This window comes from Lutjanus erythropterus, chromosome 16 (genome assembly GCF_056507025.1).
Source record: "Lutjanus erythropterus isolate fLutEry1 chromosome 16, fLutEry1.hap2, whole genome shotgun sequence".
Taxonomy (NCBI): Eukaryota; Metazoa; Chordata; class Actinopteri; order Lutjaniformes; family Lutjanidae; genus Lutjanus; species Lutjanus erythropterus.
In genome coordinates this window covers 9,669,370-9,741,458 of record NC_139332.1, presented here as the reverse complement: position 1 = coordinate 9,741,458, position 72,089 = coordinate 9,669,370, and the positions used below count along the sequence as shown (strand labels likewise).

Here is a 72,089-nt window from a genome sequence, read left to right as displayed (position 1 = left end):
TCAGGAACATATAAAGAGAGGAAATAATCAATATGCTAGTTTATGGTAATGTCCCTGCAGCACTGGAGAAGACGTCAGTCACTGCTACTCATTATGCAAACAGCAGAAATATTCAGAGCGTATACTCGCGGCTCCCTGTGTGTGTGTTAGAATTTAATAGCATCCTACTTACATACTTTCCATTTAAAATGAAGGCAGCGTTGATGTTTTATTCCATTTATCTGAAATTATATATTTGAAAAAACAAACTGCCAATGGACTTTTCAATCATTCCTCCTTTATAAGTGCAATTATAATCACAATGATAACAATAAAGTTAGATAGGCATTCTTGAAGCAAGTTTTAAGTCTGCAAATATATTTAAGTACAAGAATTAAATGAAAGGGTGGGTGTCTGGAAGGCAGGAATGACATTTATTTATTTCAAGGGACTTTGATTTCATAATGCCACATTTGTTCCCCAGCGTTTTTTATTTGTTATATGCAAATGAAGCGGGTGTGGTCATCTCTCTGATTCGGCTCCAAAGCAGGAAGACCGAACACGGCCTCCAAGACTGACTCACGCCAGTTTGACAACAGTTAAATCAGGGTGCCAGAGCAGGCTGCCAGGAGACAAACCGGGCAAGAAAGCCACCCCCGTGCTGTACTGCCTACACTCTCTGTTGTCAACTAGGTGTCCGTCTCCATGCCCCCTTCATTTGCATATAACAGTTTGAAATAAAAGGAGCTGGGAAATAAAGTAGCATTATGAAATAAAAGTCCTCTTTCACAGGCATATATATTTATTTATTTATTTTTATTCCCTACAAACCCTGCAATGTTGTGACTGTGACGTCTCATTTGTGATGTTTTTTTAACATCTGCATGCACACTAGTATTCTGGTTATAGGCAGGTTAGGGTTGCAGTCATGTGTTTTGTAAATATGAACATCATACTCTGGAACATCATACTCTGCCATGTGCAAAAGTGAATCCTCAACTTGGTTTATGTATCAGTTGGCAGTAAAACAAAATATGATGATGTGAGCATGATATACATTACATACTGAAATGTCTTGAGTATTGAGTCTCTTCATGCCACTTTCTACTTCTATTTCACGTTGTTTCAGAGGTAAATATTGTGTATTTACTTCTCTAGATTTATTTGATACCTTTAGTTACTAGTTACTTTGCACATTTAGATTGCTTAAAGGTGCAGTATGTAAGAACTGGTCACCAGCAGAAATAATAAATCAAACAAAGAGGAGGCAGCATGTTGCCAGAGTAACCACTAACTGCTGATAACTGTAGCTTGCATTAGCAAGTTAGCTTAGTTAGCTGTGCAGCTAGTGGTTCTATTATCAGCTGACTGCTCAGACAGGGAGCTTGGGGCACCGGGAGAGTGTTTACACCACTGGCACAGGAATTTGAAGCACCCAGAAAAGGAAGTTTTTAAGCCTGGCAGGAACCCAGTGGGGAATGTTGCTGCACTGGAACAGACACCTCAACTCTTCAGAGCACTTTTTAAAGTTCTCCAACAACTTTGATAAATACAGGCCCTGGATGAAGTCAAAATCTGGAAAATGAATAATAATAATAAAAAAAAAACCATCAAAGCAAACATCATATCCTGAATGTTGTAAAAAGAAAAAAAAACATGTTGAGACTGGGACAGACCTGGGACGGTGTTTGCTTCAAAGCCTACGCACTGGTACAGTGAGTAGTGAGTTACAAATGTTTCTGTTCCAGTCATGTTACTTTTTGGCTTTGCTGTGCTGTAGCTCATCTTTCATTCTCAAGTAACAGACACCTTATACAACTACAAGATCACTCAGAGAGCGCAGACCTCCACCAACAGCCAACAGTCCAGACAGCTACACAGTCTTTCCCAAATTATAGTGTTATAGTGTCCCTAGAGGTATTTTGGAGTACTGCAGGGGGGTACATGAGAATGTTTAAATGTTAATTTAAAAAATCTCAATCATGCATAATCCCTAAGATTATTTTGTCATAGTTACCGGTGTTACAGTTGATCTTTCTACTAAATAGGGATGATCGATTTCCAGATAAACAACAATAAAATTCCTGAAAGTGAAAATTATTTGTGTATCTGACCCATGCTTCAGATCTGCTCCAAAATTTAATGGATTCTTCCTTCATCCATGCTGCAACCTTCCACCAAGTTTCACAAAAATCAGGCCAGTAGTTTTTCAATAATCCACAACAAACAAACCGAACAGAAACATAATGTCCTTGGTGGAGGAAATTAGACTTTATCTCCCTCATCTGTGTGTGTATGCATGTGTGTGCTCACCTTCAGCCAGCGCCTCCCTGACCTTCTCAGCGTCAGCAGACAGGTAGAGATTGGTGTGCCAGGCCTTCAGGTAGCCAATCGGACTGCTTCCTCCCGTCATACAAAACCTCTCGATGAACAGATCTGTGGACAAGAGGAACAAACAGCGACACAGTGTTTAGCTTCAGTGTTAAATGTCAGCATTACAGATCATTTACAGTTTTGTTCTGTGTGTATTTATTTGTATCTGAACAAACCATGAGATACGGAAACAAAACAGAAAAGTTCTTATACCTCCTGGAAGCTTAGGCTTTGAATTTGTCTCAGAGGTCACAATGAGCAATTTCAGGGGGTGAAGTGGAGGGTGATGGGGGTGGTAAGGACAGAGTGAGAGGATAAACTTACAAGAGGATGGGAGAGGGTCCAAAGAGGGGGTTAAGTAGGGGGAAAAGGGGACTGCAGGAGGGCCAGGGCTGTGCACATGAGAGGCAGAATGAATTAAGACTGGTGGGAAAGTGTCTGTTTGCATTTTGGCTGAGGGAGGCTCTTAAGTCGCTGTGGGCTGATCCAAAGAGCAGCACAGAGACGGTATGCAGAGAACGAGGGGAGACTGATATTAGGAAATCAGATCCATGATTACAGAGCCGTGCAGGTAAAATGAGCTGATATTTATGAGGGAACGTGGAGTACAGATGATGGGGGACCATTAGAAAGGGCACAGGAGTAAAGTAATAGACTAATGTTGGGATGAAAGTGTGATGGAATGAGTTTGAGAGGCCTTGAAGGTGATAATAGGATGAGAAAAGGTGGGCGACACTCGAGATAGATTGAGATATAGTAAAAGTGAAGGTTAGTGTGGGTGGGAGATTAGCGTGCTGATGATGAAAGGAGAGCCTGCAAGGTGAGGGCATTTATTTAAAGCTTAACTAGGCAAGAAATTTGACTTGATCCACATTAAAGATGACAGACTTGTGAGAGACAAATTTTAAAAAATAAAATTATAATTGTATGTCTTCTCCAAGCAGCCACTTTCCAGTTTACGTACATGTCTGTCAGACTCAAAGTGTATTTTTTGTCTTAATGGCTAGATATAAGTTATTCTGATGATATGATTCCAATGAATACATTTTTTTGTATTGATTAATAGGGGATTATCATGGATGTATTAACTAATGAACATCATACAGGGCTGGGTATCAGTCCTCAGTACCTTTAAGGTGTCAGTTGAAATAACCCAGTGCCAAAACTTCTCCAAACGATACCTGCATTCAATACTTTTGGTACCCAGATCTAGAAAAAAAAAGGCTATTTATATGCCTTGTCTTTCAACCAATCACTGAAAGCATTCTTTGTAAAGGAGAACCTTTGAAAAAACAGGTATCAAATGAAGTCATCCATTGGTATCAGTCACTTTGAGGGTATTGGTAGTGGTATCGTAATTTTTTAAATGATACTCAGCCATAATGCTGTACTTGATTGTGTGAAGGAGGGTGCCGTCTAATAATAAGAATAATTAATGAGCAGAATGGATGAGATGGAAGAGTGAAAGCGGATACAGTGCCAGTACTATGTACTCACTGTCTCATCCCAGTCAACATGCGTGTGAAATCTGGATTCGTCAATCCATACTCATGGCCTTTTGAGGTCACGATGATCTTTGACCTTTGATTTAATCCTTTTAAACTTCTGTCTGACCTTTTGTCATAATTGCTGCATCTGTCCTTGAGTTGAGACCGAAAACATGATAGTCAAAGTAATGTTTAGGTCACAGTGACCTTTGCACTTTAAGCACCAAAATTGAATCAGTTCATCCTTGAGTCCACGTACAAGGTTGTCATAGGCAACTGGACTTGTTTAGGATCTTGAAGAACATAAGCAAGTCCAGTTGCCTGTGATGAGCTTTTATGAATTCCATGACCTGGATGACTGAGAGTCTTCTCATTCTTGAGTAAAAGTTTGAGCCAGATATAATGAAATTCCCCAAAGATGGACCTGACATATTGAGCTCACGAGAATGGGACGGATGGATGGACATATGACACAAAAACATGATACCTTGCCCCCACATTCAAAAAAACACAGTAAAAGTGCCCTCTTGGATGCCCCTAAAACATGATAAATCCCTCTGGCGTGGCCCAGTGTCCAAAACAACACGATATAGTTCCCTCTGGGTTGCCTTTCCTAAATAAAATGTGGTAAAGTGCATCACGACCTTTGGTGTATTGATGCAGCTGGTGCCCTCATTTTTTTTTTTTTTTTTTTTTTTTTTGCCCTTGCCCCTCAGACAGTCTGCCACTGGTGCCTTCTGCCAGAGCTGTGACTGATGCAGAGGCATAAAAATTGTCAAAATTGATGCAGCAAAAGCTGACATATCCTGACATTCAGTTTGGTTTAAGTGACACACCGCAACAGCTGTATCCTACATTTCACATAATGCAACCAGGCGTCAGGCATTTTTAATGAACCATACCTAGCTCACATATTCCTGTTTGTCAAACCGCATAACCTCAGATTTTAAAACACTTTCTTTTATAAATTTTTTAGTGTCCAAGCCCAAGGAAACTCTGATGACATAACCAAGTTTATTTTCTCTGACTTAAACGCTGAACTTTCTCTCTCCAGAATCATAGAAGACATTGTACAACTGTTGTCTCAGGCTGTGGACTACTGATGACTAGTAAACTTAATTTTTTTAGTTTTCTGTTACCTTACTTCCCTGAGCTCCCCTGATATCACATATTTGTGATGTGATCAACATGCAGCAGCGCAGAAATGAATTTTTGTTTGTGAAGCTTTGCAGTGTTACAGCAGAGTTTTAGCTATTTTTGTTTCACTCCAAGGTTTTCATGAAAATGAACTGGAAATGGTAATGCGGACAACTACAAAGGGTGTCCTGTTACTACAAATAAACACAAATGAAATTCTGAAGTCAGGCATTAAACTGGTGGGAAATTGTCTTAGTGAAACAGTGGAAGATCAAACAAATTCAATGTGATCTTATGAGACATTTTCATCTGTACTAATATTTGATTTTTATGGAAAACTATTTTGAGATTGGAAGTCATTATTTCTAGATTAGTTAGTCATCTTTTGAGAAAGTTTCTCATTATTTTGAATAGTCATTATTTCAAAATATCAGTATTTACAAGACCTTTTTTCATCATGTTAGCAGGAATTGACTTTGTAGCTTTTTTCACATATAGATGTTATATCTCCTATATATACACTAGCTTTACAGTTGTTGTTTTGGATACTAGACATTGGTTACTTTTTTCTAAATAAAACAGTGAGCTTCAATTCGTATCCAACAAACTAAAACTTGTCCACATCTCATCTCCAGCACACCATGCTTTATTCACTAAATATTTTCATCAGGATGCTAACAGGTAGCTTTTCCCCAACAGCCATTTAATGAAAAAGAAGTACATATAGGTCATAGTTTGTAGAATGAGCCGCCATCAACGCAAAGTCTGAGGACTCGCAGGACATTTGGTGCCACATACACACAAAAATGTGATCTTGTGCTGTGGTGCCCAATCTTTTTGACGAGTAACCCCCCTCAAAATGGATCAATGTCCCCTTGCAGCCCCTGACATATGTTCAGTATGTCTATAATTTGTGAGCAGAGGAACACACAAGTAATTTTTCCCTTCAAGCCTCTCAGACTGTTGATTTAAGTAAAAACTATTAAATATTTTATGGGAAAGGAAGACAGCATTTGCACTGTGATGCAACTGGATTTGTGAGATCTTGTGAGAATCCATCTTGCCAGTCTTCAGGTTATCCATTTGTGTCCACATGAAAAGTGGTGCAGCCAATCAGCATCCTAGGAAGGACTACAGGCAGCTACAGGCGTAGTTTTGGTTTTTAGGTGTGACAACATTGATAAGTATTCATGAAAGTGTCGATCTGATTAGCTGAAGCTAGCCTGTGTTGGATGTGTTTGACAGATGGTTCATCCAGTCATTTTTTTTTGGGTGCCTGCCCTTTTCAGATTTCTAAGGACAACTTACTGGTTCTGTGCCACAAACCATCTGGTGTGTCAGGTTAAGAAAACATTAGAGAACATTCAGAAATAATCTTCTGAATAAACACTTTAAAGCTCCCATGAAACAGCAAAGTAGTGCTTATTGTTTCACGTTTCCTGTAGTGATTGGGGTTTACAATAGCCAATAGCGCTGTGCGTTACATGCCACTCCCTTGCCATGCTGCTAAAGTGGTCAATGGATGTAGAAAGGAGAGCGGTCCTATTAGCTGACTCTTCCTGGACTGAGAGCTCTGAGTGACCATGGCTAGATCAGCCACGAAAACAGCCTCGGAGGCCAGTTTGATGACAGGGAATAGGCTATAGTACCAGTGTGGTTTTCTTGCTGGGTTTGGCTCCTGGCACTCTAGCTAACGGAGCAAATGGAAGTTAGCGGTTGGATAAGCTATCTTTCCATTAGGAAACTCAAAAAAACATTTCATTGCATATAAATATAGTGTATGCAGGATGAGCCACCAGTTTTTCAGTTTTCCAGAAAAACACTAACTCTGAAACACTTGATTATATCTACACAATGACTTTTTTGTCCTTGTTGGACCAAATGCTGGCAGAAAGATGCTGTATGGTGCATTGTATATCTGATAAAAACACTTCAACATTAATTTTGATTCATGGGAACTTCAAGGTTAAAAGTTAAACCTGAATTGTAGTGAGACAGAGCTCAATCCAATGTGAACTTTCCAATATGTATCTGATGTCAAGGTCTTCCTGTTATTTGGATTGGCCACAGTGCAAAGTTGAGCAGTGCAGTTTTAAAAGAAGTAAGAGTTATGGAAACAAAGGCAGACACAATATGACTCATAAAGAGACTAAAGGCAGATGGAGATGGAGACTAAAAGAAACAGAGAGACAGTGTTCTTCAAACCCCCTAAGTGATCTCGCCACCATTCAAAGAACCAACTGTCTTCTAAATGGTTTATTTAGCTTTGTAGTCAGGCCCTGGTGAGTTTGACCCCCCCACCATGCTGTACTGCATTATATCAGATCTCCCAAGCGTCCCCTGCCTTTTTGACGGGTGCCTCAGCGTGGGAGTCACTCAAGGGAAAATCTCTTCACTATTGATGTCTTTGTATCTTTATTTTTCTGCTGCCAAAATGTTTTCATATAAGCTATCTTTGTATGATTTATTTGCTTGTTCAGAAGATCTGAAACATGGTAATAGGAAAGCAGGAAATCAGCAGGACAGCAAAGACGCTGCTGTCACATCAAAGAATGAGCAGCTTCATCGTGCAGTAGCAGCTAGGTGTGTCCATGTAGGACATTATGCACATTGTGTGTATATATGAGGTTGTGCAGTGGCTCGAGTTTTTGATTTCCATAGAGAACGATAATGTCATCACATGAAATCTCAATTATCTGCACGCAGCGGAGCACATTACAGGACCTGCCAGTCATCTTAGACCTTGGGTCCAACACTCTCAGAAATAAGGGTTCTGAAATGGTGTTTCCTGAAGGACTGGGATTCTACCCAGAACCATTTGCTTCTGAAGAATTTTTTTTTTTGAGGAAAGGGTTCATCAAGGGTTCTTTTTAAGACTATGGGTTCAATTAAAAACCCTTTTCATCAGAAGAACCATTTTTGGAAGAAAGAGATCTTCAAGGATTGTTGAAGGCAAGAGCATTGAATGATCAGCACCCTTAAATATTCAAAAGTTTGCCATGTTTCAGATGGTATTTTTTAAAGTAGATGTATCTGGAATTTCCATCATCAATTCATTTTACTTGTGTTCTTGTGTTTTTTCCTCATCTGTAGAATACAATATGGTTCTCTGGAGAACTCTCAGAGGACAAGAAGGTTATATGGTGTTGAAAATTTTTAGCTCCCCCTGGCTTTGTTCTAGATGAAATCCTGGGAATACAAAGGGTTCTCAGTAGAGCCCCCTAGGTGAGTTCCACATAAAACCCTTGGAATATAAATGGGTTTTTGGTAAGGCCCTGTGGGTGGGTTCTAAATGAAACCCTTAAAAGGTGGAAAGGTTCTGGATAGAGCACCCAGAGACTGTTCTGGGTGGAACCATTACATCATACAAGGATTCTCTGTTGAATCTCTAAGGGCCCTTTTCCACCAAGTTAACCAGCCCACATTTCCACCTGATTTGAGTAGAACCATTGTAATCAATAATCGACAGAAGTCGCTGCACCACGCACAGCTACCTGTGAAATGTGACACACCCACTTTGGTTCCCAAGGAAAACCTGCTACTTTTTGGTTCCTGCTGGGAACCAGCTTTTCGGCTTCCGGACCAATTTATTTTTTTGATGGAAATGCTCAGATCAGTTCGAAATTAGATGCTTGGACCAGAACAGGGCTGGTTTGGTGGAAAAGGCCTATCATAGGGGGTTCCGGTGAAACCTTCCACAGATGGTTCTTGGTATAACCCTTCATATTGTGTTTTAAGTAGAAACTCCTGAAAGGGTTCTACAAGAAACCAAAAAAGGTTTTCCTATGGGGACAAGCCAATGAACCCGATGCGATATAGTTTATTTATAAGTGTATGACGTATTTATACAAAGTAGATGCAAGAAATTGCTGGAAGGGACCTTGTCATTCACAGCAATGCAATGCTGTAACTGTAGCCTATAGTCGCCCAGTCATCCACATGCAAGGTGACAAACAAATACTTGATCGTGCAGCCACTAAAAATAGTAATGTAAGCAGCTGTTGAGAGATAAATGAGTTTCTGGATGTCTCTCTGAGGAACCCAGATTCAGTTTCAAATGTGAAAAGCTACAGAGCAAGTTTCTTTCTTAATCATTTTTATGACTGTCACCCACAGAGAACCGACACTGGTCGACACTGCAGGGATGATGTTCAACAAGCCTGTGCAGTATCGCTGCTACATCAGAGAAGCTGTGTTTTCCTTTAGTTCTGTAGGAAAGGTCCCAGGTCAGTGGACTGTTTGAACGCATCGGGCCCCTCACACTGAGAGCCACCAGAGAGATCTAACATGGAGGCATCTGGAGGGTCGTGTGTTGCTTTGGTGGCTCCACTCAGACCTGTTTTTGTTTTGGGCCTCGTGGATTATTCTTGCTTCCCAAAGGAGGTAATCTTGAACTCTGAGGATATGAAAACATCTGTAGAGCTGAACAGGAAGTGGTCTGTGAGGAAGATGTCATCAGAGGGTCTGAGAGTTCCCTGGGAAGGATCCAGTCAGTCAGCTGTTCATACACTTTGTTGTTTGTTTCTCAGCTGAGTTTACGTCAGCCTCAGTATCCACACAAAGTTGGATTATCTCATTATATCGATGCATGTCTTAACATCTTACAGTCCAAGTTACATAAGGATACAGTTTCATAATAACACAAAGTCACAAAGCTGCGTTTCCATGTGAAGTACATATGTTTAGTCCCAGGAACTACTTTTTAAGGAACTAAAACTTTTCTTCAGACAGTTGTTGTCTTCATTTACATTGCGGTCTAAAGACCTGCGAAGATTAGGAAAAATCCACTGATGTGTGAAAAAGTAACAGTTGTTGCTGCTAGATTTTGTCCTCAGCATAATTGGTTTGCGACTGCAGACTGTATAACAGTGGTGATGAAAATGAAATGCTGCAAGCACTCAACCAATCAGAAATTATAAGTGCTGCAAGCCCCAACCCCAAACTTCCTGTATTTCCAAAGCAAGGACTTTTGGGGAGGTAAAACAACGTTTCTGGAACTTAACTTTGACCGTGGTCCCTGCAGTGGAAAAGCAGTCAAAGAATGGATACAACGAAATACACTAAAGAACCAAGAACCACTCATTGACCATGGTTTTCTCTTAGCTTTGGACATTGTAGGAAAACCTTATAAATACAAAACTTTCCACTTCACTGGATCAAATTCAGTCACTCCATGAAGTGTATTCAGAGATAGACACTGTCTGTGACTGTTGCCATAAAGCTCCAGCCTCTTCAATTCACATGACGTTCTGAAATATTCTGAACATTTTCAGAAATTCTACTTGAGCAATGCACATTTGTCACAGGCACAGTATTGTTTGGAATACCCCCTTTCCACAGGAGTAACTCCATTTTCAGCGCTTTTCTATACATCTTATGAGCCTTTCAGACACAAAGTGACAATAGCACTGCTGCGCTCTGAAACCTATTATTTTCAATGGTTTGCAGCACACAACAGAGGCTTGCTGCTGCGCAAAGCAACATGGTGCATCACATTGTGCACAGCTAAATGAGCTTCCGCCAGAAGTTCAAGATCACTGCACCCAGCGACCACATTGTGTCTGAAAGGGCCTTTATAGTGGAAATGGAAATGGAAGTCACCTGTCGCCCAATAGCCTGACACACCAGATGATTTGTTACACAGGAGCATCTGGGAAGTTGTCCTCAGAAATTGTGTGGAAAAGGGCAGGGCACTTCCAAAAAGTACTTGGCAGGTGATTGGATCAATCATCTATCTGTCACCATCAATCAAGGACTAACTTCAGCCAATCACATCAACAAACCATACAATGTAATGTGAGAGATGAGAAACAAGAATATCATTTCCATCGAGAGAAGCCTTCAGTCCCACATTTGCTCTTCTTTCACTGCAGTTCTGATATAACTAATGCTGTAGGAGCATCTACACTAACACAAGACAGACAGTTGATTCGCTTCTGTCTGTTGTCACATCAAACCACTCCTTCAGCTTCCAGTAGTGTCTTCTAGGACGCTGATCGGTCCGTGGTTTGGCTGCAAGCATATAACTTGAAGCCTGGCAAGACTGATTCTCGTGTGATCTTGCATGATCTTGAGACTATGAGTGGATCCTCCTCCATATTTGACAAAACAGTGGAAACCTGTGGAAATCTGTCGCTATTACACCTGGGAAATGTCTGCACAAAGTAACTGACCACATCTGCCTTCTTTGCTGCCTTAATATTTTTCCTTTTGGCTCATATTATTATTTGTACTTTTCCTTCTTATGTTTTATTTTTCCCGTTCTATATTATTTAATGTATATTAGATATTTATGCAGAGTTTTATTATAAGTGGCAGGGGTGTCTATGTCCATTTGGCTAAATGGAGAGTGAGATAATGATCTTGTCAAACTGGATTGTCGTAAGTGTCTGTGAGGGTTCCTGAAATCTGATCTCTTACTAATGTCTCAATGGCATGAAGCTATTTACAGCCATTCTGTCTGCGGCATTGTGTCTTCTGACTGTGCCACTGAGGGTCGCCTGCTGCTTGAGGCCACATCTTTACAAATAAATCTCTGTTAGACTTACTGTGATGGTTGATGGTGTTGATGAGCCGGATTCCTACATGTGCATGGTTGTACGTCACCAAAACAATGTCAAACAGCTCTTCGCTTTGTGGGTAGAGCTCCCGGAGACGAGTGTTGACTGCCTCCAGGGCCTGTCAGGGTACAGCAACAGTCAGCTAAGAAGCTCAGGACACCAAGAAAAACACAGTCAGATGTTCAATCTGCCAACAAATGTCAGGATATATCTATGTGACTTTAACCTTGACGAAGGGGAAAGCGGGTCCTGGAGAGAAGGGCTCGTTCTCGTGTTCGATTTGGTATCTCAGATACTCCTCCACTCCTTCCTGCTCGAACACCTTCTGCTCCCGCTCAGTCCGGAACAAGACCCGGGATGAAACAGCGATGGTCACTGCGTTCTCTGGCTTCGGCTGCAGAAAAAGAGAGAAAAGACAGAAAATTCTATGATGATGAGGAGCAGAAGGAAAGGAAGGATGAGCGAGCAGTGATGACCCATTGGGATGATGACTGGAAAACACAGGGGGAGGAGAGGTGGATGAGTCTGTTTTTACCTGTGGTAAAAAAGTGACCCTGCTAATAATACTTTGAATGTTTCCCTTTTATAAGTTCATGCATATAGAATTGCTGCTGTTACTTTTTTTACAAGACACCTCATGGTCAGCATCGTTAAAACTTCATTACAGCTCTTTACATCACAATGCATGCTGGGCTACATGCAAAAACATGTGATGCATTTCACTTACTGTCATGCCTGTTGTCTGTTGTAATACCATTACAACATCTTAATTGTCTTAGAGCTGCAGCAAACTGTATGAATGGAGATGTGTCATTAGTAGAGTAGTGTCATCTCTAATCACAGGATAAGAAGACTATGCAGGTATGGTCACATGACCACCCATTCCCCAGTGCTTCATTCACAACAGCAGCAAGAATGCAATACAGCTGCAACAACTACCTGAGCACAGCTTAGTCTGTTCCTTTTTTCAACTCTGTACAAAATTAATGGGTTGAGGAGGGGGCTGAAGCTTCAAGACCGCTCTCCATGTTGCAAATATTTGTTCGGACTGTTCCCTTTATTCAGGAAAAAACAGCAAAACCCTGCCACCAATACCTCAAAGAAGATATATGTAAGAGCTTTAGTTCAAAAATCGACTAAAACTAAAATGATGTCAAGGACCTCGCAGACATATCTACTGAAGTTAGCATGCTAACTACCACTGTGTACCCCAAGAGGTGATGGTGAGTCACTGTAGAGTCCAGTCTGATCTCAGTCCAAAATGAGAGGATGAAATAGTAGCAATGCCCCGAGGAACAGACACCGCGTTCAGTGGTAAAGAAAGAAGTGACAAGAGAGAGAAGCTAACAACAGTTGGTGTTGCTTTTCTGTGCTTGAGAGAGCTCCCGGCAAGTAAGGGGAGCTTGATGCAGAACTCATAACGTGTCCTCTAGACCGGTAGGTAAGCTGTTTATGTGAAAGCTAGCTATAGGTTATAAAGGTAGCTAATTGTATAACGCTTAAGGTGTTAAAGTTAGCAATTTGAAACAAAGACTTATGGGAGCAACTGTGTGTTTCCCTGTTTCTTACAAAAGTGGACACGCTCCTGATGATATGCTGCTCTGTTTGGAGTATGATTTCAACAGGTGGACAATGTACATTCTGTAATAGTACTGAAGTCATACAACTTCTTGAAGATGATAAACCTCAAATTAGACAACTAATACTTTAATGAAAAACTGTTTTTTACAATGTGCCCAACCCATATGCTGTGGATTGAAAACACCTGCAGAAATGATCGAGTTAGTAATGCTGTTAAGTGTAAACAGTCATACACTGGAACACAAAAGACACCTTTTTGATGTAACTGTTTTGATCTCTTTAATAATCGGGGCTAGTAGAAGAGTAAGAAGAAAAAAAGTCAGATTACCTTCCCCTCAACAACAGCAAAAATAAAAATAAAATACTCTTCCCTTCCCCTAATAAGTTTCATAAACTCCCAATCTCACATAGTCAGACCTACAGTATAACCACACTTAGTTTTAACGTCGTGTTAGCACTAAAGAAAGGTCTACCACCAGCCTACATCCTGTGTCGCAGACTCTACACTCCCTCATACTGTATTGGGTTGGGTTGACAAAATGTCAAACTGACAAACTGCCCCAGAATTACTGTGAGCTGCTAATTTCTTAGCTAGTTAGCACTCCAACACCCTTTAGTAGTTTAAATTATGTGTTCATGTTGGAGATAGTAGTTAAATTATACTGCATAAAACTGAAAGATGGTTCTAATATTTTGTCTGCACGCACTTACAGTATATCAGCTGGTCGCTGCACAGTGACTCACCAAAGGAACATACAATATCAGAGCTTGTGTGTGTGTGTGTGTGTGTGTGTTTGCGAGAGTCACATTTAAGACTTCTCCGCAAACTCTGTGCTACATTACACAGCGGCCTCATGTTGCGCTCATGTTGCCTAATGTGTGTGTTTACGCTCGGGCTCTAGCTTGTGGTGGGGGGGGGCGGCATTCCTAAAGGGGCAGCCGGCATTAGTGCCCACAGCGGACAGCTGATCATATCTGGGGGGTGGGATGAGACGGCTGAAGGGGCAGAAGAGGGGGCTAACTCAGTTACAGTACAATAATACGCTTGTGAAAGTGTATTTGAGTGTTATAACAGTGCACACAACTTGTAAATGTCGCCCTGAATGTGCTGTCAAGTGTATCACATATGGGTACAAGGATGTTTTGGTTCTATTTTTCAAAAGAGGCTCTAAATCAAGCATGTTGCCTGAAATAATCTAATGATAAAATAAATCTAATCTAATAATTCCAATAATCAAGATAATGTTGAATATTTTATTTTACTTCATTTTAATTTTGTTAACTAGTTATTAGTACAATTCGTTCAACTTTACTGGAAAAATAAAAGGCAAAAGCAGATAATGGCAATAAATAACACTGCTTCTGGGTTAATATGTGTCAACATTCATTCTGTGTTTGCCGTGAACGTAGGAATCTGTGTATTAAGACACACGCATGTTTGTGTCTGTGTCCTGATGGCTGCATGCTGGTAAATAGGCCACAGGCTGACAGGGGCACTGAGCCACTGTCCCTCTATTTAGCCTCATTCCATCACAACACCAGCGCCTGCTGACATGTTACCTGTATTAACACACACACACACACACACACACACACGTCACCTTGTCAGGATTAATCCTGACCCACATCTAAGCAGATTAAAAGTTAAATTTGATTAAACATAATACCATTTTAACATTTTTTCCTGTCTGCAGAGGTCTCTTTTCTGTGTCCACTGACCTGAATTCTAACTCGTGTTTTTACACATATAAATACAACCCAAATTCCAAAAAAGTTGGGACAGGAGCATGTCTCCCACTGTGATACATCACATTTTCTTTTAACAACGCTGTAAGCATTTGGGCACTGAGGACACTAATTGTTGAAGTTTTGTAAGTGAAATTCTTGCTCATTCTTGCTTGATATACGACTTCAGGTGCTCAACAGTCTCTGTTGTCGTATTTTCTGCTTCATAATGCACCACACATTTTCAGTGTGAGGCAGGTCTGGACTGCAGGCAGGTCAGTCTAGTACCTGAACTCTTCTGCAGCAAAGTTGCACTGTTGTAACACATGCAGAATGTGTCTTGGCATTGTCTTCCTGAAATACGTGGACGTCCCTCTGGATGGCAGCATATGTTGCTCCAGAACATCAGCCTTAATGGGGCCTTCACAGATGTGGGGCAGTAACACCAACTATGTCCTGGTGACAATCTGGATGGTCCTTTCTTCTTTAGCCTGGTGCACACGATGTTCATGATTTCCAAAAAACAATTTGAGATGTGGACTCATATGACCACATTCTCAGTCTTTTGTTGTCCCTGTCCCAACTTTTCTGGAACGTGTTACTGGAATCAAATTCAGAATGAGATCATATTTACAAAAATATTTACCAAAAATTGAATATTAAATATTTTGTCTTTGTGTTACATTTAATTAAATATAAATACAAATACAAATACAAAAATTATTTACATTTTACATGTTGTCCCAACTTTTTTGGATTTGGGGTTGTACATACGTATTGTTCATACAATATGTGTATCTTTTGTCGTACTTTGTCATACATTTATAATCACACATATGCTTTCACATTAGACTCAATCAATTTGACTATGAAGAAAAATACGAGGTTAACTGCTTGACACACATCACCTTCCTGCAGGCTTTGCCTATGTGGAATCATATACAAACACAGACGTGTGTAAAGGTAAAGTTTGTACCACACACTGATGACCTTAGCTTTGTTTTGTCACCAGAGGGAGAGGCAGCTTCTCCACAGGGTGCATGTGAAGGTTGTTGTCAGGACAAAACTAAATGAGCACACAGGACCTTCAAAAGTTCAAGAGTCGGGGGAAGGTAGAAATAATATTTGTGCGCGAAAATCGGCTAAATGTGGAGCTTTGCTTGTAAAAACTGCTTGAGTGTTTGGTATAAAATGTCAATATCAGTGCAGCTGTGCTTTAAGCACTTCTGTGTTACTTCATGACATCATTCAGGGTGACCCACTCTGAGTGCTGAGGTCAGGGGAATAGGCTACTTGTTGCTATGACAACAGGATCCAGCTAATGCTACTTAGACCATTCTTTCTTTGTAAAATACAGGACAAATATTTAATGAGTGCACAGGAGTTAGCACCATGGGTTGTTTTGGGGGAACATTTGCATGTGTGGAGGTGAGTGCTGGAATTAAAATGGCTAAATCCCTGCAAAAGAAAAGGCTATACAATTAGCAACCAGATTAGGGTTACCCGTAGATTCCACTAGGCATGACACATCCATGCCACTGTTTTGATTTGTCCTCTGGCTGCAGGTCCCACCAGCGGTGTTTCAGCAGTGGCGCATTTTGACCGACTGATTATGTTTACTTGCTCAGATTTTGTTGATTTGGTCCTCTTTCCTAGCTTTTTGTGCTTTTACAATGGTTCGGCTACATAGTTCAGCAGTTTCTTTTCTGTCTGCCTTTATGATCAGTCTGCACAGGGTCTTTTATTTTGAAAATTAAATGGATTCTCTCTGCTTTTTTTGCGTGTGACTTCCTTCCTCCTTGGAAGGTTGTTGTTGTTGTTTCACGTGGTGACGTTTACTTTGAAAACAGTACTAAGACCTTTGAAAGCAGTGTGTGAGTGTGATCATTTCATCCTACTGTAAATCTTTATCTTTTTCTAACTCTAACCAAGTTTTTGTCCCTAAACCTAATCAGACCTTAACCACACCTTTGTCACATTACAAAACATAATTAGTTAGTGCAACATGCACAATGCAGAAACAACACATGCAAGTCTTGTGAGCTTGATAAATCTAGGATTACTATCTCTAATGAAGACATGACCACAAACAGGAAGAAGGAAAACCATCTGCAATAGTCAGCCAACGGCAGGCTTATTCCAACAGCCCACTTCCTGTGATGCAGACTACCAGTGACTCAGCAGGTGATGAAGTTTTTAAAAAGTAAACTTTACTGCAGTGGTAACAATAGCAAACTGGGTCCCCTCCACTTTCTGAATGGTAGCTTTGGTAGTTAGCCTAGCTTGCAGTTCACAAGATTTAGCCCCAGGTTAAGAGAGCTGAAAACTTTCATACTGGTACAATCATGGCACATTCCAAAGTGGGCTAACCCCAATTTTAGCCAAGGGCTTGCTGGAGCAGGGTTAGCCCCAAGTTTGTGGGGTTATCACCTGAAAATCAACTAAACCCACTAAATCCAATGTGAAACAGGGCTAAAAGGATTCTAAAATGTTCACATCATTTGCAGTACAAATGGACATTTAACTCAGAGCTAGTAGGAGAACAGTGTGAATCATCTGGGCTTAGCTCAGCCCTGGGCTAACAGTATGTGTGTGACAGGTGGCTAAGAGATCCCAGGGTTAACTTAAGAATATGGAGTGTGAATACCCCTCATGAGTGATGGGTCTTTCCAAATATTCAGTGTCTTAATCGTTAACAGGACATAACCAATGCTATGTGGGCTTGCTCAAAAAAGGAGGTAGAAATGTCAGTTTGTAAGCTTCACAAGGCTAGCACGTCTTCCAATCAGTAAGATACCGTGGAAGTTAAGCAAGTTAGGTCAACCAGAGGAAACTTACACACTGCTTCCTCAACTTTAGTATACTCTTTGGCCTCAGATGCTCACACTCTAGGCGTAAATTTCATTTCTTTTCAGCCTATAGCAGAGCACATAATCTGTCAGCTCATGTTAAAATTCAAAACTCAGAGGAGCATGAACTTACAAATCAAAGAGCCACAGCTTTCTGTGGCTGTGTAGTGATCAGACCACAGCATGCTGGTTCATTCGCTCAGTGCAGCCAGTGACTATCCAGCACAACATGAATCAACATGACAGCACACGTGACGATGCATCAGGTCGGGTTGTTGGTTAGTAGAGTGGGCGTGTCCGTGATCATGCAGGCACATCGACAGCCGTCACAGAGGAGGTTAAAGGAAGGTGAGAGGGCAGTGGTGATGGTCATTCATTATAGCCATGGACACAACCTTTGACCTCACATGATGATGGGACATACTTACGAAGAACACGCCTCCCTCCACCTTCCGGGCTCGTCTCCCTGTCACCTTAGCAAAATGACAGTTTGTTTTTATTCAGCGGGTATTCAGAGATCATTCATTTACAACTGAGTTTCATTCACAATCCACCCATAATTACTGTTATCTGTATTTTTGTCTTGTAAAGAATATTTCAAAGGTGTAATACACAACTAGATGTAAGCAAACAACTGTTTGTTATGTTAAGACAAAGTAAAGGTATATCTTGTATTGAAGCTAAACAGTATACTGAAATACATTCTTAAAATTATGTAACATAATCTTTATATATATTTGATCAGCACTGCTTGGTTTCACAGTTTGATTTGAGTTTTGAGAGACTCCATTAGAAACCAGAGCCAAAATGGCTGCCACTTGGTCACAATATATCTCATTTTAAAGCTAAACAGTTCACTAAAATATGTTCCTGAAAACATTTTAAGCAATAAAAAAGCAGGTAGTAAAATAATCTTGATCCATATTTGATCAGCAAAGCTTAGTTTCACAGTTTCATCTGAGTTTTGAGAGTCTCCATTGGAAACCAGAGCCAAAATGGTAGCCACCCTGATCACAATATACCTTGTATTAGAGCTAAACAGTATTCTGTAATATGTTTATTAATTTTTTAAAGCTCGAAATAAGCATTGTTGTAACATAATCTGTATCATCACAGTTTGATGTGAGTTTTGGGAGTCTTTGTTAGAAACCAGAGCCAATATGGCAGCTACCTGGTCACATGTCTTGTAACAGTTAACTAAAATATCACAGAGCAATGTAATATAAAATAAATATGATTTGATCTGACTTCTGTGAGCAGTGCGTGTTGAGATGACATTTTTTCCTGAAGCTTTATTAAGTTCATGAATTTGTTTTGGTCTGTGATGCTGGTGATGCTGATACAGAAGTAAATTGTATACAGCACCTTCAATTTTGCATAAAGACATAAGATAAATATTTTTTTGCAGTGCCTGACAGCCAAGCCAAGTTTTCCCCATATAGTTGCACAGAACACAATGACGCAGTGTGCTGTGTATCTTTGTGACTGCTGCTCAGAGACAGCCTTGCAGATGTACCAGACCTTTGCTGCAGCTTATCCATTAGAGTCATTTCACTCTATGAATAACGTGTCACCCAGTCTGGGAGTGATCCCAGAGTCCAGCTCTGTGCTGTGATTTGATCCTGGTAGTGTTAACAGCCTGCCCTCTCTCAGTGGGCCTCCAACCCACTGGGAATGCATCGATCACAAGGTTTCCCCCCTCGGGAACCCACAGTAACACACACAGTAATCACCTCCTACTCATTGATTTGTATGATGGAAAAGATTATAATTAAACCTACTGGGACTGATATTTACACCTTTCACTCATGTGCATTTTATGCGCATTTGGGGATTGCAGCACCATTTATTGTCCCATAAAGCACAAAAAAAGAAGTTGTCATTGAACCTTCCCCCTCTTGTTTTTCCCACCCTCTATATTAATCCTGTTGAAGCTCTGCCAGATCAGCAGGACTGGTATCTGTGCATAACCCAGATCCATGAGTCATCTGTTATTTACATATCTGAGGCTGTGAGACATCCCTTCTGTCCATCCAAGAATAAAAGAGGAGAGGTGGAAGGGATGTCCAGACACGAGACAGACAGAGAGAAAGAACAGAATCGGTGCAGGGGAAAATAAAGAGGTGAGGGTGTGAGCAGAAAGTGGCAGGATGGGTGCAGAGGAGCAGTGAGGAAGGGGGGGGTGACTGATATTTATAGATAAGTAAAAGGCCAGTTATGATGCCGTCTGCCCAGGCCTTGGCAGATATGGTAACAGAGGAGTGTGACTGAACCCTGCTAATGTTACAGGGTTGTCTGCGATGAAGCCAATGTTGTTCTTTTATTAAAAATCATGTATGAGCCAGGACGTGACAGAGACATCTGATGTAATGTTTGTTTAGCGTTACATACTTACATACTTAGAGTAAACAGTTTTTGATCAGTGCTTCTTCCTGTGTCTTATACGAGTCCCTTAAAAAGTTTAGTTTAGTTGAACCTTACTTGTGTACGATAACACGAAGGGTAATAGGCTATTTTTCTGGTGTCATGCCAAATGACATTTCAAATGATCTTACTAACGTCACATGAGCTGTTAGATCTATCTGATCAAACCAGAACCCTCACTAACAACTGCAGGGAGAGTGTGTATTTTTGGAGCTCTGGGCCCTTGGAGCAATAGGTGTTTGTTTTCGGGATAATGGGCTGTCGGTCAAACTTGCTTTCGGTCCAATGGGACATTTTTTGAGCTTTGCTGTTTCAGAATAACTGAGGCCATCAGAACAATCAGCAGTCCAAATGAAGCCACCAGTGGTCCGTTTAGAAGACATTAAAATAAAGAAAAATATGATCAATTGATCCTTTATCTGACTGAGGATTGTGGAAGTTAGAACCTAAGGCCCTGACCACAGCTCTGAAATATCAGCAGTCTAACTGTGCTTCATAGCGATAAATCCATGGCGCTGTCCGTGACGCTGAAGCAGCAAACAAATTCATAACTGCTTTTTTCTCTCAGTCCCGCCCTTTTGTCTGTTACGTGTCAGAGCTGTACCCTGCTTCACTATAGCTTAAATACATGGATAATCAAGACAGAGGTTACATTTATGCTTTACTGTTCAACTGTTTTTTTTTTTTTGTAAGCTAATGATGTGTTCCTTGGCTGCTACTGTAGGAATTAAACTAGTTAGCCTAACATGCTAACATTTGTGGCATACAAACACCCTGTCCACTCCTTTCACTTTTGCACATATTGCTTTTGCAATATTCTGTTTGTTACCTTTCCAGTCTTTTGTTTGTTTGTTTTTTGGTAATTAAAAATACTTTATCACCTTTTCAAATATGTAAGATTAAGCCAAATGTATCTCACCTACAGTCCTTAAGTCATTTTCCCCTCTTGGTTCTCACCATCAGATTCAATGTAGTTTACATGGAACTGGGGTTAATTTAGTATGAATAGACTTGACCATTTACTGTAACTAAAATTATAAAGGAATAAAGGAAGTATTTGATTAGCACATTCAATTATTATACCTTATTTATCTTTTATATTCATTTCAGGTTTTATGCTTAAGGGTTAATTCCGTCCCTTGATGTTTGAGACAGTTTGGACTTTTATTCTAATATTACTGTAGGAATAAATGCTTTTTTGAGGTAAATAAAAAGTTTAAATTGTCTGTGCTAGAATAGAAATATTAAGCCTATGATATGTTAGCATGTACAGTTCCACGTATCTGTGTTCATCAACAAGCTACAAGGAAAGAGACATTTTTTGACATATATTTAGCATCTAGTAACAAATATGAGAACACAGGAAACACTTTGAAACGTCACTTTTCTTTACCTTTGCTTTCACTTTACATATGCATCATGCTAAGAAACACCTAGTTTAATGTGATGATATCTGTTATATTTTTGTGTTGTGACAACAAGCACAAAAATCGATGTGATCGCAGCCACAACTTAATTCACATTACCATTCATTCAATTCAATAAAAGCCTTATAATCTGTGTGGTCCATTACCTCTGATGAATAATCACATGCAGTATATACTAATGCTGTTACCTTCAGATGTGAGCACAGTTAAACCCCCAGAGTGTACAGAGTTTCAGATGTTTCAGAGGTGGATCTGCGTTGTCCATTAGGCCAGTGTCATATCCTTATTACAGGATTGATAGTTAAGCAGTAATGGATGTTTACAGTCTGAAAATACACCACTGTGGCCACACTAATCCTCAAGCAGCAGAGATTACTCAGCTTTTAGCTACTTTTAGCTCGAGTACCTTGCCCTCGGTTTGCTTTCCTCACTAGTATTTTCTTCTTATAAGGCTTTCTCACTCAAATGTGCTGTATGTTTTTATTTATAATTGGAGTAATTCTGTTTTAGAGCCACTCAGGACCATGTAGCCTGATTCCCAGAAAATGCTGGTGCGTCCTGTGCACTATGTTAAAATCCTGCAGTGCTATAAACAGCATTAAGCCACTGCCACTCAGTGTTTCTATTTATCTTTTCCTTGTCAGCTTGGACTTTTAACCTTTTTCAAACTGTTTGACTGTTTATTTCTCAGACGTTTCTCAGAAGCAAAGTTGCAGTGGAGGCAGAACAATATTTAAGCAAATCATTTTGGGGGAACTCACAATAAGCTTTATTAGCTTCGAGCTCACTTTCTCTGAGGAACATCTGGAGAGTCAACTTAAATATCCAGTTGTGGCACTGTCAGTGTCACATGATCCAGTTGTTTATTGCAGCCTACAGTCATTTACATCCAGAATATTTAAATTTATGATTGATGATTGTCCTATTAATCAGCTATGAGTTTAGTTTTGTGCACATAGTTTGTCATACACTGTAAAAGATCACACAGGAATTTAGTGTAATCAATTTTCTCATTAACTTAACATTAATATACAAGTTTTATCTATTCAAGTTAATTAAATTTGAAATTCCTGATTTTTATTTTCAATACACTGAAAAACTTATGAAGACAAGTTCTTAGAACTTTAAGTGTTTTAATTTGAAATGATGAGTTGAATGAATGTAGTGTACAGAGTTCAAATAACCCATTAAATTAAGTTTATAAAGAATCATGATCAGCATATTAGCAGACTTCCCAGCATGCTTTGTTTATTGTTTATTGAATTCTTACAAAATTAACATAACAACTATAATAATTTGTCTTTTCAAATTCAATCAACTTTATTTTAAAGCAACCAGCTTTTAAAAGTTAAAACAATAGTATATTTTCAAAGTGTTCATGAAATAGAAATAAAGTGAAAATAGTGTAATTAAATGGATAAAATCAGATTTAACTGAGCATTAAGACCAAAGTCCAGTGAAAAAAAAGTAAGTGACAACAAAATAAAATGTAATCTAGACAATAAATGATGTAGGTTGGCTTGTTAGCCTGTCCTCTAAAATCATAAATAGCATAATAATTAATGATTTCTGAAGAAAATAAATTAACCACTCTCAAAAACACAGTGCCTCTTTGGCTGCTCTGCTCATTCCACTTTAGATGTTTTATGTGTCTACTATTAAAATTCCAGTCATAATTTGAAGGAAGGGTGTAAGAGGAAACGCCGTGGCCTCAAAAACTCGGACACTCTCTCACCTTGTCTAACCTCCGCCCCCACATTTTGAAGCTACGCTTTGAGCTGCACGTGGGCGACATAAACATCTGACTCAAAAAAAGCATGGACGGACGGATCTAGTGAAGGAATGCGTTGCCGAGTAAATACCTTAAGAGGAGGCGTTCGCAACCTGATGATGTGGAAATACAAGCGTCTGAAAAGACACATGACACAGACGTAGTGACATTTATGAATGGTGGGTGACACTTACTGGTTTTGGCTTGGTGGTGAGGCCCAAGTGGTCTTGATCAAACTCTTCTTTCTCTTCCCATGATTCTCTGCTGTCCCCGTTGGACGAGGGGGCGACTTGGAGCTCTTTGACCTGTCCGCTCATCACCTGCACAGGGTCCAGACTCATCTTCACCATAGAGAATCCCCCTCTCTGTGCTCCCAAGGGCGCCCTCCAAACCTCCCCTCACTCCTCTACCTTTGATAAAGACACAACTCTGTCCTCCAAAATCAAACAAACAAGTGTCCCGCAACCGTCTGCAGCATTTATCGAGATACTCCTCTCATTGATAACCGGGCTTGCTACAGTAGCTTGCACCTGCCCTGTGAAAGCAGCCGAAGTGTGAAGAGCAAAAGTGCTCACTCTTCTGTCTCCTTTTTATCCTCAGGAGGATTATTGCTCAATGCGTCCAGTTCCAGAGGACATAAAAGACATTCACAACCTCATCCTCCTACACACAGCCTCTCTGCATGCATGCACACACACCGTCACATATACAGCCTGTCCTTTGTGAGTGTGTTTCAGGGCTGTGCAGTGGTCCATCTGCTGCTATCTCGGTCTCACTCTCTTTTCCACACTCAGTGTCCCCTTCCCTCCCTCCCTCCCTGTCCCATTCAATCACTCTCTCAGCTCCCTGGCTTCCTCTGTCCGGCCCTCTGACCAATCGCGGCCCTGCTTCCTTATTCAGCATGGCTCCGCCCCCACGCTGTTGACAGTTCAGTTTGGCCAAGAGGCTCATGGGACGTTCAGGCACACACACACACTAAGTACACAGCAAAAAATAGCCAGCGTGATGAGCCGTTTAATCTGGTGGCAAATCAGCATTGTTTTTTTTTTTAATAAGCAAAATGTGCTGAGATCATTTTTAACCCTTTATGAAACAAAATAAATGTGTAAAACAGTTGGCAGAATCTACGCTGATTTTGTTTGCAGGGTAATTCCCTATCACTCTTATCTGAACATGGTAGGTTTAAAGGTAGAATATGCAGGATTTGTCAGGTGCTGTTGAATCTCATTCCCAGGTCATTAAATACAGAGCGTCTGGGTTGGCAAAGCATCTCAAACACAGCAAAATAATAAAAAACATAAGAAAGTACAGGCAAAGTGAAGAGTCTGAAAATACAGGCCACCACACACTTCTAGTGGTCCTAGTGGGTTTATTCAACAATTAGTTCTGTCCAAGTAGAAGCCACACTCCAAAAGAGTTGGGACGTTGCATAAAACAGAAATAAAAACAGAATTCACTCATTCTGAGTTTGACTGATACAGATCAATTATAAGATTGCTTTCTGAAATGATTTCACAATCAGCAGATGGATTTATCAGTAGCTTTGAAGTGAAATATCTGTTATCACAAAATCCTGTGGTTGGTCGGTGTGGTGGCTTTCACACCAAAAAATAATTGCACTGCACGGAAGCGGACCAGAACCAGGACCACCCTGTTCAAGCTGTCTCAGTCTAGTTGTTTGGTCCACACCAGGGTTAGTCTCAAAAATATAATCCTGGACATTCAGCCCGTCAAAAAGTGCACTGAATACAGTTTTGCAGCAGTTTAATGGATAAATCTGGACAACTACAGGAGAGTTCTACTACGGTAACGTGTGGACCTACACAAAGTAGCTAACAAGCTAATGCTAGCATGTGGTAAAATATTTATGTGTTGCTTGGAAACAGTCCAGTCCCAGTCCAGTTGTGGAACTATTTGTGTCGGCGGAGCAAAATAAATGAGTAAATAAACAAAGAAATCATAATCAGTTGTCACTTATTACCTCTAACTTATAAATAGCACTTGTAGAATTCTTGTATGAAAGCAGGCCTCATGCCTTCGACTGAAACACAGCCATGCTAATATTCAGTACAACAACATGAGCTTGAGTGTGATATTGCTTTTCTTATGTTACAGCTAAATGGTACACTAAAATATGTTTGAAAACATCTATTATTAACAGAATCTTGATCTGATCTGCGCTGACTGGTTTGGCAGTTTGATCTGAGTTTTGTGAGCATGAGGCTTGTGCTGGACAGACAGCGACTGGGTAAACCTGCAACCAATCAGAGCAGCGAAATGTGACGCTCCTCTGTCAATCACTGTAGAGAACCCAGCTCATATGAACCGACCAGGTCCAAGGCTCGTGGAATTCTACTAATGCAAATGAAAACACGAGCTCGGCAGATTCGTCTGGTTCTCAAGCTGTGAAAATCCTGCGTAGCGTGCCTGTAAATAAAACTATACACAACACAAACTCACAGACTCAACAAACTGATCCGTGAGGCCAGTGACATTCTGGGAGTGGAGTTTGACTCTCTGACAGTGGTGTCAGAGAGGAGGACGCTGTCCAAGTTACGGACATTCTTGGACAATGTCTCACACTCACTCCACGATCTGCTGGTCAGGCACTTTCAGTGAGAGACTCGTCCCACCAAGATGCATCACTGAGCACCAAGGACATCATTCCTGCCTGTGGACATCAAACTGTACAAACCCTCCCTCTGATAGACCCTAGGCCACTATTTCACCCCTGGCAACAACTTTAACCCTTAAATTACTCCATTTTTATACTGCAGTTCACTGCTGACTAACTACAATAATCCCGTATAATAATTTAACATGTGCAATAACTCTACTGTCTGCTCTGTCATACAACATTTCCATTTCTATTTTTTCTTATTTCTATTCTATATCTCTACTTCTAATCTATTACAGTGTGTTAGTGTAATAACAGCAGTATATTATTGTTCAGAAAACAAAGCACATACCTCTACTGTACCTCTACTTTATTATCTGTTATTACCATTTTGTCGCTGTGTATTTGATATTTTACTGTAGATATTTTTAATCATCTTGTTATATTTTTACATTTTCTCTTCTGATTGCACTATGCAACATATTTTTTCTGTTCTTGAAAGGAGCATCTGTAACAAAGAACAATTTCCCCCTGCAGTGATCGATAAATCATTTCTGATTCTGGCGTAAGGGTTTTTAGTCTTACATAATGGCTGGAATGTAACAAAAGGGAAACAAGTAGCAGGCAGGGGAAACTAAAAATAATGTAAGGTGAGAGAGAGTGAGTAAGGGAGGGGCTGATCGGGGGACGGGGAGTTAAATTAGCCTAAAGGTAGCACATAATGGATGTAACCTTCGTTTAAGAGCAAGGTTGTACACTGAGTTAACACAGGGCCATTAGTGTTCTTACTCATGCATGCGGAGCACAGCACTGTGCCAGCAGTGGATTACAACCAGCCTAATGCCTCTGTGGCTTGTTGTCATGTTTCATACAAAGGTGGTTTTACAATTCCATTAATCTTTTAATCACAAGGAAATGAATGTTTTTTTGTCCTGTATTGTTACTCCCTGATGATATCTGCAATATGTTTGTCTAAACGGGTGTGACCGGTTTCTTAACACTCGGATATTGGCTCCTGCAGTTAATAATTCATTTCTAAATTTGCAGCACATTTCAAATTTATTGCTTTAGGTTTAACTCTGATCTGTCAGTACTCAAGGCTGAAGATAAGCATTGGTGGAGTAAACATTCATGTAGCACTTGGTTTAATTTAGTTGCACTATTTAGTTACCAGCAAAGCAGCAGTTTAAGTTGTGTTATTATTATTATTATTTTTTTTCATGCTTCATTTGATCATTGTAGCCGTGCTACGTGGTTCTGGGTACGGCAGTGTTTTTTCTGTCAGTGGGTCGCTCCACCACTTTGGTCCAGCCTGAAGCAGTAGTACAGATGTTCATAGTGTCCAGAGGATGTAGCTGGCTGACCTTGGTGATCGCCTGACTATTCGTCTAGTGCCACCATGAGGCTGAAAATTGTAGTTTTAGCTGAAATGTCTCAAAAACTATTGGATGGATTGCTGTGAAACTTGGTGCATAATAATCTTCTCAACATGAATATTTACTTATTTACTGACCTTACTGGCTGTAAAACCAGTCTGTCCTAAGGCTGATATATGAGCAATTTGCAAGTATCCATCAAATAATTATTGATACAACCCAGACTTCTGAGTAGAAGAAGTAGGACTATAGTGTCACTCAGGGTTTGTATGTGCAGCTGGACATTCACAATGTGAGGGAAAAGGTTGCTTAGCAGCCACGTCTGTCTGTCTGGTCATGGGTCATGTGATGGTGACTTAGTGTGGGTAAATGTGTTGATGAATGTCAATGTCTGCCACCTGATGATAATGATAATTTAAGACTCTTCTCCCTTTTATCTGTTGTATTTCATTTTGTTTTCACGTTGGCACAAGAATGAAACGACTGAACATGGACAGACTGTGAGACAGCGGGTCCCCGGGCAGAGACATGTCAAGGGTCCTCCATTCTCCAGAGGAGCCCAGCCAGATTCAGACAGACACAGTGTCTCTTTGTGGTACTTCTTTGTCACTTTGTGGTAGTTTTGTGTCTCTTTGTAGCACTTTGTGTCTCTTTTGGTAGTTTTTTGTCTATGTGGTACTTTGTGTCTCCTTGTAGTTCCTGTCTTCTTGTGGTAGTTGTATACCTCTTTGTAGTCATTTAATGTGTCTTTATGGTTGTTGTGTCTTTGTATTACTGTTTTGTATGCTTGTGGTTGTTGTTTGTTTCCTTCCCTTATGCATCTTTGTAGTACTTTTGTGTCTCTTAAGTCATTTTGTGTTTCTTTATGGTAGTTTTATGTCTCTTTTTCACAATTTTGTGTATCTGCAGTCATTTGGTCTCTTTTTCTTTTTTAGTACTGGTCTCTGCAGTCATTAGTCTTCTGTATGTCTTTTGGTACTTTTGTGTCTCATTGTCATTGTATTTTTTTACTCTTTGTAATAGTTTCAAGTCTCTTTGTAGCACTTTTGTGTCCCTGAAGTCATTTAGTCTGTCTTTGTGGTGGATGTTTGTCTCTGTGTGGTACTTTGCGTGTCCTTTTAATTTTTTTCTCTGCCTGTGGTAGTTTTATGCCGCTTTGTGGTGCTTTTGCACCTCTGTTGACATTTTGTGTCCCTTTATGGTAGTTTTGTGTCTCAGTGTAGTACTTGTGTGTCTCCTCATGGTCATGTTTTTGTGTGGTCATAAGATTGACAATGAAATGTTAGCAGTCACTTCAAACAGACGACAGCAGACCTGTTCAGTAATCCATCCACACCACTGACCCTTGTGCGATCCTTGTAAGTCCTCATGATGTTTGGACATTAGAGTGTGACTGAGGTTACAGCTCCATCCTGTGGCCGCTCTGCAAACTGCATCTCCCCATCATGACCTCTACTGCTGCAGTGTGATTCACCGTCTCCCTGCTGCTCGGCCTGTGTGGTGATGTTTGGTTTTCCACTGAGCTGAAGCCTAATACAGCGAGGCTCAGAATAGACTCGTATTGATCCGTGATGGATGGCTGGAGGAGGGGCAATGGAAAACCAAGGTTTAGCCAACACAGATTAAGCAGAGGAATAAACTGAAACCAGAAAGCAAAGACCCTAAATTGTGATCTGCATTAATTAGCATAAGCTCTGTGCTTTATAACCTAATTTTGTTTTGTTATATGCTGGTGTTGTTTGTTGTTTGCAGGTTTTTCTGTGGCCTTCTAATAAACTGATTATTTGTCACATCAGGAAAAAACACATGAATTCAACATAGATCTTAAATTAAAGGTCCATTGTGTAAGATTTACAGGGATCTATTGGTAGCATATGGCAGGTAATGTCTTTGTTAGTGTATAATCACCTGAAAACTTGAATCGTTGTGTTTTCGTTGCCTTAGAATGAGCCATCATATCTGCCACTGTAAAAAAAATTCATCCAGGAATACATGGAATAAAGTTTTTTTTTTCTCATTAACTTGACACAAATATATAAGTTTTATTCAGTCAAGCTAATTAAACTTTCTAGTATTCATTTTGAGAAGACCACAGAACTTTTAAACATGAGTTCTCCTAACATGAAGTCTTTTGATTATTTTTATTTTGTATTATTGCGCCCTGCCTTCCCAACATCAGGAGCAAGCAAGATGACTTCTTGTGCATAACACGTGCAATATAATAAGATGAAAACAACGAAAAGATGTAATAAGAAAAAAACAACATTAAATGAAAAAACGAAACAAGATGACAAAACATAATAAAAAGAAATAAAAGATGAAGCAAGACTTAAAAGATGTAATGAGAAGAAAACAATGTAACAAGAGGGAAATGTAACGAGACAAAAACAACATGACAAGACATAAATGACATTATAAGACAAACAACATAACAAGATTAAAACAACCTAATAAGATGTACAAAAATCAAAACAGTGTAAAAGAAATAACAAGAAGGTAACAACTAAAAATGGCGTACAAGACAAAAACAAAACAAGATGAAAAAATGTAACAAGACTAAAAATGACGAGACAGAACTTGTATTGTAATGTAACAAGAAGACAATGACGTAACCAGATGAAGGTAACATAACAAGACAAAAACAACGTAAAAGACATTACAAGATGAAAAAGACATTACAAGAGGAAAACGACATAACAAGACGTAAGAAGATGAAAAAAGCGTAGAAGACGTAACAAAGCCAAACAGACAGACAAGAGAGAAAATGTGAGGTTCAGTTAACTTTGCACAGAAACAGGCGGTGCAAATGTCCTTCAGAGGGAGACTTTATACTTAAATACTCTGAGTACATTTCATAGCCTGTACTTCTTCACTTTTACTTGAGTAATTATGACTTCTACTTTTATTAGTCTTCTTTACACAAGTATTTACTTCTGCTTGAGTAATGGATATATGTACTTTTTCCGCCTCTTGCACCACCATGTTTTTACAATAACCCAGAGTGGACAAAGCAAACTTTCTGTCCTGCTATTTGGGAGTTTTTCGGCCAGATCTCCTACATGGTTGGAAGAGGAGGGTGAGGCGAGGTCTTTGCATCTAAAAGCCAACCACAAAATGCCACTGAATCCTACTCACTGGTCTATTAAATTAAGTGGTTCTGTCCTTTAATAAAGCATTTGACAGACCGGAAATTTCCTTAATTTTGTCATCACTAAAAGTCCCCGTTAGTGTTTCCGTCTCTCATGGGAAGTACGTCCTTATTGATTCATAAAGCCAAAGCTCAATCTTCATGAGTCATTTAATTGCGTTCAATTATTTCTCCATTGCGGTCCAGCTGAGTAAATGAGAATCCACAGACACCAGGAGCAAAATTAATTTCCGCAGTCATTACATTTCAGCCTGAGCCGCTACTCTGTGTGTGTGTGCATGTGTGTGTTTTTGTGTAAATATGTGTAGTAACATAGGTGTGAGAGTGTGTGTTTATGTACTGGTCTCCCTGCCTTGTGGCCTCAGCATGGTTACCATGAGAACAGCATGGCTGGTGACATCACTGCAGCAATGTGACATCATTGCTAGACGGTGACTCATACTCTTGGCTCACTGTTTGTGTGTGTGTGTTTAAATGTGTGAAGACACGATCGGAGGAAACACGGTCAGAGGCAAGACGACAACAACTCTCGACATCCATGTGTTTTATTCTATGTAACAAAAATAATTACATCGTCTTTGTTCTAGGAGCCTAACAATATCGAAAACAAAAAGAGAAACCAAAGCAAAATCATCAGACGGGACAAATAGACATTTACATGAACATCATAGAGAAATGTTGAAGAATAGAATTATATTGCACAATCGAGCACAAATGATCCCCTGTCAAAATAAAAGTAGAATATCCAGGTTGATATTCATGTCACACGGCTCAGTGCATCACATGTGATCAATACAGCTTCATTTCATGTTCAGCTCCACCTGATACAGCCACAGCAATCATATTTCCTCACGTGACACGCTCCCATCTTTGGCACATAGAATCTACAGAGTGAATTTTATCTAAGTAGTGTTGAATTGGATACAGCGAGGGAAATGATGAGAATGCAATCAAAAACAACAAAACAAAACGGCATTTGTGTCTTGCAATCTTGAGGAGCGAAGTGAAAGTGGCTCTCTGGCTCTGAGGCGGCGCTAATCAGGACGGACAGAATCTAATAAGCAGAGGAGTGTGGAGATCAACACATTGTGAGGCCACTTTGTGAGCCAATCTGTTCTAATCAACTTTTTTACAGCACAGCGCTCAACCTAAAATAGGATGATTAACCAGGCCTATGACAATAATATAGTGAGTCAAAACAAGAGGCATCAGAACACATGAAAGTGTGAGGGTGACTGTTTGTACACTGGAAATCATTAAGAAGAGCTTCATTCTGGTAGAGTCGACCTTAACTTCATGTCTTTGTTTTTCTGAAAATAGGTGCAAGAACATCTGCCAGTGCAGTGACCTAAAGAACTTCAAAATAACGACAATTTCATTAAAGCCCTTATGCGTAGAATTTTTAAGATTATATTTATTGCATCTTTTAAATTTGCTGTCATTTTTGATACTATTTCTGGAAGTCATTACAGAAAGTTTTTTTTAAATCTTACATACTGTGTAGGAACTTTAAAGCTGCATTAAGTAAGTTTTTGTTCTGTTTTTGTTCTGTTCTTGCCTGGGGTGTGTGGGAAAAGCCTAAAATAAACATACTTTGGCATACAGTCACCTTATAAAGTTTATGGTGACTGTGTTAGCATGGAATTGACCCTTTTTACTCCAATAACTTTCTCCTTTCCTGTTAGATATGCTACATGCTAGCCTCATCTATGTTGAAAAGAAAAACTAATTTTGAAGAAAGTTAAAAGATGTTGGGAAACCTGTAAGAGCAACTTAAGAGTCACATCTTAAGCTAAGTAATATTAGCAAAATGCTAGCTAACTAGCTAACAAACGATTGATGTAGATTAGTAACTAGTTAGCTAGTGTTTTGCTTACTTACACACTAGCTTTGTTTGCTTACACACTGGACAACGACCTGTGGAATACCATAAACCCACTTGGGTTCCCACTTAGGGTCAAGAAGCCCACTATTATTTTGGTGCTTTGGTTTTAGCTGGGACTTTTCAGGTTTCTGAACCAATTCATTTTTGGTAAAAATGCTTAGAAAAGTTGAAAATCAGGTGCGTGACCCACAACGGGACTGGTTCCATATTGCTAGGCCTAACGCTGTTCATTGCTTGAAGGTGGGGTGATCTGTTATGGAGAAAGACAACTGATCGTCCCACGTCATCAAATTACAGACAGTTTGTGTTTGTGGCTCACTCAGCGAGTCTTAACAATCAATCCAACCCACAGTATCAGCATTTGGCGACCTGGGAATGAGACACAACAATCAACTATGTTGAAACAGTCAGCCTCTTCATCAGTTTGTTTCTTTTATGTTGGTCTCTGTTGGCATAAAGATGGCACGATGTGAACCTTAAAAAGAATCCACAAAACAAAAAAAGTTACTCCACTTTCAGATTTCTGCACCTCTTTTGAAAAACGTAAGACTTTAAGACTGAACAAGAACCAATCATCAATCAATCAATCACTCAATCAGTAACTTGTTTGTATCATACAACATGGTCAGTTTTGATCGCGAGGCATGTTCATTACATAATAAACAAAGTTGGAGCTGTACAGTAGTTGAGTTGTTATGAGGTGTGACATTATACCTCCATCCACTGGGTGACACTGTGACACAGGACAGTTTCTCCCCTCTCCTCACACCTCAGGCTTCTCCTGCCAACAACTTCCATTTCAGTAAAGACCCCCAAGACCCATGAAACGTAACGTCTATATGTGAGTATTATTTTGTAGAACTGCAACAGTAGGCTACAGCAAACGAAACCACACGTCCCATACTGGAGACAGTACATACCGTATATCAGCGGACCACGAAAGCAAGTGTAGGTGTGGGTAATAATACTCAGTGCTTCAGTGTGAAGGGTTACACTCAATTTTTTACAAAGTTAAACTAGACTGAGGCGTCTGTTGTTACACAAATGATACAAATACAAAAGACATGCGAACACTCGCAAAAGTGTCTCAACACACAGCGCACACACACTGAGCTTCCACAAGCACTCACAGTTATTACACAGGCTCGCTCTGTCACACTCTCTCTCTCTCTCTCACACACACACATGCTCTCACATGCACACACACACAGTAGCTGTGTCATCATATGAAATTAGGTCTAAGCTAGTGGTACATTTACATTTACATATTATATTAGTTTATATTCATAAATACGATTACAGTCGTATCATAATGTACATGTAGTTTTATCATTACATTATCTCACAAAGGAGGCTCCATCTTTAGCTTCAGGGAGGGAGCATGCTCATTGGCTGGGCGAGAAGGAGGAGACGAATGTGATTCGCTGACAAGAGAGAAGTCAAATGTTTTTGCTGCTATGCAGGGATGTCAGACAGGCTGACATGTTTTGAATAATACACGATGAAAAATGAAATGTTGTGCCCAAAATAGTCAGAATTTCTGGTGCAGGACTGTTGTGGGGCTCATCACTGAGATAACAGGCCTGGAAATACCTCGCAATTTGCTGAATTTAATTACTGCTAACAGAGGTGCTAAATAGCTTCACTGCCAATTTTTCCAACATATGTCCATTATTTCCAAGGGAAAGGAGAAACAGAGTTGTGTTAGCCTCATCAATGTTAAAAAAACAAGCCAAATTTGAAGATGGTTAAAAGACAACATATTCACATCTTAAATAAACTAATGTTAGCACATTTCTAGCTAACCAGCTAGTTCATCTACATCAATAATTAGCTAACTTGTTAGCTATATTTTTGCTAACATCAGTTAGCCAGTTAGCTTACGTTTTGCTAACATACCAAGTTTGCTCAACTGTTACTGGAGCAAAAGGGCATGGGACTTTGGAAGGGTCAACAGACAGTTCATGCTTATGTATCCTGCTTTACTGTAATGTTAGCCATATTCTCCTAGCACAGTCATTCTCTCTTTTTCTAACTTAGTATCTCTTACATATCTTTCCATGACATATCATTTGCATCACCATTTCTGTGAAAGTCAGGTGAAAAACTACTAGTCATAATAATAATTCAATTTGAGTTAGATGAGAAAATTGATGCCACTGTCATGTTTGTATGCTAAATATAAAGCTACAGCCAGGCAAGTTTGCTTGGCATGCTAATTACGAAGAGAGGGGGAGCTAGCTGGTTTTGTTCTGTCAATAGATGAGAAATCTCTCTCATAGCACCTCTATATCAATAATTAACATCATATCTTGTTTGTTCCTTCCTGCTTCACAGCCAGTCCCCATAGAACCCCAAATTATAATGCTTAAAGGTACAATATGCAAGTTTGGCTGCTAAGGTTCTTACATCTCATATTAGAGAGAGCGAAAGGTGCAGGGATGATGGGAGTTGTTGTCTTCATTGTTAGCACTGTAACAACAGCTGATGAAAATCTACCTGACATGACTCAGGCAGAAATCATGGACAAGGTCAGTGTTTTTTCCTGTAAGTTAGCAACTATCAACTAGCTAGCAAGAAATGCATCATTACCTTGAATAAATTACGGATTTCTCTGCCTTTGAACATTGTTGGAAACATTTGGGATAATGTAAGTACACAACTCAACAAAATATATATGTCTAGAATTTTTAGACATTGTAATGTAAAAACATTTTATAGCTATAACTTTAAGAAATAAATAGCCTGGAACAAAAAACAGTTTTGACCTCTATGTCTTATTTCCCCTTTCATATAATAACGTGCCCGTTTCAATTAAGGCTTAAAGATATGCATAATTACAGGAATGGCATATGGTGGCTAACCGCTAGTTAGCCACTTGATTCTGTCGCCTTAGGGGACTGCCAAGATGGCGACAGCCAGAGCCATCACACTGAGCTTCACAATGGCTCTTCAGAAACCTATTGGAGGCATCATGTGATTATGTCCATGTTTTATACAGACACTGATTCAATCCATATAAAAATGGAGCTACCTGTTTTCCTCTGCTTTTCGTCTTTGTGCTAAGCTAGCTGTTTCCTGGCTGTAGCTTCATATTTAATGGACAGATAAGAGAGTGGAATCAATCTTTTCATCTAAGTCTCTATAACTGTCATGAAATCAGATGTTACATAAAGCACAATATTTTATCTGTACACGCTGGGAATTACTTTCTTTCAATTCAATGTACAGGCAGCGTTACACTTTCCAGTCATCTGCTATTATTCACAGTCACAAGCAGGTGAGCAACACGTCCACATGCACCACCCAGGCTTCCTCTTCAACCTTTTGCTCTTTTTCGAATTGATTTTAGATCTGAGCTGAGTTCAGCAAAGTTCCTCTCCGTCCACCTATTATCAAAGCGCTTCCTCTCTGACATTTAGGGAGGAAGAAGACAAAAGGGGTGGGGTGGTGGGGGGTTAGGACAGTGGGAGAGGAAGAGGAGAGACGGCTATTTCAGCTTTTCATGTGAAACAACAATGAATCATGGAGGCAGGTTTGGCCTTTCAGAGAAATACCGTTTCTGTCATATGGCCTGTAATTACTGTCCTGATTATCCCCACTCCACACTCTCCTAGTGGCTCTTTCTGATGCTCAAATTGTTGGTCTCACAGAAGCAAGATTATGTTTCATATGATTCTGTATGTTTTCCCCTACTTCTACTTCTGCTTGCATCACATAGTGTGGGCCTATATGTCACACTGTTTCCACAGTTGGTCCTTTTGCTGCCCAAACCCATGGTTTTAATTTACGATGAAAAACACAAAGTTGATTTTTGTTTTGTTTGTTTGTTTTTTTTTTTTGGTGTTGAGACATTTAAAACATATGTATATCAGCTGTAATAATGAAATAATGTAGCAATGTAATAACTTAGTTCAAGTCTCCATTACAATCCAATGAAATAAATAATAATGAAATAAATACTAAAAATAGAAACAGCAATTTCTTAATTCACTAGCTGTGTTAATTAGCTCTATTACAGCAAATGAACTTTAACTAATAATTACTGATGATGAAACAACTCATAAGAATGAGTTATTGCATTGTATGTATGTACTGGTGATCATTAATTAGTTTAGGCATTCTTACTTTAAACAATTTTTGTCAAGGTTACAAGTGTTTTGGTTATTTTATTTGAGAGATGGGCGGGTCTCTGTTGGAATAAAGGTTATGTCACTTAATTCTGTCCACTAATTAGCAACATTTGAATCAAAAAACAGACAGAATGCAGGTTAGCTGAGCTTTTAAAGGTTAAATTCTTTAAACTATCCAAACTTGAACACTGATTGTAGCAAACTTGAAATGACATAAATAAATTCTTAAGATTTGAAACCAAGTTTTAGGGGCTTTAAAGCCATAATGTGTAGTGTTTAAAAATGTGCGCTTGGTGCCCTAAAGTGTTAAAAAAAAAAAAACACAACACACATACTGTCTTTTACACCAGCAAAAGATGGTAAAATTTCAGTAACGCTTTAATTGAATAAAGCTGTCATTACACTGTCATAACCATGTCATGACAGTTGTTATGACCATGATGGAGTCTTTACGAATGACTCACTTATGACTGTGTCATTCAGTCAGTTATTTCTTTTCTTAATGCAAAGTTGACAATTTGACATTATCACACTTAAAGAAATTATTTAGCTTAACTGTTTAGCTGTTTAGCTTACAAATGCTTTTGTAATGGTGCCATGAATAATTTCCTGGACTTCAACTTAAGTGGCGCCATTTGAGCTTGTCATAAATATGTCATTAAGTGTTATGGGGCCAGTTTGACAACAGAGCACAGTATTGAGTGGTTTAGTCTACAGAGTTAGCTAATGGACAGATAGTGTTTGGCTAGTTTGCTTGTCGCTAAAGTAGGCTAACTGCTATCTGCTGTTATCTGTGGCTGATGTTAGCTAATTAGCTCTGTTAGCTGTGGAGCTAACTGCCTAATTAGCTGACACAGCCCATGACAGTGACAGTCTTGTGCACACCCCTTTTATTAGTGTTACAAAGAATTCTACACATAGTGGGTCCAATTATGTAAAGCTGTTATTAGCTGTTATTATTTTTGCTTCTTGTTGCTGCTATAACTGTAGCACACATTCATATGAACCTAAAACAATCACAAAGAGAACCATACTGAGAATATGTTCACCTGTATGTCTAGCATTGTCTTTGTGGAGGACGAGGGTTCATTCTAACCTAATTACATGTCCTTTTAATAATCACTTTGATAGGATATTGATTTTGTTAGCATGTGTGGGAAAGCTTGAGGGGCAGCCAGAAGTCACTGAGCAGCACATCAGTATGCTCCAGCACGCTGCTGGCGGCGGCCGTCTGAGACATTCATCACCTGCCTGCCTCTATGTGGAGTGTAAAGTGTGTGGACGCCGTGCTGTCATCTATCGGAGACGCTTTCTTTAGGTGCCATGTAGCTTGGATGGATTTAGTTATTGAGGCACACACACACAACACACAAAGGGGGGAGGTTTGATCTGGGTTCATGAGGTGAACTGTGTTTGTAAAATCTTCACACACATTCTCACACCGTAACACGAACTCACACACAGCTCATGGTGTTTTGTTCACTGACGTGATTCTCTCTCTATCAGCAAAGCATTTGCTTCTCTCTTGTCGCTCTAGATGGACCATATGGACCAAACAACAGGCCCTTTGTTGGTTTAATGCCATTCCTTTTTCCAAACTATCCCATGGTGCACGGCTTCCAAACACTGTCTCAAAATTGGCTTCCAGAGTGCCAGAATTTGCACTTGAGCAACACATTGGGGAAATCTGTTTATTTGCTTTCTTGGCAAGAGTTAGATGAGAAGATCGATATCACTCTCATATCTGTCTGGAAAATATAAAGCTGCAGCCAGGAGACTAGCTTAGCATAAAGACTGCAAACAGCTAGCCTGCCTCTGTCCAATGGCTAGAAATGTGTAAAAATGACAAGTTCTAGACTATTTCTTGACCAGGAGCAGTGACTTCCTCAAGTTTTGAATTGTGAGTTTGCTAGGCAGCCAACAAACACTTTGTGAAAACCCTAGCAAAACCACAACATGTCATTTTGACACTTCAGTCCTTGTATGTATTGAAGCTCCAGTGTGTAAGATTATGGGGAATCTATTGGCAGAATATTATATATTTTATTACTGTATAATCAACTGAAAATAAAAAATGCTGTGGTTTTGTTACATTAAAATGAGCCCTTACAGTATCTACATTCTCTTTCATGGAGGCAGCCATGTTGAACCGCCACGTTTCTACAGTAGCCAAGACTGGGAAGACCAAGCACTGGCTCTAGTTATGACCTTTCACGTTTCTCGCAAGTTTAGCAGCTCCCTTAGGTTATGAGGGGGAGGTTGAGGTGAGCAGAATTCAGTTGATTACAGTCTAGAACCTCAGTGCCACTAAATCCTACACACTGGTACTTTAAACAATTTTTCGTGGTACTGGTAGGCAGATTTCTTTACCCATGAACAGCTTTAGGCCTGTTTCCCTGCTTTAACAGATATGGGGCTAGTTTCCCCCCCCCCCCCACAGGATGGTGAAGGCATGACCCATCCTCCACCACCACTGATTGGCTTACCCTGGTGTTCTTACCCTAACCCTGCCCAATCTCAGTCTTCATGCCTAAACCTACCCAAATCAATGCAAGGCAACAAGCACCAGCCAATCGGGATCAGAGTAGGGCAGGTAATGACTTCGCCATCCTGGGGGAAAAAATGCATCTGGAAACAGCAAAGGAGACTGACCGAGGTTCCACCGGGCATCAAGTTTGCTCAGCTGTCATTGGACCACAGAGCAGGTGTGGGACTTAAAATACGTCAACTGGAGGAAACCTACTTTTCAATTTCATTTTTTGAGATTAAGATCTTGAAACAGGCGGGTAAGCCATTCACTATTATGCAAATAAGAAAGTTAGGTAAAATAAGAAGATCTTAGCAGATCTTTGCACTTTAGTCACTCTGCAGTCTTGTAATCTCACGTACTCCTCACAGAGTCTGACAGTGTCAGTGTGCGATATCGCCTCTGTAAACCCTACAATAAGGAGCTGCAGGAATTTCCACTTTCACAGATCATCAGATTGAATTTGTTAAGACACCCAGCTAGACTGAAGCAGGCGTGTCGCAGGACTGTAGCGCACAGCGGGACGGTCTGGAAGAAAAGAATGGCATCAATCAAACGGTCCACTGTGTTCCAAACATAGCTCATTTCCACTCATCACTGCCTCAAAAAAAAAAAAAAAAAAAAGGAAAAAAGGCTTCCCTACCTCCTCCTCCCCAAACTGCATCCCTCCCTTTTCTCCCCCAGACCATCTGTTCTCCCGTCCTCCTTCCTTCTCTTGTTTCAGTTCAAACTCTTCCCCCGTCCCTCCCCTCCCTCCCTCTGTTTCTCCACCTAGCACTCTCTCTCTCTCTCTCACTCTACTTCTGCATGTCACACTGCAGCAGTAGGACGATGGAGGGGTCAGACTTGGCCGCCTCTTTAAACTCTTCCAGGGTGATCTCGTCGTTGTGATCCTTGTCCATCTTGGAGAAGATCTTGTCCACGCGCTGCTGCGGGGTCAGCCCGTCCTCGTTCATACGCATCATGATCACGGTGCCCACCATCTTATAGATGGCCTGCAGAGGGGGAAAGGAATAAATGTTTGGAATTCTTTCTTTTACCGGAACAGCAACTAATAAAACTCACAATTTAATTCCTAAATGAAACCTTTTTCATGTCAGCATGGATGTTAAGCGATATATCTTCTAGAGCAGTGATTCTCAACCTGGGGGTCAGGACACCCAAAGGGGTCATAAGATTATTTCTGGGGGTCCATAGATGGTTGTGAATGAAATAAAATAAGACAGTGCAGCAAGCAGCATGGAAACAATTACCAACCTAAACCACCACGTTAATAGATGCAAACACCAACAAAAACTAACATTTACATTTTGCAATATAAAATAATAAACTTAACAAACTACTCAGCCGACAAGATGGGAAATATTTTTTTTAAACACTGCATCTTTTTTGGGGGGGGTCGTGGCTCAAAAAGTTTGAGAACCACTGCAGTTTAAAGGGCCACATTCAGAGTCAAAAGTTACCGCAAAGAAGAAAAAGTAGAATCAAGAATTCAGCACTGCTGGAGGAGGTTGTATTAATGTGCCTCTTGAGAAAGAGGACAAAGTGGAGGCAGCGTTGCAGATGGCGGTGGTCTGTGTGGCCATTAAGTACATCATGATATCTGAACAGAGAATCCTTTTTTCTAACTTTTTCCTGACAATGAACGTCATTTTCAGTATTTTCACATTTTCAGAACTTCATCTTCATGTCCTGTGGTCATGTCTCGCTTGAAGCTACTCTGCTACACAGCCTCTATGATTACTGGAGGTACTGCGTCTTTTCATCCATATCTGTAAGCTTTCAGAAACTGTGCAGAAATACAGACAAAATGAACGCAGAGAACAGACAGAAGGCTCCATCTGGATCCTTGTGTTTATCTACCGTACAGCACAAATGAGCCTTAACTCATGCCCACTCCTTCCTTCCTCACACACACACACACACCTCGATGATCTCCAGCATCTCCATGCGTGTGATCTTTCCATCACCGTCCAGGTCGTACATATTGAAGGCCCAGTTGAGTTTCTGCTCGAAGCTGCCCCTGGAGGTGATGGACAGGGCGCAGATGAACTCCCTGAAGTCGATGGTCCCGTCGCCGTTCTTGTCGAATGTCCGAAACGCATGCTGGGCGAACTTGGAGGCATCACCATATGGGAAGAACTGGAGAGTGAAGAACAAGAAAAGCAGGGTGTCATAAACGATGCATCAGATGCACTATGAATCACCTCACTGAAAGACATATTGCATTATGGGAAATGTAGGATCCAGTGTGTTTGGAGTTGGAGTAAAAGTCAGGATATCTTGACCTCTGCTTCATCTATTTTGACTGTTCTTTTTAAAATTAGTATCTTATGAGTTCCCAAACTTTATTGAAGGAAAATGTTAAATCACTGGAAAACCCATTTAAAATGATTATGACCAGTGCAGTGCATTTTAATTTAAAATACTATATGAACCTTGTATTGAGCATTATGTGGCAGTTTTGTTAATTATCTTCATTTCCTTTTTTTTTTTTACTATTTTCTACATATCTTGAAATTACAGCTATATTATTTTAAAGACATTTTTACATCTACACAACTGCATTACATTTTTGTAACTGTAGTTTTACCCATAATGTTAAGGATTAATTGTGCAAAATTGAGTCTTTTTGAACACTTAAACACATACATGGGGTCTTTGTTTTGATATTACAATTATTTTGTTGTTTATTTGTTTATTTTCTTGATTATTTCTGACTGATATTGCAAATGTAATAAGATTTGATATAGGGACTGGTAATATTGACATTATTCTCACTTTCCTTGAAAAAAAAAAAAGTATTATGGTGTGATTTTTGTGGGGATCTGTGCCAAAGATAATTATAATTTCTTAAGTCTGTAGAATATGATATGGTCAGGACATCTCTGCAGCATGACAATATTTAGTTTTAAATGGTTTTTTGACTCACATTTTGCCTTTAACAAATATTGTGGCTTGTGCGATTTTAAAATTGCATTGGGCCATGTTGCGATTTTGATATAATTTCGATTGACAGTTTCTGGACTGTTTGAGTTTTGCCTTTGTGAACACAAACCAGATCAGCTGGAAACTTTCAGATCAGTTGGAACCTGAACCTGCCCTGAGGCCTTTAAAGACCCAAGGCCTGTGGTCGAGTCACATTCACAGCAACATGATAGCATAGAATCTGTGTTAGTTTCACTGCAGAACACAACTTTGTGTGATAGTATGAAATAGTTTTAATGACAGTAACAGAACTGGAGCAGGAGTCCTACAGTGTTCGCTCAGGGGACATTAACTTTTAGCTTGTGCATGACCACAACACAGTGAGTGCAATCTGTGATTACTGTGCTGAGTAATTTGTTTTTGGTCGTGTCACTGAGCAGTATCAGTGCTGTGTAACGTGATACAATAAATGTGTAAACAGAAATGATGACAGGGAATACTGAAAGATGTCAGTCAGTTTTGCAAATGAAGTTAAGAATGATGAAAAACAGCAGCAATGTTATTTTTGTTGCTTAATCTGTGTTACATATATAAGATTTCACTGTAGACCCATGGTATGTTGAAATGTTTGCCAAAACTTCCATGCATTTAAGAGTCAATCTTTCATTTTAGGGTTAATAACAACACTGTGTTATGAATATCTAATACAGAACATATGTAGTACATAATAATACACACCTAATAGTAGTATTAGACTGGTTAGTTTTAATCAGGATTCGAAATATTGTCATTGGGTGTGTTTAGAGTCCACTCAAACAGACACAACAAAACCTCTGTGCCCCCCTCTCTCCCCCCTTATCTGCCTTTTTGAGACTGAGCCAACTTAACAATGTGAAGCTGAAGCTGTTACATCCTCCCAGACACCTTGACAAAACACCTCTGACAAAAACGTAACACCAGTAATTTTACCTCGCAGAACGTGGGAGTTACTGGTCTGCCACAGCCTCGATCCACAGCAAGAAACATTAGTTTGGATCAAAACTAACTTGTTAAAACACCAGAGTCATACAATGACACAAACGAATTAACTGATCGAGGCAGTGGTAGTCCAGAAACCTCCATGTTCTGTGAAGTTATATGACTAATCATGTCAAAGAAGTTTGAAGAGAGTGATATGACAGCTTCAGTTTCCCATCAGAGAAGCCTGTCTGACAGCAAACTAAAAAGGTGAAAACATTTTAAACAGCATAGCATACACTTAAACTGATGTTGATTTTTTTTTTTTTTTTTTTTTAGGTGGCTAAAAGACATTTTGCTGCTGCCCCCGTCCACAGCAGAACATTGCTTAGCTTCCTACACCAGTACTCCTCAGGAGGATGTCAATCAAAACATGATCTGCTGTGCCTACACAGTCTAAAAGCAAAATGAGCTGTTTGTTGAACTGGGTTTTCTTATAGTTATGAATGTCCATTTTATCTCAGATTTTTGTGAGGCACTCAACTTTGATATCGTATATACATTTTACTACTTCAAGCCAAGTTTCCAGAGGCTTTAACAGACAGGAGACCAAAGAATGGTAGTTGTTGGTTGAAAGACACACAATTTGAGACTTCATCCATCCATTTTCTGAAGTTTACTGTATCAGCCAGGTATGTTTACAGCCTTATATCATAATACAACTTTTAAAACTGCAACCGTCTCTCAATCACTGTGACAAACTGATACTTGAAGTACACGCCACAGTTGTTTTCTCTGCACTTCAGAACAGAGTGGGAGAGAATGAGAGGATATGCAAATCTAAATCGAATTTAAAAATATCTTTAACCCCTGTGCATTCATGGAAAATCAGACAGCCTCTCTCTGGCGCTGTGCCATCGCTAAGGCTCCAGAATGTGTCAGGCAGCAACAGAGTCACTGACTCCGCCTCCTCTCTGTGCCCCAAACGCAGGGCGATTAGTCAGCCATGGTAATATAAGCTTTCTATGTAACAACCCAACAATTTTTTGAGTCATGTAACTTTTTTCATTTTATATAACTATGGAAAATATTCACTTTAGGCAATGTAGGAAATAGCAATGAAAACACTTATTACTGCATAATCAGCTGCCATGATGATTTCATGAGGATTTTCGTGAGGATTTCATGACCTCACGCTCACCTTAACGTAGAGCTGCTGAAACTCCTCCAGGTTGAGGATGCCGGAGGGACAGTCTTTGAGGAAGCCTTTGTACCACTGCTTGAGCTCTGCCTCGTTGAATTCAGTGTTCTTGGTCAGGTCGTCCAGGACCTCTGGAGCCAGCTTGCTGTTGTGTTTCCCCATGATGCTTCACCTCTCTGTGGGGGGGGGGGCAGATATGTAGAGAGAGGCAGGGTGAGCACAAACAGGTGAGCAGGCACTAGACAAACAACAGCAACAGCAGTAATGCCCCTGCGCTGTTGCGACAGTGCAGGTCTCTGAGGACGCATGCAAACAAGGAATCACCTGCACAGGGACACACACTGAAGGAAGCTGCATTGTCTTTATATGGCTTTGTGTGTCAAAATATACAATATAAAACACTCACACATATACATATACTACAGATAGTACTTAGCAGGTCATTTAGTCCTAAATTCATTTTCAAAAATGTCGTCCACTCAAAATGAGAGATAATTTGTCAGTAATCTTAGGTATTTCTTGAAATGTTTTCGATCAAATGAAGATAAGGGTGGTGTTGTTGGGGCAGTGTTCTAAGACCTGAGCAAGGCCTTCAATTTTGTAAAACATGAAATTTTATTGTTTAGATATTTCAAATGAAAGACTTGTGAATGAAATCTTGTTTGAGTAAACACAGCTCCACAGGTCCAACTTGGATATTTCTTATCTGACTCTTAAGTACAATATCGGTGTGCCCCTAAGTTCTATATTTGGACCTTTCCTGTTTGGTGTCTATTAGGGATGAAATGATTACCGGTTTCACGATAAATCATGTTAACATACCATTTCAAATTTTAATCATTAAAACTGTGTTTTATTACCACACTTTAAAAACTCACAGATACTGACCAACATCATTCAAAGTTAGCAACAGTCTCCCAGACACAGGCACAGGCTGCAGTGTGGGTTTGTTTTGCGTCACTGAAAACTTTGGACATGGTGTCATTTCAAATTGTTGAGTGGTTTCAGTGTGTGTATCAGTACTTTCTGAACATTCTCAGCACATTTTAACAACACTATATCACAATACTAACCATGATAAGTTCATGAAGTTCAAATACAACTGGGAAACCAGAAGGGGCAGACACATTAATAAATACTGTCAAGTTGAAATTGTTGATTTCATCATGGCACCTAAATGTCAGTATATTATATTTTTGTAGACTGTCTCCTGTTAATCTGATATACTAGAGAAGAGAAGAAGAAAATAGAAATTGTCAATCATAATTGATCATCATAATAATAAATATCTTGGAGTTGATTAAAAGTTTTCCTTAGCAAACTTAAGTATACCTGCCAACATTTAAGCTTCAATTATTTTATTTTTTTTTTCAGGTGGAATGCCATCATGCCCCGATAATTTGACAACAGCTAACATTAAGTTTAAGAAGAGCACAAGCAACTTCAGATAGATACAGCACCACCTGGCTGAAAAGCTGTTGTATGGAAGCATTTTGGCTTCTGTAAAGTTGAAGGGAATAGGAGCCACACTGTATCCAAGTTGTGTCTAAACTAATTATGGATCATTACAAATACACAATGTTTTAAAAGTAGTAAGTAGTCACATCATAAGGAAAATCAATTATATGTAGATATCAAAAATTTTGATGCATCAAGATGCATTGATAATTGTTTTATAATCATATTGTAGTCCTCTGAATTGGACTGAATTGTGAGTTGCCTTGAGATTTCCTCCAAACATTTTGGATCTGTGTATGACAATTATTCACAATAAGGTTTGAGGGTCATGTAAATTACCCATGAGAAACAATAACATGGGAAGGCACTGGCACATGACTTTCAAATTCTGGGAAAACCCAGGAAAAATAGGAGTGTTGGCAGGCCTGAACTGAAGATTGACGTGACTTTGTTAGCATGCAGCAGTACATGCACACAATGATTCACTCAGAGATGAAATCTGTTCAGTATGGAGACTTTGAAGCAGTGTGTGGACTCAAGGGCAGTTTCCAGAGGCGACTATATTAAACCATTCAGAAGCAGCAAAACTGGGTAAACAGCCTTTTATGTAAAAGCAGTAGGAAAGAAGTCATGAACTGCACTACATACAGCTTTTAAAAAGATCAAGCTGTTTAAATTTACTCAGATACGCACTCAGAAATGAGCTGATGTTTTTATACATTAATTTGCATTTTAGACTTAACTGACTCTACTCTTGGTCTAAGATTGTTAAAACTAAGTGTTCAGTGATATAGAGTAGTTTGACCATTTCTTTCCTCCCATTTTATTAAGTCCAGCACATTTACATTTCTGTCAGTGTAGGTTAATGTGCATTGTCCCCACTAAATAACCCTTTCCAGGATTATTCCAGACACAAGTGAAAATATCCAAATAAGATGAAGCTCTAATTAATAGTAGTTATTGAAGAAAAAAAGTAAATCTGCATTAGATAAGTGGACTTATCTGTTTAAATGATCTGTTGAAATTGATATACAAAATGTTCCAGCTACAAAAGGTCTTTCCAGTCCAATAATGACTCATATCACTCTACCTCCATAATCACCTGATAGCATCACTGCTGTTTTGACCATAAAATGGCCTGTTACCCTGGCTCCTCGCCACCACACGTATTCCCATGGCCGAGGACCACTGCAGTGCCTTCATGACGCCATCCCTGACTCATAGTCCTGTCTGACAGCTTTCGCACTTTGACACCAGGACACAGCCGACACACAGCCGAGTCAAGCGGCCACAAATCCTCCTCGAAATTGCAGAGAGAGTGTGGGGACAGTTTAGAGGCTGAAATATCATCCTGCCGTGCTTTATGGGGAGTGAGTCATGTAAGACAGAGGCAACAAAACCCCAAGTCACTTGCAAACTGCACAAATATTTTGGACTTTATATTCCCTTGACAAGTGGGAGGCACTGCAGGAGAGCCAGAAGCTTAGAGGAAGAGCAATAAAGAATATCAATAGGCCAACAGGCCAGTTGAGCAGTAAGTTGTTTTGAAAAGGTCACCTATGATCTTATCAAGTGGAGACACAGGAACGAATGTTTCTCTCTTCTCAGAGAATCCTTGCACAGTTTAAGAAAAACAGAAAGATTGCTGGTCAGAAAGAAAAAGGTGCCTGTAAACTGGATGACAAATACAAAAAACAGCTGCAGTCAAAGCCTTAACAATGAATGGGTCAGCTGGGTGTTGTGTTTGCTGCAGTCCTGCACAATTTGGCTTTTTTCAGTTATAGCTGGAAATAGCTTCCACTTTTAGTGAGTTTATAATAGATGCCGGCATGTGGCAACCACAAAAGAGCAATTGTAAGTGTCCAATTTCCACAAAGGAGCTTGTGTTTAAATAGTGCAGTGGCACAAATGGATCTCTACAGAGGTGACTCAGGACTTTTTTAGGCTGGGAAGGTGACTGTTTTGTAGGGTTTGTTTCAGGTGGATTTTAACAATTCTTATTCTGATTCTGCTCTCCCTTTGCCTGTTCAGCTCACCTGCTTACTTCGGTTCTTAGAGCCTCTGTAAACCTAACACATCCACTACAGTCTTCTAAATTTATGGTCTTATGTATGTACATAGTACTGAGCATATAAAAAGGACTAGAAATCAGATTTAATCCAAATTCTAAATATTATCATCAAAGCTTTTGTATACTTTACTGTATTGGGTTTGAATTGTGCTCGGAAATTTATCATGAAAATGATGCAATTAATTCCACAAACCAATCATAAAAAAATCCATGTCGGTTGCTCTGTGGGTGCAACAAAACTTCTCTGCTCACACTGCTGCAGCTGCTGTCTGAGTCTACAAGGAGCCGAGGCCGTTATACCACTCCCTTAACATTTAACCTGGCTGGAATCAAAATCAGTTTAAGTGTGCAATATATTTAGAACATTTGCCCTACTTTACTTTGCTGTTAGACACCTTTTACTGACAGCAAACTCAAGCCGTTGTCTGTGCTGTCTTCATAGCCAGAAAACTTGATTGAACAAAAAAGAAAATTCAATCGCAGGACACTTAAGTTGCTGGTCTACTGCTGCCTTGATACACAGCAACTAGCTTTAGTTCAGACCCAAGCAAACATGTTACAACACCAAAGCCACACCAAAGTCGAACAATAACACAAACTAACTAACAAACACAATACAATGTTCACAAAGTTTCTCTTGACTGTCCTTCAGTATTACAACATTAATATAATACTCTCCTAGCCTGCGAGAATAGCTACATTAGCTTCACAGCATGATAACGCTGAGTTAGCATCTAATGCTGTGGCTTCTTTTTCTTTCAACTTTATAGGGCAGATTAACCAACAAAATGAACACTAAAACTAGGGTTGCTATATCCACTTTTTTTCTGTGGAAGTGGGCTACTTTTTTTTTTAAGTGTCGCCGCAGGAAGAATTTTTTGTCTGCTTCTTGGATGGACCTATTTTGGATGCAAATTACATTGATAATATGTATAAATACATATCCATATTTTTTTCAAATGAGATCATTTATTTCTGCTTTCTACCCTGAACCCTACCTGACTCCAGGTCAGCATGTACACTCACAGACCTGGCACACTTCACACATGCCCACATACCATAAACACACACTGCTTGCTGGGCTGGTTTTGGGCTGGTTTCGATCTGTCATTGGGCTACTCTTGTCACACAGACCTGACAACCCTGACTAAAACAACAACAAAAAAAAGCTTGTAAGTTTTAGTCGGGCCACAAACAGCCAATATCAATCCATCCTTGAGCTCGAACCATTACTGGCCCTTGTATTACTTGTTGAATATTTTAAACATTAATTCATTCATCTATCAAGCACTGAAGTGCAAACAAGAAGGGCCTAGCAACTTGGAAAAGAACGTAAAAATACAGACATAGCGGTTCTTGCCATCCCCTATGGTTGGCTTGTCAATAGCACAGTATTTTTAAATTGTGGAAATTGCAACAGACTTGCCTGCTTTGGAATCGTAATTTTGGAATTGACTCTTGTTTGGAACTGGTTCTCAATGCACAACCCTACTATCTTAAAATTTTTCCAAACCGTTTGCGTAAGGCATTACTTGCACAGACACACATGCTTGCTTGGGTACAGGAGCACACACTCAAGATTCACAAGGTTAACTGCTGCAGGATGGATGCAGACAGATGTTGAGGGCAGCTGTGTGGAGAAAGATCACAAAAGGAGGCTCATGTTGGGGCAGCAACACCTTTTCCCCTGAGAGGCCGTCATTAAATTACAAGTATTCAATTAATAAATCTTCACACTCTTTGTTAAATGTCTACGACTCCTGATGACAGCAAGGATGAAAGTTTAACTCTCCCTAAATCATTGACCGTGTCCACTGCAGTGGCTCTGTAAATCACTGACTGCATCAACAAAGACACCACATGCATACTAACTTCTGCCACAAGCTGTGAGTTTATTTTGACTTTTCTCTTTCATGCACACACGCACACACAAAGTCACACAAACCAAAGTGTGTGACATTGTTTCTTGCCTCTGACTGAGGCAGATGAGATTTTATCCCTCTGTTAGGGAAGCAAATGTAGCAGATAATAGAGTTTCCTGTGGAGGACAGCGAGAGGCGCGACTAGCCAGCCGAGCAAACACATTGGTAACTTATCCCATCCGAAAGAATCAAAATAAACACTGCTCACGCCAGCAAAATAGGCAGCCCGTAGGATCATTCTAAGCATTCCAAGTTCAGTTGCTGTCTTCCAGTCAGGTGCTCAGGTCTCATCTTACTGAGGTAGAAATCTATTGTGGGAGACTATTCGGGTGTTGGAGGTTATCTGGAGATAACTCTGGGTGTTTCTTTTTCCTGGATTAGGCAGCCTTCCAGAGCAAATAAATCAAATCCCTGAGGAATCAATGAGATCCATTCAGAATACAGATTAACTGGTTTCTATGCCGTTTTCTCATTTTGCCTGTCTTGGAGAAGGTGACAGGCACATGCATTAACACATTTATTCATATTTGTGTGCACAAAGGTATGCATGTAGTGCACTAGAGATTTGCTTGTTGTTTGAAGAGAAACAATGAATGGAAACACAGACATATGAATGTATAAAATATGGACTGCTGATCTACCTGTTTATGCAGCCTGATGCCACAGCTACAGTTTCTTTAAGAATATAAAAACGTTTGGTGCTGTGCTTACAGATAGCTGCTGGCTAACTAGATTCCAGCTGCCTGAGCCAGACAAACAGCTTTGTCCAGGAAAAAGTCACAGGAAAATTGCAGCAAAAATGGCAATAATTGTGGATGACATCAACACAGCTAAACAGGTTGTGTAAGTTGACTTACACAACAGACATAGTAACTCTTAAAGCTACAGTAATCAGTATTTTTTAGAACAATCAGATCACTATGTACAAGGTGAAAGGGGTCATTCGAAGTGACAAACCTATTGAGAATTATCACCCAACTCTGCAGTTCTCAGGTTTACTAAAACCTTTTTTCCCTTCTGGAACACCGTTGTTACTGATTATACCAGAAATTTTACAAGAGAATATGTTTATTGACATTAAGGTGTAATGGTACTTATATTTGTGCAGCCTCCTTGGTTCAGCACGCTCTGTCACCCAAAATCATCCATTTATATCTACTACTCTGACATGTGGAACAGAAAAGTGTAAGGTTTAACATTACAACAGCATCATCCTAACGTGTCTATTAGCAGGATGAGATAAAAAACAAACTGGAAGGTGAGTCCCTGGCCCCACTGTGGCCGATAAGCCTGTTTTTCTCTGTGGCTATGTGACCAGAGCAGCGTGCGCCCTCAGCCCCCTGGCGGGCGGTGGATGAATCATCATCTCTGGTGACCCGACACATTATCACTGGAATGTATATTATACCTCATCATTGGTCTGATTAGTCTCGTGTCGGTCAGAGTTGTGATTAAAGGTTCGCAGAAGATTTTCAGATTTCAAACTGTCTGTGTTGTGCTGCTCTGTATAAACAAGCACAAATTGTTCAGGCATTATTAACAGGTCAGAGTCTTATATTCTTATTGAATGTTTAATATTTTCAAAATAAAACATAAATAACGTAATACTTTATTTTCAACTTTTCAATAAAAAAAAAAAATCTCCCTGCTGAAACAAAAACACACCAAACCATGACTGTGAAACTAAGGTCAAGTTTAATCTCTAAGGTCAATAAGGTGAATTTTGTGTACTTTTACACCTCTGGTCAGTCTTTCACTTTAGATCTTAGGCTTGCTAATAAACTCAGTTAGCATTGGTTTAGACTGTTTGGCGATGCTGGGGTTCTGTATATAATTACCCTTCCAGCAGATTTCAGTATGTACGATCATATCCAGTTGTCAAGAAAACATTACATTTGAAATCTCACTCCTGCTACCCTGTGCTGCAACTCTGCTGCTGCTGTGTGGAGCAGACACTTTCAGTTTATAATTGTAGCGTCTGTCATCCAACTAAGTGCTGATAACACGCTTAGACACTGGGGGCGGCTGGTAAGTAATGTAATCTGTGCATGTTTGAACACTGTCACAACACTGATGATAAAACTTCAGAGTTCAGTTTTTATAGATTGCTCTGCCTCCAAGTGACCAGAAAAATCAATGATGCTGTTTTAAAATGACATATTTCTTCAATCGTCCTAAAAAATGTGAACTGCTCTTATCAACCGCCCTGTGTGTAAGTCACTACTGTTTGGTTAAGAGAAAACAAAACACCCATCCCCCCATCCCCCCACCTCATTCACTTGAATTTAAAGGTGAATGTTTAGTGTGCAGAGATGGAGATATGCTCTTTCTGAGTTTTCTGCAGAGAAGAGAATGAAATTTAGAAGACAGGACTGAAATCTTGCATCTTCCAACTGTCATCAACTTTAGTACCAAATTGCCAGTTTGAATTTTGGCTTCGATAAACCCCACAACAGCGCAACAAAGGATCAAATCCCAGGGGAACCCACTTATGCTAATGCCAGTGCATTCAAAGTCACTGCTTGTGGTGCTAATATGAATCGCTTTATTCCCAAAATGCTGTAATTTCCCTCAAATATACCACACACAGCCCTGAAAACCTGCTCTGCACCTCCCACCAAATGGGATCAATTGGCCTGGCAACATGCTGTTGCTGTGCACGATGACGTCTTTGACAGTCCGTTCACGTCAACAAGCAGCGGAGGCCCGTGCACTCACACAGACATGACAGCTTCAGGGACAAAGACACATTAGTTCCATCACACACAGGTGGTCCCTGTAATTCTCCCACATATAGACGCTCGCTGACACTGACATGAAACCTATAATGATAAAGGAGGAGGAAGAGCACAAGATGAAGAGGTTGTGTATGAGAAAAAAAAAAAGGAAAGGGAGGATGACTCAATCTGGATTCACACCTCAGAGGGAGAAGACGAGCAGACAGACAGGGAGAGAGACAGGGAGTGAAAAGGCAATGAAGATGGAAGGACGGAGAACGATAGGAGGCTGCCGACAGATAAGCCGAGCTTGTAGAAAATTGCCCCAACAGGCGTTCAGAAGAGAAAGACATGTATCTCATTGAGTCTGAAGGGGCCTTAACGCATGTTCATTCCAGCTGTCAGACTGATAGTAAACACTAAGTCTAATCCCAGTTGCAAATGCGTGGGAGATTCTGTGTGTGTGTCTGTGTCTGTGTGTGTGTCACTGTGTGTATGTGTATGTGTACATGCCAGCCCAGCTTGATGGCAATCTAGCTGATTGGATAAGCTAGTTAAACATGTTTGCGTGCCACAGTCAGTAGTAATAAAGCTTATATTTCGATGGCAGTTCTTTCAGTCAACACACTTATTAGGATGGTGTGAGTGCTATACATCAAAACAAAGGCTTTTCTTAAAGGGACATTTCACCCAAAAATCAAAAAATACATATTTTTCCCCTGGCCTATAGAGTTGCAGAGTTTTTGGAGATATGTTTGCCTTCTACACAATATAATGGGATAAAATGGCACTCGGCTAAAATACGTTTGAAAAATTCAAAACCAGTGTGTCTTTCCAAAGAGCATGACCTGGTTATTCAACAAGAAAGCTACTTTCTTTCTACTAGAAAGTAAGCAGTTCCAACATGAAATTTGCTCACAAGATCAACAAGGATGAGATTTACTACTTAGATATTGAAACGATGTACCGAATGACAGGCAGTTTTCAAAACTCCACAGGATCATGGCATTTTGGTCGATGCCATAAAGGATATTGTACTTCAGTACCCGGTCCTTGTCATGGTTAATTTTTATGACATGAGATGAATAAGAAGATATGGAAAATTGTCAGGCTCACTGGATCAAACACCAGTGGTCTAATGTGAATGTGCTACATTATTATGAAAACACTTCTCCCACACTTCTACTTCATCAAATAATGATGCTGAGCGTACTGCAGTGAGTCTGTTAATGAAGCAATTCCTGTATGTTGGTCCAAGGCCAAGTTTGAAGGATGACAGGTCATTGTGGATGGTACATTGAAGATGAAATAATAAAAAGTGAGTGCTGCCTGTATAACTGCTAAATAAGATTGTCATATGACAGAAAATGTATGACGTATATGTAAAAAATTTGATAACTGATAACTTCTACCAAGTGATGAGTTGCTATATTTCACTGTAACTCTGTTTGGACCACTGGTTGGACAAAAAAAAGCAAACTCAAACGTCACTAGGAAACTGTTTCACTCTTTTTTGTGATACTTTATAGTTTAAACATTTAATCAGCAATGAAAGGAGCCATTATCTGAAGCAATGAGATGACATGACAGGTAGCCTGGTAGCTCAGTTGGTAGAGTGTATGCCTTATGTACCGAGGCTGTGAGTCCTCTGCAGCAGCCGTGGGTTTGACTCCCACCTGTGTCCCTTTGCTGTGTGTGTTCCCCCACTCTCTCCCCCTGTCCTCACTTCAGCTGTCCAATAAATTTAAAGGCATAAAAGCTCAAAAATACATTTAAAAAATGATATTATAATAGGCGAGGCCATGCAGGAGCTAAATAATTTATGTATTCAATAATTGCAAAAGACAAAATGGCCTATCTTGGCCTAACAGCTTTTAACAGCCACAAAAGAAGAACTTTTCATCAAGGCTATATTTGGCAACATCACAGACATTAAACAGACAAAGGTATGCCTCTACATTACTGGTGGAATTAACTTTCTCATAACAGTGGATTCAAAGGAAAATGCAAATGGAGCTGACTTGACTAATGTGATAAAAACCGCAAAACAATCTACTTGAGTTACAGGGGCATTCAGGGTTTGACCTAAAATCAGATCACACTTGAAGTATCCTTAGCTACTTTTTTTTGTAAAAAACATTTTTTTCCCTTCTGCACACTTGCAGCAAGAGGCTACATGAGGAAGAGAACAAGGCTGAAAAGCAGTGGGCTTACACTGTCATTATTATGAGGCTCAGGCGCAGGCTTTAACTGAATGTAGCCTGGAGGGGAAAATGTGTTGGTGTCCCTGTGACTGAAAATGATTAGCTGGCAAAAGCTGTAATTGAGTTGGAAACAGAGCAAAAATGGGAAGCTAGGTCTCCCATACAGTAGTCATTTCCTGTGTGTGTGTATATGTGTGTGCAAGTGTATGGATGTGTGTGTTTGCAATGGCAATAACCTTTGTGAGAGTGGAAAAAGTACAATGGACTGTAGCAGCAATAGGGGAGCAATCAATAGGATACCAGTCCAATACCAGCCTTTGCCATGAACTACACTATAAAGTGTGTGTGTGTGTGTGTGTGTGTGTGTGTGTGTGTGTGTGTGTGTGTGTGAGAGAGAGAGAGAGAGAGAGAGAGAGAGGGAGAAAGATAAATAACAGAGTATAGAAATCTGATGGGACGGGATGATATGTGGATGATAAAACCACACCCTGAATGGTCTTCATGGCAGCTTACCAAACCATCAAAAGTCAAACAGATGAATACAGGGTGTTGTCTTGACAACAGTTACCCGGCTCTCTGCCAAACAGCCGTCCAGCAGCGGATGATGCTTTTGGCCAATCGAAGCAGTCACTCTGCCAACTGGACCAGACCAATTGGCTGACTGATATACGGGCTTGATGTGGGGGTTTATTGAAAATCTCAGTCTTCCACATCCCACGTGATGCCATGTGTTTGATTTGATGTTTATTGTTGAATTGAGCAGGACAGCATTATACTGGTTGTTTACAAGAAGCAACCAGACTGAATTCTAATGCACTGTCTTTATACAAACGTATGGTGCAGGATTGAGCAATAATTTGGCGATAATAGTAATCTTAGTGTATCATGATATGATTGTATTATGCTATTTCATAAAATTCTGCTCTGTAAGTTATAGTTCCAAACTGATATTATCATTTCCTACTGAGGTACGCTGTGTTTACTTTACACTGTGTTTACGAGAGATAAAACCATACAAATATTTGTGTCCTGCTAAAACATAGTGTAACAGTAGAACAGTAGAGACAAGCCATGAAGTCAGCAAACTGATTCAGTAGTATCAGTTGCACAATGTCCACAGATAGCACACAGGACAATGTCAGACAGGTTTTGCACAGCCACAGTCCTGAAAGACTTGATTTAGACTTTCCCTCAGACTTGGGACTTGTATAGAATGACTCCAGACATGCGACTTGTATAGAATGACTCCAGACTTTACTTGAGACTTGTGTGGAATGACTTGACATTTGTAGAGAACCAGAAAATGTGGTGTGAATGTTGGATGTTGAAAACTGGTTTGCTGGCTTTTAAAGTTTGACATGAAAAAAAAAAAAAGAAATATTTTAAGGTTTGTTAAAAAGAAGCTAAATTGAATTCTTGGCTTTAATTTGTATGAAGAAGCTGGTGAAGGAGTATGAAAAGTTTGTGTGTGGTGTGAAAGGAATAAAGGATGTAGGGTATATTGTAAGCTGGGAGCTGAACTTCATTGCTAGCTTGAATTAGTATGATGAAGCTGCTGGAGGAGCATAAATAATTCCTCAGTGGTAAACTCTGGCTTTAAAAGTTAATACCAAGAGTATATGATGTGTGGATAATGTGTAGAATGTTTTAAGGTATATTGAAAAGCTGACGCTAAACTGAGACTTTTACAGAATGACTTGAAACGTATAGAACAACTTCAGCCTTGAACTGAGACTTGTATAGAATGACTTGAGACTTGACATGAGATTTCTAATGTATAGCATCACTTGACCCTTGCATAAGACTAGAAAAGGACATTTCTGAGGTAAGTGTGGGTGTGAATGTGAATTTCTGCCTCACAGCCACGGCCAAGTATTTAATTCACTGGATTTAACCAAAAACTAAATCACATTATGTATTAATGTCACAACATAAAACAATGGAATCACCTGAGACTTGTAAAGAATCATTTAAGACCAGAACTAGTACTAGCAAAGACAATTTCTGAGGAAACTGTGGGTGTGAATGCTGAATGTTAAAAAGCTAATGCTAAACTGCATTGCTGGCTTTACAAGTTGAGTAATATGAATATGAACAATATGGAATATTAAAAGGTTTGTTTAAAAGTTGACACTAGACTGAATTACTGGCTTTAATTTGTCTGAAGAAGCAGGTGAAGAAGTGAGAGTAGCTGGAAAAGTGGGAAAGGGGTGAAGGTAAGCTGGGAATAATGGCTGGGAGCTACATTCTGGCTTTAAAAGACAAAGAATACCTAAGTCTAAGTAGAAGTAATAGTAGTAATTGTATTTGCAAAAGTATTGATAGTAATAGTAGTTACACTAATTGTGTTGTCAGGGTGTGAAGATTTGAAAAGAACAAAGTATCAGCGCCGGATGCTTCAATCCAGAAATGTTAGTATTGTATTGTTCTTCATAAATGGTGAAAGCCTCTTTATATAGAGTGAAAATGAATGGTTATGTAAGAAATGACAGAGTCATGAGAGGAAATGTTGGTGCTGAGCCGATGCTTTCTATCAGTGAGATCTCCATATTATTCTAATCTACATATATTCTCTGTGGTGACTGGTGCAGGAAGGATGCATCGCTATAGAAACGCAGCTCACCTCTGTGAGAGTTCAAACTCTAATTTAAGACCAGGCGGCATGTCGAGCCTGGGGAGAAACACGGGGGACAAAACGACTGTGTGCGTGTGCCCTTATGAGTCAGTCTCTCGGCTAACCTTTACCACCCATATCTCCAAAACGTCATTTATTCACCTCAGTATTTTATTTACTGCCACAATTATTAAACATTTACTGAAGTCTGGCTGACTCATGTCTGAGTGCTGCTCTAATTGTCGGCTATTGTTTCTTTCCGTGCCCTATCAAACCTGCACTGCCCTGTAAAATGTGGCTAATAATATTCAGGCAACACCTTTAAACTCAGACAGAGGTGGAAAGATGCCAGCACGCACACACACACACACACACACACACACACACACTATGCACAAACAGACAAGCAAACACTTTCCTACATTACATAAGCCCTGGTGGAGAGTTGTTTGGTTGTAAGGCTCAGGTGTTTCTGGACAATAACAGTTGCTAGAACAAATATACCCATGTCCCGTAAGTGTGCGCGCGCGCACACACACACACACACAGCATTAGTGTATTTATTGTGTAGAGTGTTGAAAGAAGAGTAAAGAAACAGGGGAAAATTGCCTGCAGCACTCACCCCTGCTCCTGCTCTGAAAGCTATCCTGTCATCACTAGCCTTTGTTGGCATGAACATTTAATGTGTTCTGTAACAATGACTGGTGGTGGGAGGCACATCAACGTCTTACAACCTACAGATTAAAGGCAGACAGTGTTCAAAGCTACAATATGTGTCATTCTTCAAGTTCAATCAATTAATCACTTGCATTTCAGATGTTGCCAAACACAACCATGTCATCTTAGCACTCTCTGAAATCCCTAATATGCAACAAAGCATTTAAGGATATGGTTTCATAATCTCGTGGAAAGATAGTTTGTTATAAAGACACAGTATTGCAGTACAGCTATTTGAATGTAAAATAAACATGTGGAAGTACTGTGTATGTCAAACATATTTGCCTTAACTGGTCGAATGTGGAAAGAAGTGCATAACTCTTCTCATTTTCTTCTTCATGCATCAAAATTTGAAGCTTTTAAGCCAGGGGGTGCCGGTCAGATTGTATTCACCTGCTGACACTCAGCCATCCTCACCAAAACTCAAGAAGTAGACTAGTTTAGCAGTAAACATGATGCACATGTTTAGGGGTGGGAATCTTTCTGTCCGATATGACTCAGAATCTCTTCTTGACTGAATGAATAGAAAAGGGGGCACAATGTTCAGTCTCTTGCTCCAGTTTCTCTGAAATACAGTATGAAACATAACTGGCAATTAAATGGTCCACAGCCTTTTTATATTAAAAAGTTAACTTCATTAATTAATGAATTAATCAATTTGAAAGCATCAGTCTTCTGTCTGCGACAATATAAAAATGAGGTGGAGTGCTCCGCTGCATTAACATTATGTCTCCAGTAGGGCTGCACAATTAATCACAAAATTAACAAAATGGCAGTATGGCCAAGTGCAATATCCAAATCGCAGAACCAGAATCAAATTGCAAATTTTTGAAAAGGAAAAATGGGTGAGACAACAGTATTATAATGAAGTACTGTAGTGCTGCAGAGAAGCCCCAGCCTGCAAATCTTGTTCTCCAGATAACAGAAAAACTGTTTTTTGGGGCAGACCCCAGCAAACATCACATCATCACAATTTTAATTTTTTTCAGTTAAAATGAAAATTGCAATGCAGAAATGATCATTCCCACTAATAGTATCGCACATTGCAATTTCAGTTAAATAAGTATAATATAATATGCAGCTCTAGTCTCCAGAAGAGGAGAGCAGCCTCTCTGCTGCACCGTTAGCTCTGAGGAAAGCCACTGCTGTCCAGGATGGAGAGTTTTAAAGGTGAACAGACTGAGCAGAGAGTGACTTTATTCACCACAGTGTTAGTTTAAGTTGTTAAATGGCGCGGTGTGTGTCTCTCACCCACTCTGCTCCGTTAATATCTCAAGTATTCACAATACACTTCATTTTCATCTCGCAAATGCAATTAACGCCATTTGCATCACATTTGATACATGAGTTTTTAAAACCTCTACAACATCAGTGCGATCAATACTCCTGAAAAACCTGTTGAATGCAATCTGAGACATGTCTTCTTCTCTCTGGTGGATTATCAGCGCACACTTTGTACAGGGCAGGCGCAGTGGACTGAGGCACATTACTGGGGGCCTCAAACAGTTTGACCATATGCTTTAATCCTGTATCCTCCACGACTGAGTATGGTCACATCCACAGAAGTAAACACTCCTTTTGCTTTGGCACAGTCTGACTCTGCAGCGAGAGGCTGCCTGAACGCTGTGGGGAGAAGAAATATATGTAAAATATCATATATGTTGACGATATAGATTTCTTAAAATTTTGTCAAAAGGTCAGATTAACACTTCAATTTAAAAAAACCTAGATTTTTCTGCCAATTATTTCATGTGTCAGGCTTTACAGAGTATTGCATGTTATGTAATGTCTACACCCCTGAGATAATTTAGGCTGCCTCTCTGCTTGTTTTGAACCTGGATTTGGCACTGACAAGGACTCAACAAACATTAGCCCTGACTAATTTAAACCATCTCCTAGAAATTACGTTTATATACAACCTATTTGCAACAGCCAATTTGTCTTGAGGGTAACATGATGCCATTTTCTATTAACATAATGAGGAATGAGGTCTTTAATTAACATACCTGTATACATATCAGTCAATGTTCCCTCACAACATATTTCAGTTGCTTTCTGCCTGCAACACACTATCCACTTGTAGTGACTAACTACAGCATATTCAACTTTTTTATGGTTATGTTTTTGCACCGGCAACACTTGGTTAGGGTCAAAGAAAGAAAGAAAGAAAAAAGTGTCTAAATACAGAAAAAAGTCAGCATCGCTGAGTGCATCGCTGGTTGGGTTTTTCGGGGCGATTTCTAAAGGAAGATCTAACAAAGCCCACACAGTAGAGGAGACGAACATAACTGGGCCCCATGTTGCCTACACATGAGCCTGAGCACTGAGCTCAAAACATGGCTGGATGTTTAAGTACCTCATGATTCGATTCGATTATGATTCAGAGGGCTACGATTCAACAATAAAATGATTCTCAGTGCATCTCAATGCATCAAAATTTTAGACTTTTAAGCCAGTGGGGGCCGGAGTCAGACTGCATTTATCTGCAGCTGCTCATGTTCAGCCATCCTCAGTAAAACTCAATAAGCAGACATGATGGCTGTGCTACATTTATGGGGGGAATCTTTTTGTCTGATTTGATTTAAAGTCTGTTTTTGATTGAATTAATAGAAAAGAGAGCACAATTTTCAGTCTCTTGCTCCTGAAATACAATATCAAGCATAACTGGCAGTTAAATGGTCTGCAGCCTTTTTATTTAAACAAAAAAGTTAACTGCATTAAAGAATGTATTAATCAATTTGAAAGAATCCTACAGTCCCCTGCTTGTATGTCCATAAAAAACTGAGTTACGTCTTATGTCTGCAGCATTGGAGAGCAGCTTTGTGTTGCACTGTGAGCTCTGAGGAAACACAGCACTGTCCAACATGCAGAGCAGGTACAAAGTTTTTGTGGTGAAACAGACTGAGCAGAGTGATTTTCTTCATCACAGAGTTGGTCGAAGTCATTAAACGCCGCGGCGTGTGACGCTCAGCCATACTCATTTGTTACAGCTGATCGCTGCTCCACTCCGTGAACTACTTAACATCTCTGGCCGATGGTAAAAAGTCTTGCAAATGCAATTATTTCGACACTAAATCAAAACATAATTGCAACCGCTGCCTTTTGAGAAGATGAAGTACATCTCCCTGCTAACTGCTGATAACTCTAGCATGTGCGCGCTGTAGTCTGTCTGAGTTCTGCCCTTTTTGCTCAACTTCATGTTAATTGACATTAAGAAAGTTGATGTTTGACTTCTATGAATCGATTAAGAATCTTCCTCGTCCACATTGCGATGCGACTAAGAATCGTGTGTCTCCCCCACCGCTATTAGGTATAAGCTCCATCATATTTATATATAGTCTGGATGCACATGCTCATATTTACCCTTTATTCTTCCTCAGTCACAGCATTTAAGTTTCATCAGATATTCTAAACAAGGGAACCCCAGGATACACAAAAATACACAAATGAAATACTGCATGTTCTGCCAAGGCAGGTGTACCAATCCCTGTTCCAACAGTGACAGTTTGTCAGTCTGTCACAAGCTTGACACATACAGTACAGACACACCAACGCATTCACACTCACATTCACACCTACAGTTTTTGGATCTCCGGTTCACCTGACTTCTGTGTGTTGAACTTGTAGGAGGAAACTGGAGCACTGCGGGTCTAACAGTAGGTGGATTTATCCCGAACTGTTTGGTACAGGACGTTTGATTCAGTATGAGACTTCCTCGGTTCAGTACGCCCTGTGACTCAAGAAACTACTGCCAAAACAGTCCATTTATGTCTACAGGAAACAGAAGTTCTATAGTGCAAGTTTTACCCGCAAAGTTTTTGCAGTGCGCCTGTTGTTGTAAAACTCTAGTCAGTTTAGCCCAGTTAGCTAGTTTACCACGCTCATGTAGTGTCGCTGTCATCCGAATGGTGAACAAAAAATCAGAGACTGGAGTGTGAGCCGGAGGATCCTTCCATGACATTTTGATTCACTGTAAGAAGAAAATGGGAAATGGTTTGAGTCAAACTGTGTGCCAACCAAAGTTGGCTATGTCTGTGGAAACATTTCAGTCATGTCATTTATGACAGCAGCAACAGACTGGAAGGCGAGTTCTTCTCCCCACAGCGATCAGGCAGCCTCTCACTGCAGATCTGGACTGTGCCAAAGCAATAGGAGTGTTTATCTCTGTGGATATGTCACCATACTCAGTCGCAGAGGATACAGGATTAAAGCATATGGTCAAACTGTTTGAGCCCCACAACAGTGTCCCTGCGCATGTGCAATTCAGTCAGTCCATTGGGCCTGATCTATACAAAGCACAAACTGCAGTTGTTCAGGAATTATCAACAGCTTAGAGTCTTACAAAGGAGCATTACTAACTTTGTGGGTTTTTTTCTTGACAATATGCCAGCATTTAAGTGCCTAAACTGTTACAGATTTAAGACCGGTGAGGCACAGTTAAATGTTTACATTTTCTCAAATAAATGACAAAAAATGTTTGTGTACCATTACACCCCTAGAAGAAACAGACAGATTTCAGAACCATGACCTTCTAGCTGTAAGGTAAAACCTGAACCTGTGAGGTATTTTATTGTTTTTGTGCTGCAGAGTTGTTCCTTCATCCAATCTTAAAGTGTTAGTTCAGATGATTTGATGTGGAGTTGTAAGACGTACCTTTTGATAGTCTGTGTATTAGCTACAGTAAATGCTGGTTGACACACCACTAAGCAATCTTCTGTGTAGACAGGGTCAACAACAAAAGGTATTTTAGCCAATTAAAAAAGACCCAGCTAAAAAACATCAACAGCAGTTAGAAGTGTGTTATATTTATAATATTTTCACTGCTCTACTTCATGATCAGACATCCTTTTCTAATGGGAAACTGCCATTATATAAACCAAATATTACTCTCTCCAAAGCAACCAAACTCATTTTACCTTGCAGAACATGAGTTGCTGGACTACCGCTGCATTGATATATTAGTTTGTTTGTGTTATTGTATGACCTCAAAACTATGCTTTTAAAACAAAGAAGTTCCACAATAATGTAAACAAACTAACTTATTAAGGAAGTTTTCATTATCTTCTGACATTTTATGACCTTAACAACTGATCAAAGAATCAAGAAAATAATCAAGAGACACAAAAATAATTGATAATTGAGATGATGAATTGTTAGCTGCAGCCCTAAACGTGACATTAAATAATCTGAACTACCCCATTAAACTTAACCAACATGTGACCTAAGAAATACCAAATCAATAATTATTGTCTTAGTTCTGAGATCAGCTTCTGACTACAGTTTCTATCATACGTTAACTCTGCATTGTATTTGATTGTACCTGTGGAGCCACCAGAGGACACTGTCAATGGTCTCCACTGATATCTGTGGGTGTTCATTAGTTATCTAGTGATGCCAAACTCCTTCACTCAACATTCCTTTGTTGTTGCTCAACCACTATCAGCCGGTCCATGAGCTCACACACACACACACACGCACTCACACACACTCCCCATCTTTATATTCCAACATCTGTCTCCCTGTGTAATAAAGCATGTGACAGGAATGGATGAATCAATCCTCCAAGAGAGACATACACATGGAGGAGCTCATGCGAGACACCCCCTACAAACACATATACACATACACACTCATGCAAGCGCGCACACACACACAATGAACCGGTGATGCATGAGACAGATGCATGGTACACCTGGCCACCGGCTTACAACAAAATGGAAGTGATACAAAGGGAAGGAAAGAAAGATACAAACAGTGGGGGGTGGTTGCGGGTGTCAGATCGTCATCCATCTACTGCTGCTACCAGAAAAAAGGAAAAAGAAGACACTGGAAAAACAAACACACTCATGCACAGAGACAGGCAGGAAACTGTAGCGTAACATGTTGCTCCAAGCTGATATTATTGTACTCCACAGATTATGGATCAATAGGTCTTTCCAGAGTAGAGGAAGTAGCTATAATCACATGTTTTCCCATCCAGTGATCTGTCAGTCAGCTGATATGTGTCAGTGCAGCATCTTTCCACCTGCTGTTGTAAATGACAGGGAGCTGCGGCTACATCTAATATCACTGCAAAAAGCAAGAAGACGTCTGTAGGAAACAGCCTGTTGCTCATCTTATGTGATCCTCCATGTGTCTGAGTGTGTGGGTTGCTGTATAAGCTCTAAAGCTAAACAATATAAACCACTGAGTAGCACTTATGTAAATCCTGGTGAGATTTATTGAGAATATACAATAACACTGTGCTGTTTGGAAATGCCATAAAGGAGAACACAGCAATGACAGCCTGTGTTTATATAAAGTTTTAAAGTACAGGTCTATAAGAAAACACTAAAATATATTAGTGAAAGCTCCATCTTCTTTATTTGGATTATCACTCAACAGCGTACTGAGAGCACAGAGCACTGGAGCTAAACAACTGGGCATGATTTTGCAGTCTGTTGGGGCTTTTCCACTGACACTGAGTCAAACCGTGCTGTGCTGATTTGCATTTCCATTACCACGTTTATAGTGCCGAGCTGAGTCAAACCATGTCAAGCCAAGCCTGCACATGGTTACGGAAAAGGGGTATATGTTCTCCGTGCGAGCCATGATCCAAACATTAAAGGGACGGTTTGGATTATTTAAGTGTGACAGGATGAGGTACTTATCGATAGTCGGGTTACCTTGATTGTTGATGTAATCAAAGACCTGTCAGTCACTTTGGGAGTAATATCATGTTCCAAATCTTTGTTTTAGATTTTGATGGTAAAGCAACCTTTCATTAAATGAATAGTTCACCTAAAAAAGAAAATTCAGTCTTTATCTATTCACCGATTGAAGGTCGGGTTTGGTTTTTTTAGTCCACAAAACACTGCTGGAGTTTCACAGGTCAACGCTGCAGAAAGCCTCAATACTGCTCGTCTGATAGAATCCAAGTCTCCTAAAGCCACGACATGTCATTCACTTGCGCCTGCACATCGTCACACTACACACACCCAGTTCAGACGGTATGCACATACATGTGAACTTGGCTCAGGATCTACAGTGAAGATTTCCGCTAAAATCATGGCGTAAGTAACATCTTTTAAGTCAACTTGACATGCTGGGGCTTTAGGAGACTTAGTTTACACCAGACCAGCAGTATGGAGGCATTTCATGTTTGGTTTTTTGTTGTTGTTGTTGTTGTTTTGAGGGGGAAACTGGTAATCATTCACTCCCACAGTGTTTTGTGGACTTAAAAACTAAACCTGACCTGCACTCGGGATGAGGGTGAGTAAATAATGACTGAAAAATGTTTTTCCCAAAATCCAAAATGATGTCTCACATCTCTTGTCTCGTCAACTACCTGAAGACATTCAGTTTATGGTCAGAGAATAGCAAAGAAACCAGAAGATGTTCACATTTAAGAAGCTGAAATCAGAGAATGTGGACTTTTTTTCCTTAAAAATTATTATTTAATTATTTAAATCAATTACTTGATTATCAAAGTACTTAGTACTTAGTACTTAATTTCAGAACTGATTAATAATAAATTAATTGACCATTGCAACTCTAATATGCAGTATGTGAACAATCCTGCAATTTACAATTTTACAGACAATTACTGATTGGGCATTTAAAGGACTTAAAATAGAGAATATTAATGTGATGGTTTTATGGATATTTTGAGGAGAAGGCGGTACTGAATAAGATGGTAATTGTGGCGCTGTAATCGCTCCCTCATGGGATGCTGAGCACCTCTTGAGACAGGCTGACTCTTGAGAACTAAGCACTGTCTGCTGAGACCGAAAAAGTGGGTTGCAGTAGAAATAGAGCGACAGAACCAACTGTATGTTTGTTTTGGCTTAATTAAAAGACTAAAAACAATCATACTGCTACAATATCTGGATTGACTGACTGCTTCATTTAAAGTTAACACAAATTCAGAACAGAATAAAATGTGACAGAGTAGCAAACATGCACTGAGAGCCAGCATGCACCACAGATCTGCTCCTGTCCAGTTCAAGGCTGGCAGCAAAAGGGCTCCGGAGCCAAAGTGAGCTGTCACTGCCACCAGCTGTCTGTCATGGACGTTCCCATCACAATTTTGTGTGTGTGTGTGTGTGTGTGTGCGCGCGCATTTGTTTGTGTCCTCCCATATTCATGGAACATCTCTTTGCTGCTTTGTAATGTATATGAACCCGATCAATGAACACTACATTATGTATAGACCCAGCAAAGAATACAAATACGGTCAGTGACTGATGATGCAATAACTCATCTGATGTGACCCTTTGATGCACAGCCACATGAAGGCCACCAGTAATGTGAACAGGCTCACACACAGCACACAGTGGAAGCTGCTCCTATTGATTGTGGAGGAGCTGGTGACAGGGAGGACTGGACTATGCTGGTGGGACTAAACCACATGTTAAGCATCTGTCTGTCTCTCCCTCTCTCTTTACTCACATAGGACAACTCTAAATTACTTTGAAGGCAAATCAGTGGGACTTGAACATACTGGCTTCTTTCGCAAACATGGTCTTTAAAGAACTTATCGATAGTCAATGTATTACCTACAGTAGATGCCCTTCAGCACACCCCTAGTTCAAAGAAGTAGAGCTGGACACCAGCACAAGAGTTAAGCAATGTACTGCTCTGGACAAGGTCAGCAGCAAATCATATTTTAGCCAATTAAAAAACATCTGTATCAGTTTATATGTACGTATATTTAGAATATTTTCACCGCTTTACTTTGTCATCAGACAGCCTTTTCTGACAGGAAACGGCACACAGCTTTTACGCCAGGAGATGCCGGTCGGATTGCATCCACCTGTGGTTACTTATGCTTGGCAATCCTCAGGAAAACGCTAAAGTAGCGTGGTTTAGAACATAAACACAATGCACATATTTACATCCGTCTTGTTTCACCATCCAGTTGTTTCAGCCATAAGGAGTGTACAGCCCAATCTTGTTACAGGCGATCGTGAGGTCGACAACTGTGTTTACTGACATATCTGCATCAAGTTATGATCTTTTAAGAGAGAATCGCAATGCATCTAAGAATCTTTTTTTTTCAACACCACTACTCTGTACTATGTGAAATATGTAGTAATACAGTTCAGAGTACAGTAAAAGCTGCCATGCAGTTGCCTTTATGCCTTCAGAAGTATTTGGATTGAAATTTTAATTAAAAAAAAACAAGTATACCGTGATATACCATCCATGCCTCATATTACACTGTGATACAAATATTATACTGTGGTGCTAATACGCACTTATTACAGTTGGTCCAACTACTAGCCAATTAGAGGGCATTCTTCTGGTACAGAACAGTGCACAAATTAAACACACATTTCATTCAACTGACATATGTGTATCATGCTTATTAAGGCTCTATATGTGTGCAGAGCAGAGAGTTTCCGTGGTGCGACACACAGGTAGCCTCATTCTTTTCATCCATTGATTGCTCCCACAGCATGAAGGACATTCTGGCACTGACTTCCCCGGCTACATCTCCACATCAGAACAGTTTCTGCGTCCGTCCAAGATGTAGGTTATAGAGCGTTCTCTAAGAAAAACACATGACTCACCAAATGTTACACATGCCAGCAGACGTGGTCAACAAAGTGCCCGAGAGGAGAGCATCATGGTCCCAGGTTCAACTGACTCTACAGCCCCTAAGTGTCCTTGAGCAAGACACTAAAGCCTGTAACTGCTCAGTCAGACAGCTCAGGAGGTCTTTAACTGAAACCTTGCCTCATTTGTATAACTAAATAAGTGTATCACACTGACACTGACAGGGTTAAGGGTTCAGCTCCCTCCTCTTGGTGAGGCACCTTTATTAACAGACCAGTGCAACACTGCCTTGACTTCCTTTCAAATCACTTACTGCTTCTCTTAGTTAGGAATTAATAAATACGTGACACATTTTGCAGCCGACACTTGTACACATTAACAAAATGGTACAAAGAGACCCTGTAGAAATCATTAAAAAATGTCCTCCACTCACCCTGTAATGTTTGGAAGAAGAATGAGCTCCTTGCAGCTGTGAAACAAACGCCTCCTCTCAGCTTATTGTCACAGTGGCGGTGTTTTGGTGCTGAACGGTGTCTCCCTCATGTAAAATAACCTTCGTGTTAACTCACCTCTCTCTCTGGAAGAAGATGAATGAACCGCTGCGTCTCCCCTGCCAACACATTAGCATACAGACCGCCCTCCCCGCGCCGCCATTGGTTCCGCTGCCGTCCAAAGGTAGATCCCGGTCGTCTGATTGGACGGAGCGGCCTGTCGATAACACAGCCCGAGCGCGCGACTGTGCCCTCGCGTCCTCTCTGTGGCGCCGCGCGCGAGCGAGAAACAGAGGGAGAGAAAGAGAAAGAAAGAGGAAGAAGGTGACAATGTTGTAATAAGCTATAGAGGAAAAACAAAGGACAGCATTCAAAACAGGAAAAAAAAAACACCTGATAATTGCTGAATATAAGAGTAGGGATAGTAGTAACACTTTTTGTTTGAGCAGCAGTAACTCACTCTCACACTTTGACACATAGTACCTCCATGAGTAACTCTAGGATTTCACAGTTGTCACAATAGTGATTCCTGTTGAACTTTCATCAGACCTGAAAAGTTGAACCCAACAAGACCCATGCCTGACAAAATTCTGTCCGAAACCCGTCCATATATATTAGCATATTTCAAGCAGAACCAATGTTTTTCTTAACAAGCTTCCCTCTATGTAACAAACAGTAGGAGTTAGCAGTGACAGGGACATAAGGGGAAATATGGCCTAAACAGTTTCTGTGGGCACAGATCTCAGAGTTTTATGCTTTTTTTTTGCAATGAAATTAAGCAAGTGAAAGTTCTACATTTTTGCATAATTGTATAATTCATTTGTATAATTCATTAAAATTCAAAGACAATTTGATCCAGAGAGAATAAAACCCCACTCTGTTCTGAGTGTTCAAACGCTAATGTTCAGAGTACCTGTGACAAAGCATCAGGCTACAGTTCATTTTCAGTGGAAGCTGGCAGCATGAAGCCAGAAGCTGACACTTGTTGCTGTATGCTGGGTGTGAGGCACTGCAAATCAAAGCTGAACTGGTCTCAGCACACCAATGGCACAGTGACGCGTCACCGTCACTTCCATATCCTGTCTTCCCACTATTCCTGTGCCGTGTAAACAATGGACAAAAAAACCTACTCTTGCCATTAGCCAGTTTCCATTTTTATTAAACCCTACCCTTTTTTCCTTAGAACAACATCAACAAAAAAGTGCATCTTAACAACCCTACACACAAGCGCTCTTTGACGTCAGCAAGTGCGAAGAAGCACCAACTTTGCAACAATGAAGCTGGCCACATTAAGCCATTTTGTATCACCGAAAGATAGAGAAAGAGAAACAAAGCATCATTTTTGGAGGTCAAACTGATATGACATTGATAAATGTCAATAACAGTGACAAACTGCGTTGTTTTTAGTACCTGGGATGAAAAAAACAAAGCAAAAAAGTAAATAAAACTTTGAGTTGACTACAGTGATTGAACAAAGTTGCAAGTCTATTTCAGTGAAGCTATATTATTTTAGTAGTTATACTCTTAGTTTATATTCTTTTATTTTATTGTAGCTTTATTATTTTAGTGCACCTATATTGTTTTAGTAGTTTTTTAGTAGTTTCTTTTTTGTTTATACACAGTCTTTTATTTTATTGTAGCTATATTATTTTAGTGTAGCTATGTTATTGGCAACTCAAATTTTTTATCTATCATTGTATCTATTATCACTGATAGCAGTTATAAATAGTCTTGCCCACCAGAGGGCAGCAACGACTAGCATCTACCTGTAAGCTACAATTTTATTGCCTATGGTTTAAAGGCAGTACCTCAAGCAGTTGTGGGGGCAGTGTAACCAATAGTTCAAGCAAGACACGATGACAGGACATGACAAACCATGACCAGTTAGTTAGTGAAAACAATCCTCTGTCCACATGTTGCGATGTATGTGACGGCCATACAGCCCACCACCATCAACAACACTGCCGTTGCTTTTGCCTGTCTCTATCTAAAGAGGTACATTACTACAGCCTCCTCCAGGGTCGCCATGTTTGTTGTTGTCAGAAACTTGCGACTCTTCCTCTTCTTCTTTGGGGTAACTTTTGACTTTGAGTGACTCTTTCTGGTGGATGTGTTGCTTAACATCCATGCCAACGTAAAGGATGCACGGAGGTGATGGTTGCATTATTTGAAATGGATGCATCTATTTTCATAATTAAAGGACCATTACTCTCACCTCTGCTATCTCCAAGAACAAGATATAGGATGATTGTGGAAATTCCTGGATAATACTAATTCATGACATTTAAAATTCTTGCTTTTTACATATCTGCACATAGTAACTATGCTTGAGGTTGGGTAAATATTTAGCTCTGGTAAATAAACGACAGTTAAAGTATGTGTCAAACTGACAGACTATCTTTATGCCGTCTTGCAAAGTAAACAGAAGTCAGACATACCTATTATGGCTTATATTTCCATATTTCATCTATTAACTGAGAGAGAAAAGCTCCAGGTGTTATAGAGAGACAAAGAACATGGCCTCTACTTTGTCTCTTAATGATACCAGTGTCATTTTAACAGAGATAAATTGTGACTGCAGAGAATTATTCTGTATCTTTTGTCTTATCGTATGACAGCAGAGCCTCCAATAATGTCCCACATGGTTATATAATGATTTCAACTGTAGTGCATTATTGATTCCTTTAGTGCTGACATGGTTTCACAGTCTATTGTTGTCATTTGCAAAAATCAATTGACTATAGCATCCATTAATATTTTATCTGAGTTTATATAAGATGTCTATCATGACAATAAAGCAGTTTTGATTCACTAAGTTTAACAGAAGCATGTGCAATATGTTATTGGTATTTTCTCTCTGTTTATATGCTGTCGATCTTCCATGTATGCTCATACACTGAGATAACAAAGATCTTATTTAACCATCTGTTCAAACACACATCTTCAAAAGACAGAAAACAGAGCCTGGGTTATAACAGAAAGGAGGAAAAATGTGCTACAGTCTGATTAGCCAAGGTCGGCCAGGGCCTCTCGTAGGGAGTGACATAATCTCCAGCACAAGGTAAACGTCCATCACCCTGCAGGACCACTGCAACACACACTTATTGGCTGTTATGGTGTGTGTGTGTGTGTGTGTGTGTGTGTGTGTGTGTGTGTGTGTGTGTGTGTGTGTCCTTCAGTCCAAGGCAGGCATCATTCACCCTGAAAGAGACTGATAACCACATAAAATAACCAGTTTCAGCCTGAACGTATAGAACCACACAGCAATGTGGGAGGAAAATGATTGAAAACATGAGGAGGATAAATGAGCAGGACTTATTCATTCATTTTAAATGTACATTATGTAACATTTCTGCATTAAAATGTCTAAAAATCCCAGACCTATTTTGTTGAGTTGTGCACTTACATCATCCTGGTCTGTCACAGTACGCCATCTCTCTATTGGCTGTCCTACAAGAAGTCCCGGGCTTAAATCCTGAAGGAGCCCCCATTTAAATGTCACAGCAACACCCTAGGAAACTTGGCATATGCTTGTCTAATGTCTTTCAGGGTTTGGTTGCCTGTGCATATATAAAACAATGAGAAAGAATGAGCTTTTGGCTGCCAGGCTAAAGGTGAAGTTTGTGGGCTCACCTGTCTCCTCTCTGTACTGGCTACAAAACCAACACTCACTTGGCCAGCTCACTCTCCTCAGTCCGTCACCGCTTTCGCTCAGTACTTCATTGACAATTTATTTTGTAGAAACTGTGTAAAGCAACAATAAATATGTGTTCCGAGTTTGTCTGCACAGCTAAATTTGAATGACTAAAGCATGTGGTCTCAAAATTATGAAAAAATAAGCAATTTTATCGGTTCTGAAATACTAGGGACATGTCCACTCTGCTGTCTCAGTGTCAGACACCACTATGATTTGAAAACAACCCGAAACATGGGCGCTCCATCTAGCAGCTTTATTGGAAATGTCCAGACATGTTTGGGCCAGAGAGTCGCTGAAGGTATGTTCGTAATTGACTGGGAAGGTGAGGGGAGGGTGTGATGTTGTTTGTTAATCAGTTCACAGGGCTTATTTATAGCTGGGGGACCATGGCACGTCACCAAGACATGTTTCAAGTCCTCCCAAAAAATCCCAAACACAGAAATCGTGAACAGTTTAATGGTCTAACCTCAGTTCAGTACTAGACAGATCTCAGTGTTAGAACCTGTTTTCAACAACTAAGTTCTAACTGTATAGATAAAGGCTGCGTTCTGACTATTGTAGCTGTTCTATCAT

At 40.0% G+C, this 72,089-nt stretch overlaps 2 protein-coding genes across 3 annotated transcripts in view; both read right to left on the bottom strand.

Moving 5' to 3' along the window:
- Window positions 1–24,114, bottom strand: part of nt5c1aa (5'-nucleotidase, cytosolic IAa) — a 27,082-nt gene extending 2,968 nt beyond the window's left edge. The window contains exons 1-5 of one of the 2 annotated variants that reach the window (XM_084739290.1): window positions 23,508–24,114; window positions 18,120–18,164; window positions 11,763–11,930; window positions 11,525–11,654; window positions 2,293–2,415 (exon numbers count right to left, since the gene is read on the bottom strand). In XM_084739290.1, the coding sequence (XP_084595416.1) occupies window positions 2,293–2,415; window positions 11,525–11,654; window positions 11,763–11,930; window positions 18,120–18,164; window positions 23,508–23,663 (622 nt within the window). In that variant the 5' untranslated portion in view covers window positions 23,664–24,114. The remainder of the gene's footprint in view (window positions 1–2,292; window positions 2,416–11,524; window positions 11,655–11,762; window positions 11,931–18,119; window positions 18,165–23,507) is intronic. The other variant, XM_084739291.1, reaches the window with a different exon arrangement.
- Window positions 24,115–38,903: 14,789 nt separating this feature from the next.
- LOC146312724 (hippocalcin-like protein 4) lies at window positions 38,904–67,899 on the bottom strand. The gene is made up of 4 exons (XM_084739365.1): window positions 67,762–67,899; window positions 44,086–44,259; window positions 40,926–41,141; window positions 38,904–39,994 (listed from the first exon to the last, which is right to left on the bottom strand). The coding sequence occupies exons 2-4, from the start codon at window positions 44,245–44,247 to the stop codon at window positions 39,797–39,799; spliced, it is 576 nt and encodes a 191-aa protein (XP_084595491.1). The 5' UTR covers window positions 44,248–44,259; window positions 67,762–67,899; the 3' UTR covers window positions 38,904–39,796.
- Window positions 67,900–72,089: the final 4,190 nt, after the last annotated feature.

Bases quoted from the DNA above. Each gene is read 5' to 3' on its own strand.
- LOC146312724 (XM_084739365.1), bottom strand. From the start codon at position 44,247: ATGGGGAAACACAACAGCAAGCTGGCTCCAGAGGTCCTGGACGACCTG. The intron at 41,142-44,085 runs GTGAGCGTGAGG...TTCACTCTCCAG, and splicing joins TTCAGCAGCTCTACGTTAAG to TTCTTCCCATATGGTGATGC. The intron at 39,995-40,925 runs GTGTGTGTGTGT...CCCCCTCTGCAG, and splicing joins AGATGCTGGAGATCATCGAG to GCCATCTATAAGATGGTGGG.